The 62,130-nt window shown below is 59.7% G+C and overlaps 3 protein-coding genes and 1 long non-coding RNA gene across 9 annotated transcripts; 3 read left to right on the top strand and 1 right to left on the bottom strand.

The window, feature by feature from the left end:
- The first annotated feature begins 8,024 nt into the window (after positions 1–8,024).
- On the top strand, positions 8,025–26,482 carry SCAMP4 (secretory carrier membrane protein 4). 3 transcript variants are annotated; one of them, XM_028126158.2, is made up of 8 exons: positions 8,088–8,102; positions 14,103–14,172; positions 14,271–14,318; positions 16,925–17,053; positions 17,304–17,460; positions 18,654–18,755; positions 22,474–22,591; positions 24,863–26,482. In XM_028126158.2, exons 3-8 carry the CDS (start codon positions 14,312–14,314, stop codon positions 25,040–25,042), a joined length of 693 nt encoding a protein of 230 aa, XP_027981959.1. In that variant the 5' UTR covers positions 8,088–8,102; positions 14,103–14,172; positions 14,271–14,311; the 3' UTR covers positions 25,043–26,482. The 3 variants fall into 3 exon arrangements, with proteins under 3 accessions (XP_027981957.1, XP_027981959.1, XP_027981960.1); XM_028126156.2 differs by lacking the exon at positions 14,103–14,172 and having other exon boundaries at positions 8,025–8,102; XM_028126159.2 differs by lacking the exons at positions 8,088–8,102; positions 14,103–14,172 and adding an exon at positions 8,363–8,529.
- Positions 8,033–14,035, top strand: ADAT3 (adenosine deaminase tRNA specific 3). 2 transcript variants are annotated; one of them, XM_028126146.2, is made up of 2 exons: positions 8,033–8,102; positions 11,552–14,035. In XM_028126146.2, the coding sequence occupies exon 2, from the start codon at positions 11,569–11,571 to the stop codon at positions 12,634–12,636; it is 1,068 nt and encodes a 355-aa protein (XP_027981947.1). In that variant the 5' UTR covers positions 8,033–8,102; positions 11,552–11,568; the 3' UTR covers positions 12,637–14,035. The 2 variants fall into 2 exon arrangements, with proteins under 2 accessions (XP_027981947.1, XP_087874760.1); XM_088018634.1 differs by lacking the exon at positions 8,033–8,102 and having other exon boundaries at positions 8,542–14,035.
- Positions 26,483–31,915: 5,433 nt separating the features above from the next.
- LOC114226117 (uncharacterized) lies at positions 31,916–35,023 on the bottom strand. The gene is made up of 3 exons (XR_015766845.1): positions 34,942–35,023; positions 33,769–34,266; positions 31,916–32,194 (listed from the first exon to the last, which is right to left on the bottom strand). It is a non-coding gene; the product is annotated as an uncharacterized LOC114226117 (long non-coding RNA).
- Positions 33,189–59,972, top strand: CSNK1G2 (casein kinase 1 gamma 2). Of its 3 annotated transcripts, none has more exons than XM_028126137.2 (12): positions 33,189–33,297; positions 50,603–51,036; positions 57,126–57,166; positions 57,307–57,376; positions 57,465–57,613; positions 57,707–57,941; positions 58,006–58,091; positions 58,163–58,247; positions 58,337–58,485; positions 58,648–58,731; positions 58,815–58,921; positions 59,016–59,972. In XM_028126137.2, the coding sequence occupies exons 2-12, from the start codon at positions 50,853–50,855 to the stop codon at positions 59,068–59,070; spliced, it is 1,245 nt and encodes a 414-aa protein (XP_027981938.1). In that variant the 5' UTR covers positions 33,189–33,297; positions 50,603–50,852; the 3' UTR covers positions 59,071–59,972. The 3 variants fall into 3 exon arrangements, with proteins under 3 accessions (XP_027981938.1, XP_027981939.1, XP_027981940.1); XM_028126139.2 differs by lacking the exon at positions 33,189–33,297 and adding an exon at positions 55,765–55,817 and having other exon boundaries at positions 50,871–51,036; XM_028126138.2 differs by lacking the exon at positions 58,648–58,731.
- The last annotated feature ends 2,158 nt before the right edge of the window (positions 59,973–62,130 follow it).

Genomic DNA, 62,130 nt, shown 5'->3' with positions numbered 1-62,130 from the left:
GTGCCTGGGTGGCTCAGTCGTTAAGCGTCTGCCTTCAGCTCAGGTCATGATCCTGGGGTCCTGGGATCGAGCCCCACATTGGGCTCCCGGCTCAGCGGGGGGTCTGCTTCTCCATCTGCCCCTCTCCCCTCTCATGCTATTTCTCTCTCTCTCTCTCTCAAATAAATAAATAAATAAATAAAATCTTCAAAAAAAAAAAAAAAAGGGGCGCCTGGGTGGCTCAGTCGTTAAGCGTCTGCCCTCGGCTCAGGTCATGATCCTGGGGTCCTGGGATGGAGCCCCACCTCGGGCTTCCCGCTCATTGGGAAGCCTGCTTCTCCCTCTCCCGCTCCCCCTGCTTGTGTTCCCTCTCTCGCTGTCTCTCTCTGTCAAATGAATAAATACAATCTTTAAAAAAAAAAAAATTAAAAAAATAACAAAAATTGACAATTGTGCCTAATTGATTCCTCAATTTTTATTTTTTTAAATGTTTTAAGATTTTATTTAGTTAGTTACCTGAGAGAGGGGAGAGAGCGCGAGAGAGCGCGAGAGAGCACAAGCAGGGGGGAGCTGCAGGCAGAGGAAGAAGCAGACTCCCCGCTGAGTAGGATCGTGGGGACTCCACCCCAGGACCCCGGGATCATGACCTGAGCCGGAGGCAGCTGCTCAATCTACTGAGCCGCACAGGCGCCCCGATTATTCGATTTTTAAATGTAAGGACAAAGGTCCCCTCCGTCTCCACCCCCTGAAGGTTAGATCTGGGAGTAATGACTGACCTCAGCAAGAGGCCCAACATGGTGGACCCACTGAGCTCACCTGCCCAGTCCTTTTCTGTAGAGCTGGAACCTGGGTCAAGAGCGCGAGGCGCTCACGTTGGACCCAAAGTTCACAAAAGGGCAAAAAAACAAAAACAAAAACAAAAAACCCGAACACCCCAAAAAACAACAAACACCTCAGTCAGGAGGTAAAATACTATTTTATTGAGATACAAAAATCAAAAGTAAAGCAAAAAAAAAAGAACAAAACATCACCACCCACGGTACTGGAAATAACATTTTGAATAAACGCGGGAAGCAGAGACTCAGTTTCCCCATCTGAGAAAGGAAAAGTGGGGGCGGGGGAGGACCTGCAACCTCACCGCCCCGGGTCGTATTCCCGCGGGAGCCGGGGCACTCTGCCTTCCGCCGCCCCGCCCCGGCCCCGCCCCGGGCCCGCCCCTCCCCGGAGGCCCCGCCCCGCCCCGGAGGCCCCGCCCCAGCCCGTCCATCACTTGCCGCTACGCTCCTCTCGGCCAATCGGACCTCGCCGCTGCTGCCCGACGGCCAATACAAATTGCTCTTCCCGAGCGGGGGCGGGATGTGGCGCCGGTGCCTCCTCGCAGCTCAAGGGCCACACAGGGCCGGGCGGGGGTACCTAGAGGACCGAGCGGGGAGCTAGGAGGGCACGGGGATTCCTCCAGCTCCTGACACAGGGGCACGGCCTTGTCCTGAAGAAGGGCCTCCATTTCCTTAGGTAGATATCGCCCAGTCGGAGAAGGGCCTCGGTTGTAAGGGGCGGGGTCTGCCGCCAAATAGATCCCCCGCCCCAGACCCAGGCATTGGGTCTCTCCTTGGCCGCACTTCTCCCTGTCTTTGCAACAACCTAAGGCGAATAGGTCCTGTCACCGGTCCCAATTTACAGGCGGGGAAACTGAGGCTCGGGGCCCCAAGACCCTTGTCCAGGGTCCCTCACCATCTGCTCGGCTCTTGGGCAGGCTTTGTCGGCCTTGGCACTATTGACGCTTGGAATGGATGTTTCTTGGTTGTAGGGCGTCCTGAGCACTGTGGGGGTACTGGGCAGCATCCCTGGCCCCCACCCACTCCATGCCAGGAGCACTCGCTGGAGTTGAAACAATCAAAAATGTCCCCAGACGTCATCAATGTCCCCTGGGGAGTAGAATCTCCCTGCCAGGGTCAGGGGGTTCTACTGACCCCCAGGAGACTGCGTTCTGTAACCATCAGACTCCTGAGCTCCCGGGATGCTGCACACACTTCACTACACACACTGAGTGGGGGTGACTCACAGACCCTGGGGTCGCCCTGGTTTGTCCCCTCTGACCCCTGGGGGTTTACTCTGGTTTCCAGCGTGAGCAGGGGTCAGACCATTATATTTTCCAAATAATTAATGCAGGGTCTGTCCCCCTTGGCCCTGCTGACATTCTGGGCAGGTCACTCTCTGTGGGGGCCTCCTGGGCTCTGTGGTGGGGGGGGCAGCAGCATCCCTGGCCCTCACCCCCTCGGTGGCAGGAGTAACCCCAGTCCTGATGACCATAGACATCTCCAGACGGAGATGTGGGGGGAGCAAAGGGCCTGGTTCTCAAAGTTGAGGGAGTGGGACGCTGGAATGACCAGGAGAGCCCCATTGAAGCACAGATGGCTGGGGCCCAGCCCAGAGTTTCTGATTCAGCAGGTGCGGGGTGGGGCCCAAGAACCTGCATTTCTTTCTTTCTTTTTTTTTTTTTTAAAGATTTTATTTATTTATTTGACAGAGAGAGACATAGTGAGAGAGTGAACACAAGCAGAGGAGAGTGGGAGAGGGAGAAGCAGGCTTCCCACTGAGCAGGGAGCCCGATGTGGGACCCTGGGATCATGACCTGAGCCGAAGGCAGATGCTTAACGACTTAGCCACCCAGGCGCCCCAAGAATCTGCATTTATAAAGGAGTGCTTGTTGTGGTGGCCCCGCTGGGAGACCACCCTGCCTTCCCTGAGTGATCTGAATGATACACCAGGTCCCTCATATGATGGTGGGTGGGGCGGCAGGTCCCTCAGATGGTTGGGGGGCAAGGCTGTGGGTCCCTCAGATGGTGGGGGGGGGCAAGGCTGTGGGTGTGGATGTTTTAGGAAGCTGTTCTAATCACTGCACCTGCTGATCAGACCTGAAGCCAGGGACTGGGACATGCTGCCTTTGGTAGGTGAGTGACAACAGTGCCCGCTTGATCCTTAGCGGCTGCGGAGGCTTCACAGGGCTCCTCAGGGGAAGCGTGGGCAATCCTGTCTGTCTTGTTAGAATATTAATAGTAATAATCCTAACATTGGCTGGCCGCCTGTATTGAGCACTCACTCTGGGACAGGTGATGCGGACACCACCATGAACAGAACTGCCAGCTCTGGTGAAGCCGACAGTCTAGATAAATAAGATATCGCCAGGTAGTAACAAGTGCTGGGAAGACTATCAGACCAAAGGGTAGCCTGGGACAGAATAAGGACTACCCGAAATGGGGCTTCTCCTGGCACCCCAGGCCCACATGGCCGGGCTTTTGGCGAGGTCCATTGGAACTCTGTGCCCCCTGGGGTGCATTTCCAGCCCCATGAATCGTGAAGAGGTCATTCAAGGTCATGGAACTCAGGCCCTGTCTGGACAGGGCACCTCGACCCAAACTGCAAGCAAACCCTGCCTTGGGGTGTGAGTGGGGAAGGCACGCGCGTAAACCTAATCATAAGCGTCAAATGATCCAAAGGACGGTGGATGCAAAGTTTTCTCATCTTTAAAAGGAGGCTACTTGCTGCCCTGCTGTGTAGGATTGCCCTGAGGAGAAAGGAGATGATGTCAAGTGCTTTGAAACAAGCACTCTGTAAATATTAATGGTAACTAATTGTTGTTGTTAGTCTCAGCTCTGGGGCCTGGGAAAGCAGAGAACCAGGTGGGTTCTATAATTCTGTGCCAAGTAAGGGTTAAAGAGATGTGAGCAAGGAGGTTGGGTTTTAGAACTTTAGGATGGTTCAGTTTATTTTTCAGAAGCGAGTGTTTTCTGGCCGCGGGGGAAGTGACAGATGGTTGGCGTGTGATCACGTGTGGGTGGGTGCGTGAGCGTCAGAGGGGCAAGGAGCGCTCCTGCAGTCTAGCTGTCGAGGCAGAGGGACCTGCTGGGGGCAGTAAAGTGTCCTATAATCTTCAGGAAGCAGGACATGGCAACTTTCCCTCCTTTCGGATCTCCGGTGGCTTTAATCGGCCTTCCCTGGGCGTTGAAGGAAATGCTCCTCCCCCCTCCCCCCTGCGTTTCCAGGAAGAGCCTGGTCTGAGGATCCCCACAGAGTGGGAAGCACCTGGCGCACACCAACGTCCAGAGCATCCTGACATCAACAGGATGATGAGCCAGATAAACAAAAGCCGCACAACTTGGCGTGAGGAACATTGATTTTCACCCCGGCCCCGTGGAGATAGGGGCAGGCTTGTAGGGACGCCCTTCCCCTCTCCAGACTCATCTGTTGGCTGCTTTGTGTCCATGGAAGAGCTTATGGCCATCCCGCCTGTCAGCAGCTGACCCAGGCTTCCGACACTCCAGGGCACTTTCTGCTGCCACTCAGCTTACAATTAGGGAACCAATACCCAGGTTTTCCCAACCTGTTGGTTCTGGACACGACTTGCCTGTCACCGTGAGTTTTGAGGATCATGTGACTTGTGAAAGGTGCTACATGATGAGCAATGTCAAACAGAAGGGACCCTATTGACTGAAGCTCGTGGTTTATAAAGGACTGAAATCATAACTCAAATTAGCTTAAGTCATAAAAACCACACCAAACAAGACAAAACGCAGGAAAGCCCAAGGGCTCCTGATTTACAAAACGCAGGAAAGCCCAAGGGCTCCTGATTTAGTCAGGGCTAGATCCAGGTGCTCAAACAATGTTACCAAGGCATGGACCTCTCTTTCCCCTTGGGATCTGTTCTCTTCTGTTGGGGCTTAATTCTCAGACAAGCTCCACTATTGGGTAGTAAAAATTACTTCTGGAAGCTCCAGGCTTTAAACCTACAGCACGATGAGAAGGACTCCGCTTGTATTTCAAACAAAATCCCAAGGCTGACTCGCATTGGTCCCGTTGAGTCACAACTCCGTTTCTGAACCAATCGCTGAGCCCAGGGGGAGGGAAATCCTCTGATTGATGGGGCTGAGGCGGCAGAGCAGTCCCAGGAACTGTATGGACAAAAAAGGTGGGTTGCCCTGTGCAGAAGAGCAGTTAGGTGCCTAGCAGGCAAAGCACAACACTTCCAATCCCCGGCATGTGGGGGGCTTCCAGCTCTGGGCCACTGTGGCTGCCTGGCTCTGCTCACTGGACCGCCCTGCCTTTCCCCTCCTGGACTCAGCGCTGCCCTTTGGATGCAGACTCTGTGCTTGACTTCTGTTAGGAAGATTTGGGGTGGGGGAGGTCTCCTTTGGGTTTCCTGCCCAGAGTGGAGTTCTTTGTGTGGATGCAGGGATGCATTTTATAGGCCCCGTGTCTGCATGGACAGCCTGACAGCAGGGTCCCCTGGGGGAGGTCCCCTGTGCCTCACACAGCAGACAGGTGGGCTGGGGGCCAGCCAACCTCTGAAGGTGGCAGAGAGAGGATTTCAGAGAACTGGTCCATTCCTGGCCTGCAAGGAGATGGAGGTGGCACGCAGATAGGACATAGGGAAGCAAAGATCTTCTTTTCTTTTTTTTTTTTTAAGATTTTATTTATTTATTTGAGAGAGAGAGAGAGCACAAGCAGGGGGAGCGACAGAGGGAGAGGGAGAAGAGACAGCCCCCCCAACCCCGCTGAGCAGGGAGCCCAATTCAGAGCTCGATCCCAGGACCCTGAGATCATGACCTGAGCCGAAGGCAGACACTTCACTGAGCCACCGGGTGCCCCAAAGATCTTTTCTTCCTGTATGTCTTTAAAAATGTTTTTGAGGCAAATTTCACATAACATAAAGTTAACTGTTTTAGAGAGTACCCTTGAGTGGCATAGAGAGCACATGCACACTATGGCATAGCCATCAACTCCATCTAGTCATGGAACATATTTATCACACCAGAAAGAAATCCTATACCCATTTGCACTCTCCCTCCCTCTCCTGCTGGTTCCCACCATCTACTTTTGTTCTCTCTGAGTCTGACCATCTGCAACTCATATGAGTAGGGTCATAGTGTTTGTCCTTCTGTGTCTGGCTTCTTTCACGGAACCCAGTGTCTTTAAGGTCCAGCCTCGTTGTAGCAGGGGTCAGGATCCCTTCCTTTTTAAGGATGAATCGTATTCCAGTGTCTGGATGGACCACGTTTTGTTTATTCATTCACCCATTGATACTTGAATTCCCACCCTTTATCTATTGGTTTTTTTTTTTTTAAGATTTTATTTATTTATTCATGAGAGACGGGGAGAGAGAGAGAGAGAGAGAAGCAGAGGGAGAAGCAGGCTCCCAAGGAGCAGGGAGCCCGATGTGGGACTTGATCCCAGGACCCTGGGATCATGACCTGAGCCGAAGGCAGACGCCCAACCATCTGAGCCACCCAGGCGCCCCCCTTTATCTATTGTGCATAATGCTGCCGTAAGCATGGCTGGGCCAGTATCCATTTGGGTCCCTGCTTTCAATTCCCTAGTGTATATATCTAGACTTAGAATCGCCGGGTCATAGGGTAGTTCTTTTGGAAGATCTGCCAAACTGTTTTCCATAGTGACTGCACCACTTCACATCCCCACCTGTATGTCTTTTTGTATATTGAGAGATTAAAAATAGGCAGAAAAAGGGGCAGCTGGCTTGTTCAGTCGGGGGAGTGCGCGGCCCTTGATCTTGGGGTCGAGTTTGAGCCACACGTTGGTGTAAAGCTAACTTAAAAAAAATAGGCAGAAAAATACATTGAAGAGATTCATTTTTTTTTTTTTTAACATGAAGAAAATTTAGTCTTTGCTTTTAACAACATGCCAATCAAACGCTTTGGAATTTTAAAAAAATAATCAGCAAAACAGGCGCTCTAGGCTAGCTTGAGTGGCACACCCAGGGCTGGAGAGGTGTGTAAAGAAGAAAACAAAAGCACACTTTAATCTGACTTTATTTGGAAGAGAAAAAGGAAGGTGACCAGGGGCAAGCAAAACTGTTTCCTGGAGTGTTGTTTTCCCAGGAATAAATGGGGACTTGAGGTAATGCTTCGCAAAGGAAGGGAATCCACTTAGGGCCCTGCAGGGTTGAGGAGCCTGGGGGCAGCAGGAACCCCGGGGAGGAGGGTTCTCCCCTCCAGCCGCCTCTTCCCAGGATAGACATTTGACAGATCTTCAGGGGAAAATCCTTGGTTCCTGCAGGAAGGAAACAGGGAGACAATGGAAACATGAAATTTCCCCCTTCAGGGCCCTTTTATTTACTTATTTTTTAAGATTTTATTTTTATTTATTTGACAGAGAGAGACACAGCAAGAGAGGCAACACAAGCAGGGGGAGTGGGAGAGGGAGAAGCAGGCTCCCCGCCGAGCAGGGAGCCCGATGCGGGGCTCGATCCCAGGACCCTGGGACCGTGACCTGAGCCGAAGGCAGACGCTTAACGACTGAGCCACCCAGGCGCCCTTTAGAGGGCCCTTTTAGATCTGAAGTTTTCTCCTTACGCAGCAAAGGGGTCAAACCGGGATCTTCCAACCTGTGTGCTGTGGACCCTGGGGGTTGGTTGCGTGGGGGGCGTCCTGTGCACCAAAGGGTGTTGAATGACATCCCTGGCCTCCAGGTTTTGATGCCATTTGATGCCAAGTGCACCCTCCCCCCGTCACAACCACCATAAATGTCCCCAGACGTTGCCCAATGTAGAGAACCACTGTGTTAATAAATCTGACCAGAATGAATCCCTGGAGTTGCTCATAAAATTAGCATGTTTTGCCGAAGAGTCAAGAGGTCCCCTTCGCCTACTGTACAGATGGGAAAACTGAGGCCAAGAATCGCCCAGGGCTAGACCACTTTGAGAACCTGGCCCACACGCCAAGTCTCGGCGGACAGCCCCTCTGGAGCCACGTGGCAGCAGCAGACTGGGCTCGGGAAGCGCTGCAGCGGGTGTCGTGTACGCTTCTGCCTCAGTCTCTCTAGTCGGATTTCCCCAACAGCCCCCAGGGTCCTCTTTTGCGGGCCTCGAACCCTCAACTCCGCGCTCCCGGCGCCCCAGCCGGTCTCCCGAGCGCCGCTCGGGAGATGGGCGGTACTCCGGGGCCCGGCGCGCAGCCTTGTGGGGATTGTAGTTCCGGTCCCGCCCCTGTTCCGCGCCGACCCCGCCCCTGGAACTACGCTCCCGTCGTGCCCCGCGGCGCGGGCGGAGGCGGGGCAAGCGGTCGGTTGCTAAGACTTGTGAGGCGCAGGGCTCGCTTGCGGTCCTTCAGGTAAGCGCGGGGCCCCGGGGGTCCGGCTCTCGCGGCCCCGGCTCCCACGGACGGCGAGCCGGGGTGGCGACGGGCGGGGGGTCGTATCTCGGCGGGCGGGGGACGCCGGCCGCGCCGGGCGCGAGGAGGCAGTCGGGGGCATCGGCGCGTGTGCGCGTGTGCGCGTGCGCGCGGGGCGGCCGGGCCGCGGGCCGCCGCTGCCCGCGCCCGTAGACCTTGTGCGCGTGCGCGCGCCCCTGCGGCCGGGGGTGGAGGCCCCGTGCGTCCAGCTGCTCCGCTCTCCCCCTCCCCCCACCGCGCGCGTGCTTGGGGTCATCGCGGCCAGCCCCCTGCCTCTGGGCCGCGCGTTTACTGGCGTCCCGCCCCTGGAGGTGCAGGCGTCTTCCACGTTGCTAGACGTGAGCCTCTCCTGACGCTTACCGACAGTGTGAGTGGTCAGGGTCTTCTCTTGTCGTGGCCCCGGGCAGAAGGGCTTCCCTCCCGCGCCCCGCATGCCCGACGTTCTGGAACTGTCGTGCACGGAAGGGCGTGTGGCAGGACGCCCCGCCGCAGGAGAACTCCGTATAAGCAAGGGGGGAGCTCGTTAGGGGTTCAGATGGCAGCCCCCTGCGTCCCCACTGGGCCAGGGAGCTGCCCTCGGAACCAGCACCTGGCGCGCTGCCGGCGGGCCTGGGACTCCACACTGGCTGTCCCGCTCAGGACTGCCTGCCTTCCGGGGCCCGCTGCGAGTCACTGCCTCCTAGGAGCCCTCCGGGACTGCCCAGCCCCCACAGGGCGTCGCCGGACCCCGGCCCGTGTGGGGCCCCGTGTGGATTTCGTCCCTTTCTGGCTCAGACAGCCCTGCGTGATGGTGTTGGATTCCCATTTCTCGGAGGGGGACGCTGAGGGTGGGGTCACACCCAGGTTCTGGCCTGCCTTCCTAGCCCGGTGGTGAGATGGGGCCTGAGTGAGTTTACCGGGTGTTGCCTGCGGGGCGACTGCAGTCCCCGAATCAGTGCCATTTCCTGACTCCCTCCCAGCACCAGAGTTCTAGAGCACCCCACTTGCGGTGGGGGGCTGCAGGGGGCCATGGGGGGGTCCTAAGCTGCCGAGCGGACTTGTGTTAGGGTCCTGTGTCTCTGGCCCACCAGACCCTGTGGGGGCTCCCGTGCAGTTGAGGGCCCCCCCGCTCCCAGCCCAGGACTTCAGTGCCAGAGGCAGAGGCACCGCAACGGTGGATGTGCACCCCACCGGCTGTTCTGAGCAGGCTTTGTCTGCCCCGGGGGTGCCAGGGATGGGACTGAGCTGGCAAGAACAGCAGAGGGTGTGTGGGGGGGTGTGAAGGTGGCCAGGTGCTGGGAGCCGGGGCTTGATCTGGAGCATGGGACGAGAGAGGAGCCCGGGTGCCCCAGCGGCTTCCGGCCCACGCCACATCCCTGGCGTGTCGAAGCAGAACACTGGTGCGTGGACGCTGTTTGCCACTAGGCTGGCGCTCCCTTCCGGACGCTGGGCTTGGGAGCTCAGGCGAGACACCGTCTGCGGAAGCTGTCTTCCTTATCTGTGGAATGGGCTGAGAAGGCAGTCCGAGAGCTGTTGAATGTCTTCCTGGTCAGATCCCGAGTCACCTTCCCTGCCTTGTGGCTCCAGGCACGTCCTTCCAGCTCACAGAGCCTCATCTTGTCTTGTAGAAAGGGGACAGTTCCCCAGGCTCCCTCCTGGGTCACTGGGAGGACACATGGTGGCTACGGTACCAGCAGCTGTTATCTGAGGTATTGGGCCTTGTTTGGAGTCTGCTGACATGGCAGTTGCCTTGTGTCCTTACCCCTCCCCGCGTCCTTACTCCTCCCCGCTTTTTTTAGCAGCTTTACTGAGGGGCCGTTCATCCATTTAAAACGGACATATCTGTAGTTTTGAGGACATTTGTGGGGTTGTGGAACTGTCATCACAGTCTTATTCCAGAATATTCTACTTGCCCCCCAAAAAAAGCCCCGTCCCCATTAGTAGTCACTCCCGGTCCCCCTCCTCCGGGGCCCCCACGAGCCCCCTTCCTGTCCGTGGATGAGCCTGTTCTGGACGTATCACCCACGTGGACTCACACCTCGCGTGGCCTTCCGTGTCTGGTTTCTTCCTTGAGCGTCGTGGGCTCGGGGTCTGTCCCTGGGGCCGTGTGTGAGGGCGCCTGGCTCCTGTTCACGGCTGAGTGATGTGTCTGTGCTTGGGGGACCGTGTGTGTATCTGTTCATCCATCGAAGGACACTTGGGCCACGTCCCCCTTCTGGCTGCTGTGGATGCTCTGCCGTGAGCAGGCGTGTGTAGGCTTCTTTGTGGACGTGTGTTCTCAGGGCTCCTGGGTGCGTGGCTGGGCGTGGAGTGGAGCAGCCGCTGGCTGGACGGTGACTGCTGGGGTTCTTACCCACCCTACCTAGGAGCCGGCACCCTGGCCAGCAGTGTCCCAGCGGCAGCCTCCTTTACTTGTCACCTGTTTTGTTTTCATCGGACAGAGTTGTACTTCCGGAGGGGCGAGCGAGACATGTGTTTCGCTGTGGAGACTGGGAGCTTCTGTGGCCCGTGCGGCCTGTGGGGTCCTGGGCATGGTGTGTGCTGGGAGCAGATTCAGAGTCGGCACCGTGGACCCTCCGGTGGGCCCTGCCTGGCACAGTGCTGTGAGGGCACCAGGGGCCCCCTATGCCTTCCACTCCTCATGGCTGCCATCAGCACCCCTGGTTCTGTGTGCTTAGCAGACTGTTTCGTGAGCTCAGGACATAGCGCGGTGGGTGAGGATGTCCCTTGCCCTCCAGTGGGCCTGGCTGATGAATGCCTGTGATTCTGTGCAGCTGAGGAGCGTGCTGGGAGGTGCGTCTTAAAAGGTAGAAGCCCACAGTTGTCAGACGCTTGCAGCCTTTCCCGGTCCACGAGGAGGGGGGGGGGGTGGTCCACTCCAGGACGCCATTGGGCCGTGTGGTCTGGGCACACAGTGGCAACAAGGATCCTCCAGAACCACGTCGAGATGACCAGTAATTGAGGTCTGACGTTATCCGAGCTGGTCCTGACCAACAGGAACACGATGCACGGTACAGACGTAACGTGAAATGTTCTAGAAGCCACCGTCCCAAAAAGCGCACAAAGACACAGGTGAAATTAGTGTTATTACCTGAGCACACGGCCAACGTGAAGACAGTTGATGAGACCATTCGTGTTTTTTCTCACTGAGTCTCTGAGACCTGGTGTGCGTGTTCACAGTGACACGTGTCACAGGGAACAAAACTGTCAGTGACAGTTTAAGTTTTGCAAACCAAGAGTTGGCAGGATCTGAGCGCGAGCATGGCTGGTGATGCGTTCTCTGTGGGCCGAACTCTCGGACGAGCCTTCAGATGCCGCACGCTCCTGGGACCTGGGACGGACTCCTCTGGCTCACCCGGGCCTTCTGCAGCTGACGGATGATGCTCTGCTCCGATCTCTGTCTCCCACAGTCAGAGCCGTGCCGAGGATGGACCCTGCCCCGGGCCTCATGGAGCAGCGTGGGGACGAGAAGACCCGGAGCCCTGAGCAAGAGCCCGAGCCGTGGCAAGCCCTCCCGGTCCTGTCCGAGCAGCAGTCCAAGGACGTGGAGCTGGTGCTGGCCTACGCCGCACCCATCCTCGACAAGCGCCAGACCTCGCGCCTCCTCCAGGAGGTGTCAGCCGTCCACCCGCTGCCCGCCCAGCCTCACCTCAAGAGGGTGCGGCCCAGCCGTGATGCCAGCCGACCTCACGCGCTGGAACTGCTGCTGTGCCTGGCAGGGCCAGCCGCGGGTGCCAGCTCGCTCGCTGAGCTCCTCCCGCAGCCAGCCGTGGACCCCCGTGGCCTGGGGCAGCCCTTCCTGGTGCCCGTGCCAGCCCGGCCGCCCCTGACCAGAGGCCAGTTCGAGGAGGCGCGTGCCCACTGGCCCACGTCCTTCCACGAGGATAGGCAGGTGACTCGTGCCTTGGCCGGGCGGCTGTTCTCCGCGCAGGAGCAGACGGCGATGCAGGGCCACATGGAGCGGGCTGTGTGGGCCGCACAGCAGGCGGCTGCGAGGGGCCTGAGGGCGGTGGGGGCTGTGGTGGTGGACCCGTCCTCCGGCCGCGTGCTGGCCACAGGCCACGACTGCAGCAACACGGCCAGCCCCCTGCTGCACGCCACCATGGTGTGCATTGACCTGGTGGCCCAGGGCCAGGGCCGTGGCGCCTATGACCTCGGCCCCTACCCTGCCTGCTCCTTCGCCCCAGCCGTCGCCCCCCTGGGCGTCCGTGTGGGCTCTGTGCGCAAGCTGGTCGAGGACGGGGATGTGCATGCGGACAGCCTCCCCTACGTGTGCACTGGCTACGACCTCTACATCACCCGCGAGCCCTGTGCCATGTGCGCCATGGCCCTGGTGCATTCCCGCGTGCAGCGTGTCTTCTATGGGGTGCCCTCGCCCGATGGCGCCCTGGGTACCCGCTTCCGCATCCACGCCCGGCCTGACCTCAACCACCGCTTCCTGGTGTTCCGTGGGGTCCTGGAGGCCCAGTGCCGCCAGCTGGACCCTGGTTCGTAGGCGGCTGCCGTGCCCGCTGCCTTCTGGAGCTTGCTCTGCCGCCAACGGCTCAGCCTCCCCTCAGACCCCACCAGCAGGCCTCCGCCTCTCTCACTGTCACCTAGGCAGGCCGTGATCCTGTGGGTCAGTGTCAAGGACGATGCGCGTCTCCCACCCCGAAGCCAGACCCCATGCCGTTCCCACTGGTGTGTGGGGACGCATTTCTGCCCTGACTGAGCTTTTCCTTGGGCTTGAGCTTCGTGGGGTCCAGCCTGGGCACTCGGACTTCTCCAGCCACCTTTTGCCCCAAGCCCGAGGATCCGCCGGGAGAGACTCCCCTTTGTCCTGGGTGTCAGGAAACGGGCTCTATTTGTGAAAATAAACAGCCCCAAACCAGGTTGGCGTCTGTTGACAGTGGCAGGGGACCATGGTGGCCAAGGGTACCTGGGTTGGGTGACCACTTCTGCCAAGGTTTGGGGTTTGTGCATGGGAAGGGGAGTTTCTGAGCCAAGTGGGGGAAGAGTGTGCCCCCCTCCCCCCGGGGCGCCTCCCTGCCTGTGTCCTGGGTCTGGAAGGGTGTGGCTGGCCAGCAGGTGTTTACACGAGGGCGCACCTGCCAGCCTGGAGTCAGCTCCCTCAAAGGCTTTTTCGGTTGTCGTCTCATTTGCCATTCTTCATAGAGGGCCGGGGGGTCTGCCGCAGGGCCGTCAGCACTAGAACCAACGTGGGTTTGTCTGGCAAATGTGCATTTTTGGATCACGGAGCCACTGTGGGGCCCAGTTCATCCCTGCTCTGAGCCTCCCCTTGAGCCCTAGGGGTCTTCTCCCAGCCCACAGGCCAGTGCCGTGGATGGGCAGGGGGTGGCTGTGAGCCCACCAGGCATGTGGGCACAGAGGACTGGGCCGGGCCAGAGAGGGTCTCCTGGGGAGGGGGGCGTGGACCTTGGGAGCTCAGTGTCGCTGGAACCTCGTCACCTAGACTGTGGGTGAGGAAGTCATCCATGGGTTCCCATCCCAGTGAGGCGGGCATGGCCACATGAGCCCGGCTTATATCCTGGAGATGGCGTGCCCACCACAGGGCCCTGAGGGAGCCAGCAAAGTCCCCGCAGTGTATGCATCGGGGGCAGCCTGCTCTCTGGGGCTCCTCCGTGACACCAGCTCACCTGGTTCCGTGTAGGAAGGGTACTGGGTGTCAGGTGCGTCCTCAGCTGCCCCACTTGGGTTGTGGTGAGGTCCTCAGCTCTGTCAGGCTCACAGGGACAAAAGTGCAGACCAGAGAAGCTGTGTGACTTGTGTAGTATTCCACAGCAGTGAGCGCGAACCCTGTTCTCAGTGGCCCTGAGGAGGTGCCTGGAGCTGTTCATGGATAAAGAGGAAGTTTAGGGGGGTCGGGGGGACGAGGAGGTGGGGTGGGCCCACGGGGTCCCAGTAACGTTTTGGTTCTGGCCGGGTGTGTTTGCGGCAGCAGCCCGACCCCTCTCTTTCCAGCACAGACGCTGCCCGGGGGCTCTGAAGGTGGCAGATGGGCCTGGCCTTCGGGACCCAGGGTGGCCTGGAGGTGAGGCCTCTAGCTGGGGTTGCTGCTGAGCATGCAGCTGGGGTCGGGGTACCCTGGCGGCCTCGGGGACCTCCTGACTATGGCTGTCTCCCCTCCAGGTGGCTGTAGGCTTCTGCCCCGCCCAGTTGTCACAGCGGAAATGTCCGGTGAGTCTCCCCCAGAGGCCCTGCAGCGGGGGATCCTCTGGGAAGTGTCCCCTAGTGGCCGGACCCACCCTAATACCCCCCCGGGGGGGGCACACACCACTCTCCTCCTCCCATGGAGGGTGCTGGGGTCACTTGCTCGCTCTGAGCCAGATGAGAGATAGATGCCTGTTTCCACGGCACTTGTCGGCCTGACCAGCTTTCTGCCTCGGGGCCCATTTGGTCGTGGACGTCAACGTACTGTGTGAGGTGTGGGCGTCTGGGGTCATACCTACACGTGTCAGATGAGACTCTCTTTCTTTCATGGTGTGCCCACCTCGTCCTGCTCAGAAGGAGGGATGGAGTGTGCAGGTAAAGTGAGGGCGGCCCTAGGGCCCCAAGGCCACGGTGAGGCGCCAGGAGTGCACACTGTCCACGCACGGTCGCCCCATGCCTCTCCACCCCTGCAGTCCCAGCACCTGCCCCTGTACTCAGGTGGAGGGTGGGGTAGGGCTCTGGGTGCCTGAGTTCTAAGTGTGCACAGAACGTTGCCCCGGGACTTCTTATCTGCCAAGAAAACAGGGTTTCAGAGGGTGTGTGACTTGGTGGTGGGCTTCCCACCTCCTTGTCACAGCGTATGCTAGCAGCCTGACCGCTGGAAGCGTCACCCCGTTCTTGCTGTGGGCTGCAGGAGGGGTGGGGTTCAGACGTCAGGGGAGGAGAGAGGTGCCGGGGGCTGAGGGAGCAGTGGGGGGCTGGGGGCCGCGGGCCAGGTGGGCTCCTTGTTGGGGTCTTGGACAGGAGCCTTGAAGGGTAGTGACCGGTGACCATGGCATGGAGGCTGTGAGTCTGTGCCGGGGAGGCCCTTCTCCCATGTCTGATCACGGGGGCTCAGAGCCGGCAAGCTCAGAGTGGGATCGACTCCCCTCTCTGCTCGGGCTTGGGACATGCTGTGGCTTCCTATGTCACGTGGTAAATGCCTGTGGCCTCTCCGTGGCCAGTAAGGTGTGGTCTGCCTCCGCCTGTCCACCTCTCCAGCCCTGATCTCCCCGCTGCCTCTTGATCAGCTGGTACTCACACCGAGGCCCTCCCCCAGAACACACTGGCCTGTCTTCTTTGCTTTCTGGAGTATTTGTTTAAATACCAATTTTTGCTGTGAGGGGCTAATCTGACGACTCTTTTTAAGCAAGTTCCACATGCGGCATGCAGCCCGATGCAGGGCTTGAACTCACGACCATGAGATCAAGAGCTGAGCTGAGATCAAGGGTCAGACGCTTAACAGACTGAGCTGCCCAGGCGCCCCTGCCCTCCTCTTAGAGCTAGGCCACCCCCAGCACACACATCCCTGGTGCCCCCTTCCAGCACGGACGCAGCATTTTCCAGCACTCCGCACTTGCTCATTCATTGTGATGATTGTTGGTCTCCCCCTGGCCAGGAGGGCAGCCCCCCTCTGTCTTTTGTTCACAGTCTGGCCCTCCAAGGTGCTCAGGAGACGTGTCCTGCCATAGCGGTGATGTCGTTGAAAGGCTGAGGAGTGTCACTGACCCTACCATGCTGCAGGCTAAGTCCTATGCCCAAGAGACATGTTGAATCCTCACCCCTGTACCTGTGAAATAGGGCTTTATTGGGAAGCAGAGTCCTGTGTGTATGTTAGTAAAGAGGAGCTCATGCTGAAGGAGGGTAGCCACAACCCAACGATGGGTGTTCTCATAAAGACGCACTGGGGCGACGCGGCCGCACACCGAGGGATGCCTGGAGCCCCCAGGAGCTGGGAGAGCCAGGAGGGACCGTCCCCTGGAGCCCCCGGAGGGAGCGTGGCCCTGCCCCACCTCGACCTCTGACTTCTGGGCTCTGGGACCGGGGAGAATAAAGTTCTGTGATTGGAACCCCCTGGCTGGTGGTCATTTGTCAGAGCTGCCCCAGGAAGCTTATGCATTCAGAGTCCCAGAATCTTCTCTGGAGTCGGGTGTTAATGGTATTTTGGCTCTGCCAAGCTTATGTTTGCGTGTCTTCTGGCTGCTCTCAGGAATCACCATAGTGGAGTGATTTAAACCACTTTTTTCTGGGGCGCCTGGGTGGCTCAGTCGGTGAAGCATCTGCCTTCTGCTCAGGTCATGATCCCAGGGTCCTGGGATCGAGCCTCGCGTCTGCTCAGTGGGGGGTCTGCTTCTCTCTGTTCTTCTCGTTCCTCCATGTCCCTCTTCCTGCTCATGCTCTCTCTCTCTCAAATAAATAAAATCCTTAAAAAAAAAAAACACATTTATCATTTCATGTCGTGAAGTCAGAAGTCCTAAAACTCAGGCGTGGGCAGGGCTGGCTCCCCCCTCCGCCGGTGCCCCCGGGAGACCCGGCTCCGGCCTCTTCCTGGCCCGCGGCCCCCCTTCCATCCTCACCGCCAGCAGCGCGGGGTCTGCCCATCTCTGGGACTCCCACCCTCTGCCTCCCTCTTGTGAGGACCTCGTGAGGACGCCGGGAACCCAGGGTCACCCCCTCCTCGGGGCCGTGACAAGGCCCCCTCTGCCGCGTGAGGGGACACGTCCGCAGGTTGAGGACAGGGACGGCGATGTGTTTGGGGCTGTCACTGAGGCTCCCCGCCTGGTTTCGTTCCCTGGTGTTTTCTGTCCTTGCAGAAAAGGAGAACAACTTCCCGCCGCTGCCCAAGTTTATCCCCCTGAAGCCCTGTTTCTACCAGAACATCTCCGACGAGATCCCCATCGAGCACCAGCTTCTGGTGAAGAGAATCTATCGGCTGTGGCTGTGTGAGCCCTGGGGCAGGGGCGGGGCCTCCCTGTGCGCCACTCAGACCCCGGCCCGGGACAGCCCACACCACAAAGTTTGCCCGAATTTTGGGCTGGACCTCACCTTTCTAATAACGGTGATGTCCCAAGCCCTCCTCTGGCTTCGTGGCTCCCATGCTGACCAGAGCCTCCGCCCGGCTCCCCCGGCGGGTGGGAGGGGTCCTGGCCCGCCACCCTCCCTCCCCGCTCACCCTCCTCGCCCCCTCCCCAGTCTACTGTGCCGCCCTGGGGGTCAACCTCGTCGCCTGCCTGGCCTGGTGGATCGGTGGTGGCTCGGGGGCCAACGTTGGCCTGGCCTTGGTCTGGCTGCTGCTCTTCTCCCCCTGTGGCTACATGTGCTGGTTCCGGCCTGTGTATAAGGCCTTCCGGTAAGTTGGGGCGTGGGGTGGGCTGCATCTCTGAGGGGGCCTCAGGGAGTGTCTGGTGCTCAGCACCGGCAGGAGCCAGACGCCTGACCACGCGCTCGGGGCCTGCGCCCTCGCCAGCCTGGCGTCTGGCGCACGTGCCCAGAGCCGTTCTGTTCGGTTTGGGGACAGCTTCTATCCAGGGGCTGCAGACTATGGCCAACGAGAGCCTGTTCTGTCTTTTAGTAACTAATTCATCTGTCCACTCACCTACTCATAGCAGCGTTTCTGGTGTCTTCAAAGAGCTGTGGAACCATCACTTCTGTGTAGTTCCAGAACATGCCATCACCCCCAAGGCAACCCCGTCCCTGTCAGCTGTCATCCCCCAGCCCCCGCCAGCCCCCTTTCCGTCTGTGGATGAGCCTGTTCTGGACGTGTCACCCACGTGGACTCACACCCCGTGTGGCCTTCTGTGTCTGGTTCCCTCCCTGAGCGTCGTGGGCTCGGGGCCCGTCCCCGGGGCAGTGCGTGTGGGCGCCTCGCTCCTGTTCTCGGCCGCAGGACGCTCCTGTCTGTGGACACTTGCCCCCAGTGCGCCCCCTGTTACTCAGGAGCTGCCATTTTGCCCCTAGAGGGTTCCCGAATCTCGGGCTCTCAGGGTCCGTCAGACAGCGTCCCTGAGGCCCTCCTTGGAGACAAGGACTAGAAACCCACGTGTGTGCTGGAGCTAGACAGGCTGTTCCTCCAGGTTCTGGGCTGGCTCCGGCAGCCTCGCTCAGCAATGCTCGGGGCCTGCTGACAGCCTGTGAGCGGCCCTGCCTCCTCCCACCACCCTCAGGGTCCTGCCCCTGTCCTGCTTCGGTGACCTGGAGGTGGCCTGCGCCGTGGCCCCTCGGCTGCTGCCCCCCGTCCTCTGGGGAGCATGCAGAGCCCCTTAAATCTGCGACACGCCTTCCCCCGGGTTAACCTCCAGCACTCACGTGAGCGTCGTCGCTTGCACTGAGATCTCTCAGACCCCTTTGCGGCCAGGAATCTGTTGGCGCAGTGTTTCCCAGAGAAGGCGTGTCGTGGCCCTGTAGAGTCCAAGCCCGGGCTGAGCATGCGTGGGATGGCGCGTTCGGGTTGCCGCTTCTGGGGAGGGCGGCAGCCCCGTCCCCACTGGTCCTGCCGCGTGCCGGCTGCCATGACGGCTGTTCTCTCTCTCTCTCTCTCTCTAGAGCCGACAGCTCCTTCAACTTCATGGCGTTCTTCTTCATCTTTGGAGCCCAGTTTGTCTTGACCGTCCTCCAGGCGATTGGCTTCGCGGGATGGGGCGCATGGTGAGCCAGGCCCCCGGGAGCCCGGGCCGCAGCGCAGGGGTGTGACACACGTTCACTGTGGGACAGTAGAGCCCAAGCCTCCCAGGGTGTAAGAGAAGGCACGTGTGCCCTCGTGCGTGAGCTCTCGGGGTGGCACTGGTGGGGCTGGGGCTGGGGTCTGCTGCCCGTGCCACCTGGGGCCTGCCCCTGAGGGTCCTGCCCGGGATGCACTTATGGGCCACCTGGAAGGCTGGGAAGTGGGCCTGGGGGGTGTCTGGGAGGAGCGGCTCAGACAGCACAAGGGTCTCCCTGGGATGGCCTCCTGTGACCCCGCCATTGAGGGAGAGCTGGTTTTTTGTTTGCTTTTAAGGTTTTATACCCAGTCCTGTGGTTGCTGTCACAGATTAGGACAAACTTAGTGACTTAAACAGTTACTTCACACTTCTGGGGTCAGGAGTCTGACGTGGGCCTCTTGGAACCAAAACCCTGGTGTGGGCAGGGCTGGTCCCCCCAGGGCCTCCAGGGAGACCCGGCTCTGGCCTTTTCCTGGCCCGCGGCCCCCCTCCATCCTCACCGCCAGCAGCGTGGGGTCTGCCCATCTCTGGGACTCCCACCCTCTGCCTCCCCCTCGTGAGGACGCCGGGCCCCCCAGGAACCCAGGGTCACCCCTCCTCGGGGCCGTGACCAGGTTCCCTCTGGGGACACGTCCCAGGTCCCAGGATGAGGATGTGGGGCTGCTGGCTGGCCGTGGGTCGTATCTTTGGTGTCGAGTGTCCTGTGGATGACATCTGAGGCTGCGCGTGCGTATGCTCGGCCTTGTCCATGCTCTGGAGTCCTGTCTGCTCAGGTGTGCCCTGTGTGACCTCTCGGTTGGCATCCCTTAGGGTGTTTGTGGCCTCCTGAGCCTGCCCCTCGGCTCCTTTCTGTTGTCTGTCCCCTTCTGTGTCTTCCGTCCCCTTTTCAAAGCCTACAAGTCACCTTCTGCTCTCCCCTGGGATTGTTTCTAGCACAGCCTTCCCTTGTTGCTTCCTTCTTGCCCCGTAGCAGATGAGCTCTGCGTGGACCCTCAGTATCGGGTTTCTTCTTGGCTGATGCTCTCCCAAATCTGGGTCTGGAGGGCCAGTGAGGGGCTGTCTTGGGGTCCCAGGTGCGGGGATGTGCCGGGAGGACCCCCAGGGCTCAGCAGACGGGCAACCCCACAGCTGTGGTTTATACAGAGAGGATAGGAAGCCAGATGAGCTCAGGGCAGGGGCGTGGGGGGCAGGGGTGGGGACACCAGGCGCGAGCTTCCAGAGTCCTCTCCCGGGGTGTCCCACAGGATGCGCTCAGCTCCCCCCAAACGAGATGGGACCGCGTGTGTGAGGTGTGGTCTCCAGGGGGCCGGCAGAGACCCAGCGCCCGGTTCTCTGCAGGGGTCGGTCTCGTGGGCCCCTCTGCCCGGCTTGGGCCCGGACCCCAGACTCCGGGAGGGGAGCAGGTGCTCAGCCCGAGCCTCGTGTCTGCACAGACGGTCCAGGGACCCGAGCCCCTCAGCAGTGAGGGTGGTGGGAGCCCGGAGTCCGGTTCCAGATGCCGCCGAGGGCCAGCCTTGGGAGCCAGCCTCCGGGGAGGGAAGTCTCAGGCCCGCCGCGCGAGCTCTTTTCAGCCCAGTGCCACGCTACCCTGGTTTCCACACTGGACAGGGATGGTGTGCACCTTCTTCGGGGGCTGGCTTGCAGAAAGGGGACTTCAGGAGTTTTCCTTCCTGCGGGAATGCGGGCCAAACAGGGCAGGGGACAGGTGACCAACCAGCTGGTGAGCTTGGGCAAAGAGCTGCTTTGAAGGGTTTTTCCTCTCCTGAAAAATCAGGAGAACACAGCACCTGCGGTCGGGGCTGTAGCCCCATCTGCTCTCGTAAAAGGCTTGTCATCGCTCTCATTCTTTTGCTAGGTACTGGCTTGCACAGGTGGGGCGGGGCCAGTGGGCGAGAGTCTGGGGAGGCCCCACTGGTTCGGAGCCCCTTGGCCTCCCCAGGGCTCAGTGCAGGGAATGGGGGTCCCCCGAGGAGCTGGCCTGCCAAACCACATTCCCTTTGGAAGCCCAGCCCAGGGTCTTCCCACCCTCCTGGCCCTTGGCGGCGGCAGGCTTGTGGCCCACCAGCAGGGGGCGGGTGGACTGCAGCTGCGGCCGGCCGGGCTCTGCTCTCGGCCTCCCGCATGGGGCACACCCGGCAGCCACCAGTACCATTTCCCCAGGGCGTCAGGCTCATCCTCGGAGGGGATGCTGCGCGGCACTCGTGTGCATGTGAGACCACAGTCTGCTTCACGCCTAAGAAACCAACCTTGATTCCTTCACGCCCCCCCTTGCTTAAATTCTGGCTTTTAAGTGGGCTTTTTAGGGGCGCCTGGCTGGCTTAGTCGGTGGAGCGTGTGACTCTTAACTCTCAAGGTTGAGAGTTCCAGCCCCATGTGGGGCGTGGAGCCTACTTGAAAGTGTAAAAAATTAGAGCAACTCTTTTTTTTTTTTAAGATTTTATTTATTTGAGAGAGAGAGAATGAGAGATAGCGCGAGAGGGAAGAGGGTCAGAGGGAGAAGCAGACTCCCCGCCAAGCAGGGAGCCCGATGTGGGACTTGATCCCGGGACTCCAGGATCATGACCTGAGCCGAAGGCAGTCGCTCAACCGACTGAGCCACCCAGGTGCCCAATAGATCGTAATTTAAAGAGTTGCTCTAGGGGCGAGCCACACAGGGCTTGGCCTCGTGTGAACTGGGCGGCCGCAGGTGCGTCACGGCTCCGGCGTGGGGCGTGGCAGGGCTCCCATGGGGGTGGCTGGACGCAACCTTCTGCTTCTCGGGGTTGATGCTCCTGCAGGGCTCTAGGTGGCAGTGCGCGTGTGGCCGTGGGGGCTGGAAACAGCCCAGGTGGATGGGGGCCTGGCCTGCTGATCCGTGGATGTGGCCGCACGGCGGGCTCCTGGAACAGGGACGCCCGTGGAACAGCTGGGAAGCCTGAATAAAGCACGTGGGTTAGTTAATAGTGAACTAGTGCTAACTTCCAAGTTACCATACATTCTGCTAAGTCCCTGAAGGTTGAGCTATGTATTTTTATTACCTGTTCAGAAAAATAAAATCCCACAATACACTTATTTCCCACCTCTCGCCCCAAGAGGCAAGTGTGGGTGTTCGTCTGCGTGTGTACGGGACAAAACAGGTCCCGTGGAGTCTTGCTGTACTGACTGCTCTTTAACTCTTTTCCCCTCTCGCTTCCTCAACACCTGCTTGGCATGCCGTTGAGTGGCTGTGGCACACCGGACACCTGTGTTCTTTCCAGCCGGTGAACATTTAGGATACTCCCGGGTTTTCACAAAGACAAGGAATTCTGTGGCGTGAATTCTTAGGAGGAGAGCTGGGTGCAAGAGATGAGCATGTAGGGCTTTTTGTAGGTACCTGCCGCTGTCCCTGCAGAGGGACATGCTCCCACCAGGGCAGGGTTCCTCTCCTCAGCCCCTTGCACACACGACGCTTGCCTGCGTGGCAGGGGAACGCAGAGACCCCATTCTAACGTGCGTTCCTCATTGCTGGGTTTGAGCATCGTTTCGTGTATTCACCAGGCCCTGCAAGTCCTCGTACCAATTGCCCATTTCCCTGCTAATCGTTTATTTTTTTCTTGCTGATTTGTTGGTGCTCTTTACATATAGAGGATGCTGGGCCCTTGTTTGGTCGACGTGCTAGCACCCATGCTCTCTCTTGCCCCTTGCAGTGGTTGGCTGGCGGCAATTGGGTTTTTCCAGACGAGTGTCGGAGCCGCTGTGGTCATGCTGCTTCCAGCCATCATGTTCTCCATGTCAGCTGCCATGATGGCCGTTGCGATCATAAAGGTAAGGCCTCTGGGTCCTGGGACTGCCAGCATCTTCCCATGCATCCCGTTGCCTGCGTCCCCAAGTTCTTTGGGCTCATCTCATCCCTGTTTGGGGAGCGAGAGACCGAATGTCCGGGAACGAGCTGACCTCTGCTCAGGCACGCCTGGGGAAACAGCATAGTGTGTGGCCCCGGGTGTGCTCCACGCTGCCCGATTTGGCCGCCACTAGACACTTGCCGCCCTGTACAGTTAAATTCACATTAAGTAAAATTAAGTAAAACTGAAAACCCAGGGGCATCCGCTACACCCACCTCATTTCAAGTATTTGCTGGCTGCGTGGGGCTGGTGGGCCGTCTCCACCATCACGGAAAGTTCTCGTGGGCAGTACGGCCCCGGGTGCTTAGAGACTGCAGCAGAACACTCATGCTGCATCCACGTGAAAGCTGGTGGGCAGCCGCGGGCTCTCCCGGGGGTGGACACCAGGCCTGCAGCCCTCAGGTGTTGGTCAGAGCCTGTGGATGTGCGTGGAGTCCCCACAGGAAAGCGGAGAGACAGGGCATCACTCCAGCACTGCGCCCCAGCACTGTGCCCCAGCATGGGCTGTGTGGTGGGCTGTGATTGGATCTCTTTAGCCTTTTGCCACGAGATTCTAGCTGTGAAAGCCCGTTTCCTGGCTTACGTAGGCTTTCTCCCCCTGCACCCGGCTGTGTGGGAAGACAGGAGCATTGTTCCATGCCCCCCATATGTGCACCCCAAAGGCTTTCAGCTGTGTGGACAGTTGGGGGCGGGGAGGGGACTGCAGAAACCACAAAGGAGACACACAGTGAGTGAATCTAAACAGGGTTCCGGGATCAAGCCCACACAGGAGCTGTTTCCAATTGGGGACTTCTGTTCAGCAGCAAACATCCTAAGTTAGAAAGCAAATACTAACTGAAAATGCCTATAAGGCTAGAAAGGAAAGATTTATGAACTCAAATAGAGTGTTCTTCCTAAACAATGGGAGGACCCCGTGTTCATCCCTGGGACCAGGCCCAGGTGCAGGGATGTGCCGGGAGGACCCCCAGGGCTCAGCAGATGGTCGACCCCACGGCTGTGGTTTATACAGAGAGGATAGGAAGCCAGATGAGCTCAGGGCAGGGGCATGGGGGGCAGGGGTGGGGACACCAGGCGCGAGCTTCCAGAGTCCTCTCCCGGGGTGTCCCACAGGACACGCTCAGCTCCCGCCAAACGAGACAGGACCGCGCGTGTGAGGTGTGGTCTCCAGGGGGCCGGCAGAGACCCAGCGCCCGGTTCTCTGCGGGGGTCGGTCTCACGGGCCCCTCTGCCCGGCTTGGGCCCGGACCCCAGACTCCGGGAGGGGAGCAGGTGCTCAGCCCGAGCCTCGTGTCTGCACAGACGGTCCAGGGACCCGAGCCCCCCAGCAGCGAGGGTGGTGGGAGCCCGGAGTCCGGTTCCAGATGCCGCCGAGGGCCAGCCTTGCGAGCCAGCCTCCGGGGAGGGAAGTCTCAGGCCCGCCGCGTGAGCTTTCTCTTGCACACCGCCTACTCCCACTGAGAGAGGTCGGAGAGACAGATAATTTTTTTTAAATCTTTTTTTTTTTAAAGATTTTATTTATTTATTTGAGAGAGAGAATGAGAGAGAGAGAGCATGAGAGGGGAGAGGGTCAGAGAGAGAAGCAGACTCCCCGCCGAGCAGGGAGCCCGATGCGGGACCCGATCCCGGGACTCCAGGATCATGACCTGAGCCGAAGGCAGTTGCTTAACCAACTGAGCCACCCAGGCGCCCGAGACAGATAATTCAATAGTCATGCGGGAGAAGATCCCTGTGAGAAACGGGGAAAGTGTTCAGCTTCACTGGTCATCAAGAGCGTCCAGTTAAAATGCCATTTTTCACTTGCTGAGTTTTCCAGAACTTCTAGAGTTTCTAGCACTGCCCCACGTTCCCTGAGGTGCAGTGGGGAGTCAGTCCTTCCTGGGGGCGTCTTCCTAGGAGACTATGGGCCACATACGGGACGCAAGTGTCAGGTGGGTGGCCCGAGAGCCTGGCCCCGGAGCTGGGGAGGGGAGCAGTGCTGGTGGCCACACACGTCAGCAGCGGGGGGACCGTGGTCGTAGATCAGGGCAGGGCCCTCTGAGTCTGCCCGTGTCGGTTTTGGTGCATTTTCTAACGTGTCCGCCAAGATGTTTTTATGACTTCTGTCATTCACCCGAGACGGCCTGCTTTGAACACAAGCAGGTCTCTTGTCGCCACACACACGCTCAGTTTGGATTCTCTGTCCTCTGCCCTGCAGGTGCACAGGATCTATCGGGGGGCTGGCGGAAGCTTCCAGAAGGCGCAGACCGAGTGGAACACGGGAGCTTGGCGGAACCCACCGTCTCGAGAGGCTCAGTACAACAACTTCTCGGGAAGTACCCTGCCCGAGTACCCCACTGTGCCCAGCTACCCGGCAGCCGGCAGCCAGTGGCCATAGAGGGGCCGACCAGCCCCGCTGCCCGCCCCCCTCCCCTCCCCTGGCCAGGGCGGCGGAGCCTGTGAGCACTCGGGGACCCGCACTCGTGTTTGTCTCGTCTCCGGCAGCGAGGTCCTCGCGAGCGCCACCCAGAAACCGTTCAGCCTGTGCCGTCCGGCAGGACGCCCCCCGTGCTGCACAGCACACCCCCTCCTCTGGAGGCCTCTGCAGGGAGAAGGGGCAGCAGGCCGGCCGCCTGACTTCCAGAGCTGATGGCACAGAGGGGGACTCCACCAGGGCGTTACCCTCAGCCCTTCTTCTCTCCTTCCCGTCCCCGTGGGTGATGGAGGGGCTTGGCCGGGTCCTTTGTGTTCTTGTACTTTGTGTCCCTGTCCACCTGCAGCCAGAGGGCTCTTGTGGACAGCCCTGCGGGGTCGGCCAGAGGCTGATGAGCCACCTGGGCACCATGATCTGAGCCCCTGTCCATCTGTCCGTCTGCCCCATGGGCTCTGTGCAGGGCCGTTGGCCTTCCTGCCCCCAGTGGTTGTCTTCATGGGAACGTCGAGTGGGCCCCTGTCGAGATCTGAAGGCTGGGGCAGAACCCCTTTGGGGGACGGGGGCTGTGGGGATCTGAAGGCAGGGGCAGAACCCTTTGGGGGGCCGGGGCCAGATCTCCCCTCTGTGCAAACGCAGGGAAAGCCTCAGCAGCAGGCAGAGTGGGGTGGGCCGGCTGCTCGGAGCCCGCGACCACACAGCCCTCCCTCGAGCTGCAGGAAGCAGGAGACGGGGTTTCTCAGGAGAGTGGCCTTCTAGAGGTTAAGATGTGACAAACCTGTGCCTTAGCAAGCAATCTAAACGATAGGTCACCTCCCTCCGGCTCTCGTAGCTCCTTCTGAGATGAAGGACTGGAATGTTCCGCGGGGATCTCAGCAGCACGCCTGTGAGCTGACCGGCCGGAGGAGCCCTCGTTGCCTCCTAGCCCTTGCTGGCCAGGCTCCCCAGGCGCCCCGAATGCTGCCCCTCGGCTCCCGGCTGGCCGGCTCGGGGTAGGACAGGGACCCTCTGTGTCACACACTGCCGCGCCAGATGCCAGCCTCTCCAAAAGCCTGGACCAGCTAGCCTTGTTCTTTGCACTCCACACCCATGCTTGCTTTGGCTGCTCGTGCTGGGCGCCATGTGGTGTCCCAAGGTGGCCGTGGTTCCTGAGGACATGCCCGGGCCTGGGTCCCCTCGGGTCTCAAGCTGTAGGTCTCCCGGGTGTCCCTGAACGCCCCCTAGCCAGCCTCTGCGACCGAGAGGCATGCGCTGCACTGACCGTGGGGCCGAGTCCCCTGCTGCGTGCGGGACTGAGCAGGTGTGGCCCCAGGTAGGAGAACCGCATGCGCATCCACCTTTGTTACTTCGTAGTGGGTTTTGTTACGGGAGAGTATCCTGGAAATAAATACTATAGTCCTTCCTGCATCACGGGGCCTCTGCGGGGCTGTTAGGGGCGTGCGCGTCTGTGGCCCTAGCCACATGCTGCCCCTGCCTGTGACCCTGCCCCACACGGCGTCGCCCTCATGTCCTCTGAGCCACCACAGTGCGTTTACTTCATGCTTTTCCTTTCAGTCAACTTGCTTTTTTTATGCTCCACTGTTTTAACTTGAAAAAGGGAAGTGTACAGAAAATGAGAAACCAGTATCACTTGCCCCAAAGGAAAAAATAGTAGACGTGGCTGGAAGAGAAACAGAAGGACCTCACAGAAGCCCAGCTGCAGGGGCCTCCCCAGGGCTCACGGTGTGGACACCCCACGTGGACACGGGAGGGAGGACGGGGCGCTTTGCCACCACAGGAAGGAGACTAGATCCACAGAGAGAGACCAAACTGAGCCCCAAGCAAATGGCACGGGTTGCATTGTGCCCTCCCCCAACCCCCCCCCCCGGACTCACGTGTTGACATCCTAGCGCCCCGCAGGTCAGAACGGGAATTACTCGGAAATGGGGCGGTCGCAAGGGTACTTAGTTAAGGTGAGTAGGGTGGGCCCTAAAGTCATGGCAGGTGTCCTTACAAAAAGGGGATGTGTGGACCCAGACAGGCAGGGAGAAGCCCTGTGGAGACGGGGCCGAGACAGGGGGTGATGCTTCTACAGGCCAAGGCATGCCGAGATGACTGGTGGACCCCTGCCCCCCCCCCCCCGAAGCTGGGGAGCCTGGGACAGGTTCTCCCTCAGCAGGAACCAGCCCTGCAACGCTTCTTGGGCTGTGCCCTCCCGAGCTGTGAGGGTTAGGGTTGAGGCTGCCCCAGGAAGGCCCCCGCAGATGCTAGAGCAGTGCAGGAGGAGGTGGGGTGGGGTGTGCTGTGGGGACGCACCTGTTGATGAGTGGGACGTGGATTGCAGGGGTAGACAGGGAGTGGGTGTCCCTGGGCTGGGTGGGGGGACCGGACTGGTGACAGGGCAGGAAGGGGGGAAATGGAGCCCGGGTGCAGGGATGTGTGTGCCCTGAGCTCCCAGGTGACCTGTAAGGACGCAGGATGGGGCTGGAGTTGAGAGGCCAAAGCCCAAGTTGAGAAAGGGACCCTTTGTGTGGGCAGCCGCATCAAAGAACCACAGACTCAGGGTTGAAGCCACAGGGGTCTCTCCTCCCACCCTCTGGGGGGCAGAGCTGGGATTCACAGCAGGATGCTGGCAGCATCACCTAGGACCACGGACTGGGGGGCTCAGTGCTCCCGCATCCTGGGGGCCAGATGTCAGAGCTGTCGGTGTTCACGGGGCGGTGTCCCCTCTGCAGCCTCCTGGGAAGCGCCCTCCCTGCCTCTCCCAGGTGAATACTAATACTCTATTAGAATTTAAGACAAAATTTAAAAACATTTGTTAATGTCATCTAAAAATCTGTTCGTTACGCTTCAACATTAAAAAAGTAACTTTTTTTTTTTTTTTTTTAGAAAAAGGTGAGTGGCATTCTTCATTTTTGCAGAGAGGGTGGCTGGGTTCTCTCTGTTGTGACCTGTTTGGGCCCCATGTAAAGATTGGGGGCAAAAGGTCTACTGGAGACAAGTGCGCAGGGGTCAGTAGGGAGGCGTCAAGGCGCCAGTCACAGCCGCGAGCCGCCGAGGCTCAGCCCCTCTGGGACCCTTCGGAAGGCGCAGACCGTGTCTCAGGCTGTCCCTCCGTGTTTGGGCGATGGAGGGCCTGGGCTCTGCGCTCAGGTGGAGCGCAGTGGGTGCCGGTCTGTGTGCGTGTATGGATGTGTGCATACCTCTGTGTGTTTTGTAACGAGGGGAATTGTGTACCCTTCTGTTCATATGTTGAAGACCTAGCCCCCAGGACCCCAGGAGGTGACCTTCTTTGGAAACAGGGTCATGGGAGTAATTTTTCAGGGTAAGGTGAGACCATAAGGCATAGAGTGGTTCCAATCCAATATGACAATAAAAAGGGCACCCGTGGGCCCAGACAGGCAGGGAGGAGCCCCGTGAAGCTGGGGGAGCCTGGGACAGGTTCTCCCTCAGCAGGAACCGAACTTGTGACCCCTTGTCCTCGGACAGGGTCGGGGGGCTGGAATCTCCGCATATCTTTCCGGGGACCACAGTTCAACCCGTAACAGTGGCCGATCTGGGTCCACATCTGTGGGAGTTTCCTGGGACTGCCACATCCAAGTACCACAAACTGGGTGGCGTGAAACAATTCATCCTCCTAAATTTTTTTTTAAAGATTTTATTTATTTATTTGAGAGAGAGAATGAGAGACAGAGAGCACGAGAGGGAAGAGGGTCAGAGGGAGAAGCAGACTGCCCGCTGAGCAGGGAGCCCGATGTGGGACTCGATCCCCAGACTCCAGGATCATGACCCGAGCCAAAGGCAGTTGCTTAACCGACTGAGCCACCCAGGCGCCCCTCATCCTCCTAAATTCTGGAACCCAGAAGCATGAAATCAAGGTGTTGTGGGGCTGCACTCCCTCTGGAGGCTCCAGGGGAGTGTCCTTCCAGCTTCTCCCAGCTCCTGGGGCTCTAGAGGTCCCTGGGTCTGTGGCTGACCCCCTCCAGTGTCCACTTTCTCTTTGTTTTCCTCCTTAAAAAAAAAGATTTGGGGCGCCTGGCTGGCTCAGTTGTTAAGCGTCTGCCTTCGGCTCAGGTCATAATCCTGGGGTCCTGGGATCGGGCCCCGCATCGGGCTCCCTGCTCAGCGGGAAGCCTGCTTCTCCCTCTGCCACTCCCCCGGCCTGTGTTCCCTCTCTCGCTGTGTCTCTCTCTCTGTCAAAATAAATAAAACCTTAAAAAAAAAAATTTCGAGGGAATGAGCACGTGCGGGGGAGGGGCAGAGGGAGGGGCTGAGGGTGAGAATCTCCAGCCAACACCGGGCTGAGTGCAGAGCCTGACAAGGGGCTCGATCCCAGGACCCCGAGATCACGACCTGAGCCCCAGCTGAGTCAGGTGCTTCACCGACTGAGCCACTCAGTTGCCCCGCATATCTTCTTATAACGAGACCAGCCATTGAGTTAGGGCCCACCTTAATCCAGCGTGACCTCGTCTGAATTCAACATCACCTCCGCAGAGACCCTATTTCCAAATAAGCTCCCATTTTGAGTTTCCAGGTGGATGTGCGTTTGGAGGAGACACTACTCAACTCTGTACCTCTCCCAGGCCTTGGCCCCCTAGGAGTGGGGTCAGGGAACTCCTCATCTGGGATCTTTCGTGACAGGTGACACATTGCCCGTCCCCTGCTCAGGTTTGCTGGGACTTTCCCGGTTTTAGCACGGAGGGTCCCAGGAGGCCTGGGCGCACCGGGCGCTTGTGCACCTACAATGTGTCTCAGCACCGCGGGAGGCAGACGCCTGCGAAGCCACACAAAGCAGACGACCACCACCGTCTGGGACCTCTCCTGCTCAGCAACCCCAGAGATGGAGCTGGATGGGCTTGCTCTGGGCCAATCAGAGGCGGCTGGGGGGTCACATGGTACAGACCTGGTGGCTGGGGTCCGTTCTCAAGAGGCCGGGAGACCCCCGGAATGGGGAGTTCCAACCTGGAGCTCCTGCGCTCTCTCCCACAGACTGCTGGGCTTCTGCTCACGGGCTACCCCTCGCTGCCGCTTGCGTGTCTTCTGGCCTCGGTTTCCCCTCCTGAGCTCACACCATCCCGCGAGAACGTTGACCTGCCCCAGCTCTGAACACGCATTCTCTTCCACCACGGCGGCTGGCCTGGGATGGGGGTGCTGGGCCACCCTCAGAAGAGGGGGAGCCGGCGCTACCCAGCGGTGGGGGCCTGCAGCATTGCAGGTGCGAAGCCAGGGGACCATGGGCAAGTCACCTTTCCTTTGTAAACCTGTTTCCACTTCTTGAAAATGGGAATGTGTCCGTCTGCCTCCCTGCCCCACAGTGGGGGCCGGGGGGAGAGGCCTGGCTGCAGGGAGCACGAATCCAGCTCAATTCCACAAAAGTGAACTGGGGCACCTGCTTGTGTCAGTGGGCTGGCCTGTTCCTGTCCCCCCCGGGGTCTCTCCAGGGAGATGGGCCTGCCTCCTCCAGGGGTAAGGGAACACAAGGGGCCGCTGCCTGCCCACCTCCTCCCTGAAATCCACAGCTGTTTGGGATTTATGGGGAGGCTGGGATTTTGTTCAGCTTTCCCAAGTGGGGGAATGGGCAATGGGGTAACCGGCTGAACCTCTTTACAAGGTTCTTACTGCACTGAGAGACCCAATGGGGCCCTTTCCCGCACCAGCTTCCCCAAAAATGGTGTCCCCATGATCAAAGCTAGAAGGGGGCAGGCACCTGCGGGCCACATTCAAAGTGGGTTAAAAAAGGGGAAGCACAAAAGGCTGTTTGCTTTTTCAAAGACTCCAAGTGATTTGAGAGAGAGATGTTCAGCTGACAATTTTTTTTAAAGATTTTATTTATTCATTTGAGACACAGAGATAGAGAGAGAGAGCATGAGCAGGGGGAGAGGCAGAGGCAGAGGGAGAGGGAGAAACAGGCTCCCTACTGAGCCAGGAGCCCGATGTGGGGCTCGATCCCAGGAAGCTGGGATCATGACCTGTGCCAAAGGCAGCCGCTTAACCATTTCAGCTGACAATTCTTTATTTGTGAGTTCATGAATTCCCATGATATACCTGAGGGGGTATGGAGAGTCCCTCCCTACAGATGAGGATTCAGGGGACCAGAGAGGGCCAGCAACCCACGCAGAGTCACATAGCCTTTTACTGGCACCACCCCAGCCTTGGCCTCACTTTCCATGTTCTTTCGGCTGCCTGGGATGCTGCTTTTAACAGGGGCAAGGCTGCAGCTCCGATTTAAAGCTCAAATACCTCTAGAGGAGAAGCAACTGTGCCTCCTGACCCCCTGGGAGTCGAGCACTGGAGAGCAGATTTCCCGAAGGAGTGAGAGAGGGGTCAGGAGTTCTGACGAAATAAAACCCCGGTTCTCCAGAATCTGGGAGGACCGCGAAGTTCGCTGGTGCCTTCTTTCATTCATTCGCCGCACACACTGACCACACACAGACTGAGTGCCCACTGGGTGCACAGACGCAGCCGTGAGCTAAAGCAGATGTGCTCCCTGGCCTGGTGTCGCTGGTGGACAGGGTGGCTTCCCCCGCTTCCCCTTCCTTCCTCACTTCCTTTCCCCTTCCTTCCTCACTTCCTCTCTTTCCTAGTAATCCACTGAGCAACTGTCAAGAGCTTGTATTTTGGAGGAGGCTGATTTTAGGCAAACACAGTTCTTCGTGGGAAGGCTCAGGCAGGAGAGGGTCAGGATCCAGTGAGAAAGAACAGCACGGGGATGTGGCCTGGGCTTCCTGGAGGTGGTGACGTTGCACGTGGGACTGGAGAAGGACAGGACACAGGGTTGCAAGAGCGCTGGCTCCGGGGTCCCAAACAGACCAGGTTCAGCCACTGGCTGCTGGCAAAATCCAAAGGTAGAGAAACGAGCAGTAGCAAAACACATTTATTTCACGGAGGCCGACACTGGGAAGACAGCGGACTCATGTCTCCAGACTGTCTTCCAAACGGGGAAAATACTGCCAGGTTTCTAAAAGGAGACTGGGAGGCAGGCCCGTGGGTCGTGCGGGTGGGCAGTCACGTCCAGCCCATCAGGGTCCTGCTGGCTCAGGGCAGTCCTTACTGCTCCTGAGGGGGCAGCTCTGGACCCCACCAGGGGACGCTTCGCCTGCAGGGTCTTTTGTTCGAGGTCAGAGAGAAGCCGGCAAGAACCTAACAAGAAAGTACAGACTGAGGTGGTTAGTGGTGGCGGCTGGCGTCCTCGGCCCCCAAGGCCAGCCTCTCCAAGGACCTGGCTTGGCCGCCCACCGCACCCTGCCGCTGGCCCTTCCAGCTTAGCCTCCGTCCCACCCCCTTTCCCGAGCCTCCCGTCTGGCCACCACCAGCAGGACCACAGCCCGAGCATCCGCTCCCATCTACGTCCTTGTGCCCGGCTGAGCTCGGGGTCGCTCTGGTCCATGCTGCCTCACTGGACCTCCTGAAACCGCCTGAGCGCCCGCAGGCCTGGGGACTCCCGGGGAGGCCCGATCGGCGTTCCACCCTGCAGGGGCGCCTGCGTGGGTGGGCCTGCCCCGCGCGCCGCCCGCGGGCTCCCGCCGGCGGTGAGAGCCCTACCCCGACGCCACCACCCCGAGGCCCCGCCCCGCCGCCCCGGCCCCTCCCCCTCCCCCCTCCCCGCGCCACCGCCCGGCAGTGACGTCAGGTGGCGAGACCGTGACGTCACAGCAGCGCGGCGGGGCGGCCGGCCACGCGTCGCCATGGCAACGGCGGGCGGGCCCGGGCGAATGGCGGGAGCCCCGCCCCCCGGGAGGGCGGACGCGGCCCGGCTCCTGCCTCTCACGCGCGCGCGCGCCCCACCCCACCCCACCCGGCGGGTCGCGCGCCTCCGGGAACCCCCCGCAGGCCGCGGCCTGGCCCTCCCGGAGCGGCCGCAAAGCGCGGCGGCCGTCGTGCGGCGGCGTCCGCGGCCGCCAAGCCCCGCCCCGCGCTGGGGCGCCGTGCGTCCCGGGCCCGACGGCGGCTGCGCAGTGCGCGCGGGTCCTCCCCCGACGCCGGGGCGTAAGCGCGGGCCGCGGCGACGCTGCGAGACCGGGGCGAGCCGGGCGCCCGCGCGGCGGGGACGGCCCGCGCCAACATGCGGAGGCCGGCGGCGGCGGCGGCGGCGGTGCGGGAGCGGGAGCGGGGGCCCGAGCGGGCGCTGGAGCCGGAGCCGCAGCGCGAGCGGGGCCCGCAACAGGGCCCCGCGCCGCGCTGCTGAGGGAGCCCGGGACGCTGCCCGGCCGGCCGCGGGCCACGGCCACGGCGGAGGCCCCGAGGTAAGGACGCGCGCGCCCTCGCCGCTGCCACGGCCACGCGCCCGGGCCGCCGCGCCCTGCGGACCCCCACCCCCTCGCCCGCCCTCCGGCCCCGCACCTGTGGACCCCTGTCCGCCCGCCTCTGACCCCCCAGGCCCCTGACTCCCACCCTCCAGACGCCGCCGCCTCACTCCCCGTTCTCTCCACGCTGTCCCCCTTCCCCAAACTCGGGCCTGGCCGCCTCGCACTCCCGCCGGCGCGTCCACCGCAGACCTCACGGTCCCCACTGATGCCTCGCTCCAGGCCCAGCTGCCTCCCGGCCCCTCGCCGCAGACTCTGCGCACCTCCACTGGCCCTGACTCGAGACCCCGCTGTCCACTTAGCGGCACTCCACTTTCGCCTTCCCTGCTCCCCGGTGCTCAGGCCCATTGCCCACTCCCCTGGCCCTCCCCGCCGTCCCCCCTGCTACCCTGGACCCCTGCCCCAGCCCACCCGTTCCTGGCTTTGTGGCCTGGAAGGCCCTGAGGGGAGAGCAGGGACGGCGGCGAAGGGGCATGCGGCCGGAGGGGTCTCGTCCGGGGTGACCTGTTGCAGGGCACTGCTTAGGAACCGCCGCCTCGCTGTGGCTGGGCCCTCCCCTTTCCGCCCGCGCCACTGGTTTTGTTTTCCGGAAACACTTTGGATCAGGGAGGGGGTGAGATGTCTGTGCGCCTGGGGGCGGTGGACACACGGATCTCCTCCCTACCCCCTCCTGCCCCAACTTTCTCAGGGAAGCTTTCACGGTGGGGGCTGGGGGCTGTCGTGCTGGGTAGGCTTGGGAGCTCTTGGCCTCTGGACGGGATTGTTTGTGGACAGTGGCCTCGCAGGGCTCCAGCACGTTGTCCCCAGTCCCTCTGGCCAGTGTCTCAGACTCTGGGGGTGTCCACACGTCGTCCCTCCGCTGGGGCTCGGTCCAATGCGTCTCCAGCTCCGTGGGCCCTCGGCCCTCGCCTGGAAGACGTGGCCAGGCTCAGCTGGCGTTTCCCAGCCCCACAGGCTCCCGTAGCTGCTGGGAGTGAGGGATGAGTGGGAGCGCACCGGCTCCAGTGTAGGGGGTACTGTCCGCAGGGACTCTATCTGGCCACCGAAGGAGGTGGCTCCTGGACAAGAACAGATTGGGAGCCAGGCCCACAGGTTCGGAAGGGGGAAGTCTGCAGTTTTGCTGATAGTTTTTGTTTTTCGCTTGTGTCTTCACCAAATTGTGCCCCAAGAAAGGGACCGCTGGGCCCTGCAGGCAGATGGATAAGCTGGTGGGTGGGGACTGGCTGCACACACCCCAGGTGTTCTGTTCACGCTCTGGGGTGGTGTCTGTGGCCCTGCATCTGAGAAACAGAAAGGGGGGAGTGCCTGAGTGCTGGGAGGGGCAGGGGTCCTGGGCCCGCCGGGCGCTGCCGGTGGAGGTGTGGCCTGTGTGGTGGGCGTGGGGAGGGAGGTCTGGAAGGAGCCACTGGACACACCTGCCCGGCTCCGGGCTGGACAGAACCCCAGGGGCTCGGCAGGGGTCATGGGGCACAGGTCTTTTCTGTCTGAAGTTGACGCTTGGACCTTCTTGTTTAAAGGGGCTTCGCATCTGATTTTGGTTACTTCTCATTTCTCTCAAGTGGATTGGGGTGAGTGTCTCATTACCTGGCTCTGGGCGTGTCCTCGCTGTGTCGACCAGCCCGTGTGAAGACAGACTCTTTGAGCTGCTGGTTCTGGTTGCAGCTGATTTTCTTCCTTCTCCTCTTAATTACATAGTAATTATCCCTGGGTTGCAAGAGGAAGTAGGTGAGGTTTTTTTTGTTTTGCTTTTTTTTTTTTTTTAAAGTTGAAAGCCTTCCTATCTGCGCATCCCAGCTCTGGGGAAGCCAGTATGCCAGCCAGTAGGCATTAGACACCTACGGGGTCACTTGTGTCCATGGGGGTTTACTGGGACGGGCCTGGGGGCCCCCCTGGCCTGGTTCCCTCAAGGCTGTACTTAAGGACGGTGGCATTTCCCGTGGGATGCCCTGTAACCCCTTGTCCCGTAGTTGACTTTGTTGCGTTCCCCCTTCCTCGCAGCCCCCAGACCACCTCATGAACAGTGGGGTCCCTCATCCTGGTTGTGGTGGGGTTGGATCTGTCTTGGCAGGTTCTTTCCAGGTGGGCCCTGAAAACCCAGGGGTGAGCGGTTGGGGCCCTGTCTCCTCCTAGGAGGAGCTCGAAGTCCATCAAGGCCGCCATAGGTCAGGTGGTGGGCAGAGGGCTGGGGAAGGAGCAGGAGAGGTGGGGCTATGGGGCACCAGTTGCTGGGGGCCACCAGCCTTCTGGCCTCTGGTGGCACTGGGCAGGTCAGCATGGCTGTGTTGGCTTTGATGGGGAGACAGGCATACGTGCATGCTGGTTGGGGTTGTGGTCCACGTCAGTGCCTTGCTGGCTCAAGCGAGGCCACAGGGTGCTCTGGCGACTCGTCGGGAGTGTTCCCACAGGTCACGTCTTTCCATGTGGTGCAGTCAGTGGGCCTTCAGGGAAAGGGACAACCAAGCCAAGGCCCGGTGGGTCTGGAAGGCCCCCACCTTGCTTGGCTTCCAGTCTGCCCCCTTCCCTTTTGGGGGGCATTGCTGGGCGGCCTCCCAAGTCCCTGTTGTGTGGATGAGGAAACAGAGTCCGGAGTAACCTGCTGAGTATGGAGGCCTGGGCCCTGATGAGGCCAGCATGCACACCTGTGCCCCTTGGTGTGCATGGTGCCAGGCAGGACTGGTCCAAGCAGGAGTAGGTGTGGTGGGAGTTCCTGGGGCTCCTGCTGCTTGGGGGCTTTCATCTCTCCTCCCCATCCCCTGGGTGTTGGCCTGCCTTGATGTCTCCCTGTTGCCCCATCGTCCACAGACGCTTCTGGCCTACGCCATGCTCGCACAGGGCCCTTGTGGTGTGGGGGTCCATGCACAGGATTGGAGGTACTCTGGCAGGTGGTAAGTCCTTGCCCTGAAACCCCCGCCCAGTCTTTCTGCTCACAAGAACAGGCCGTGGTTCTGGCCCCTCTCCAGGCCCTGTCTGGGGTCCCCTCCCTTAAAGGCCTCGCGCATGTTCTGCTCATCCTCAGAGGGCAGCTGGTGGCCCATTTCTGGGAGCCTTCCCCCTTGCTTTGGGTCCTTTGTCTTCTGGGAGCTCAGCAACATCTACGGTTAAAACGTCAGGTTACAAAACATTTTTATTCCTGTAAGTTGCTTTTGCCGTGTGTCAGAAGTCAAATTGATTAATACACCAGACCTGGGATGCAAAGTTGGCTCTTAGGTTATATCTACTGAGGTTCCAATCAGCAGCTCCCCCCACCCCCACCCCGAAGCTCGAGTCCAGCAGAGTGTTCTTGGCGGGTGGGCAAGGTGCCTTCATTTTCCACGCCGGTCAGAGCCTCCTGCCAGAACCCGGGTAGCTCCTGGGTGGGTCCTGGACCATCCTGGGTCACAGCAGGATCCGAGGCGGCCCTGGGGCGAGCATTCACTGTTTAAGAGGTAGAAGTGGACATAATACGTCGTCACTTGGTTTCACGTCGGTCTGTGATATCTTAAGAGTCTTAAGAAAATTGTGTTTAAAGGAAAACTATTATCTGGAAATCTGCACCCTCTGAGTGACACCTCATCTGGTTTTAGGTCTGCAGACTGAGCCCCCGTCTGAGAGCAGGTGACTGTCCTTGCTGGGGACGGGGGTTGAGGGCAGCGGTTGTCCGTGCACAGCCCCCCCAGACAAGCGTACGCAGCGCTCCCCCATGGGTGTGCCTGTCATCACGGCCTCTGCTCGCTGTGCTCCCAGGGCCCAGCCGGTGAGCGCTGACTGAACAGGGTGGCCGCCCCAAGGAGCAATCCTTGGCCGACCAGGCAGGGAGCGGGCCCTGCAGAGCCCTTCTGCAGGCCTGTGGCCATGGGAGCTCCAGACAGCACCCCTCGGTGGGGTGGTGCCTCTGGAGGCTTCCCAGTAGAGGGCCTGGGGACATTTTAGCTTCCCCAGGTTCAGCTGGGTGCCTCAGGGATTAGAAATCCCAGACAGAGGGGCGCCTGGGTGGCTCATCATTAAGCGTCTGCCTTCGGCTCAGGTCATGATCCCGGGGTCCTGGGATCGAGCCCCGCATCGGGCTCCCTGCTCGGCGGGAAGCCTGCTTCTCCCTCTCCTTCTCCCCCTGCTTGTGTTCCCTCTCTCGTGTCTCTCTGTCAAATAAATAAAATAAAAATCCCAGACAGAGATGCCAGAAAGGCTGGGGGCTTCCGGGAGAGACAGGTGTGGTTCACTGGGACACAGACACCTGAGGGCTCTCTCACTGCTTCTAGAAATGGTCTTGGGTGTAATTCCGGGTCTGTGATGGGATACCGATGTCTTTACCGCTCCATGCAGGAGGCTGTGCTGGGTCCCACACATCACCCCCAGTCAACCCCCCTAGCAGCTCCGCATGCAAGAGTGGGGCCGGGAGAGCTGACCGTCCCGGGCGGCAGCTCCAGGGCCCTCCGGCACACCTGTGTGCACCTCTCTGCCCCACCAGCACCTTCCCTCCTGCCTCTGCTCTGACGTCAGAACAGCACGGTGCTCACTGCTGGTCCCCACTCGGGGGCTGCCTCCTTTTTCTGTAAGCTGCACTGATGGGCCTGTTGGAAATTTATGCTGAGGACACTTTGTATCCCCGCTCCCTTTCTTCCAGCACTGATGACATTGGGGTTGAATCACTCTCTGGGGGGCGTCCTGGGTGCTGTGGGGGCTGAACAGCTTCCCTGGCCCCACCCACTTGGTGCCAAGAGCTCTCCGGTCGTGATGGCCGCAGATGTCCCCAGGTGTCATCCACTGTTCCTGGGGGGCAGGATCGCCCCCGGTGAGAGCCCCGCCCTGGAGATTTGCTTCCACCCTGCAGCTGCCACAGGGAGCTGGAGCTGAGAGGGGCCTCCAGAGCGTGTGGCTGCAGCCATGGTTCACAGGCCCCAGGGCCTGTGCCGTACGGCCCTCCCTTGCATCCTGGAGCTGGACGTCTGAGGAAGCAAGCGGGGAGAGGGCTCTGGGGGCTGGTCCTCCCAGCAGCCATCCGGGAGGCGGCCTGGAGCTGCGGACTATGCTGCGTGGTGGCCAAGGCCCCTGCACGCGCAGGGCAGGGGCAGGAGATAGCCGGGCCTGCCGCTGCTCGCTCGCTCGCTCTGTGTGTCGTGCTCCTTCCTGGTTCTTCCCTGCAGGCTGCCAGGGGGAAGGGTTACACCCGCTGCCCCCCCCCCCCCCCCCCGCCCTGGGGTGGGGTGTGGTCTGACTGCTGCAAGTGGAGCTCCTCTACAGCCAGGTGGGAGGAAGGGGGCAGCTTGGGAGGTCATCTGCCCTGGTTTTGGGGGAGCAGAGGGCCATGGCAGGTACTCCATTGTCCTTGCAGACGTGGGGGCCCAGCTCAGTGGGTCCCAGTGCACCTGGCGGCCCTCGCCCAGGCTGTGCCAGGTGCCGCTCACCCCCTGGGCCTCGGCTTCTGGGGGTGACAGGGTTTCTGAGGCACAGGAGCTCCAGCCCCCGGTGGAAATGGGACTTGGACCACGTGGGTGGCTGACAGCACACCAGTGGCCTTGGCAAAAAAGCAACAGGTGAAACTCATTTTATTGTTTCACTCTGTGTATCTGGGATCATTTAAACACGTTACCGGTGTAAGAAGTGGTGGTTGAGATGTTCATTATTTCTTTCATAGTTCGGTGTGCGTTTGATACTCGTGGCTCATCACTATTTGGAAGCTAAATTTTCATTGGAAATGCTTGATTTTAAGAATCAAATTGGGGCGCCTGGGTGGGGCGCCTGGGTGGCTCAGTTGGTTGAGCGACTGCCTTTGGCTCAGGTCATGATCCTGGAGGCCCCGGGATCGAGTCCCACATCCGGCTCCCTGCTCAGCGGGGGGTCTGCTTCTCTGTCTGACCCTCTTCCTTCTCATGTGCTCTCTCTCTCTCATTCTCTCTCTCAAATAAATAAATCTTTAAAAAAAAAAGTAACACAGAATTGGGCGCTTGGGTGGCTCAGTCGTTAAGCGTCTGCCTTCAGCTCAGGTCATGATCCCAGGGTCCTGGGATCAAGCCCTGCATCGGGCTCCCTGCTCGGCGGGAAGCCTGCTTCTCCCTCTCCAGCTCCTCCTGTTTGTGTTCCCTCTCTCGCTGTGACTCTTTCTGTCAAACAAATAAAATCTTAAAAAAAAAAAAAGTACAGAATTGAGTAGAAAACATTAGTGGCCCTGTGAGCAGTGAGTCTTCCTGGGAGGTTTGTCAGTTCTGCTGTGCCTGAGGACCTTAGTGTCAGACAGCCAGCCTGTTGCTTCGTATGAGTATGTCCCATATACTTCAGGGGGACGTCCTCATACTCAATGATTTGTTGCTTGTCTGAGGTTCATTGTTAACTGAGTACGTTGCACTTCTGTCTGCTGTATCTGGCTGTTGGTGCCAGGGCTGTTTGGGATTGGGGTGGGTGGCTGGTGGGCCTGCAGAGTTTGGAGTAGAACCTTCAGGATTAAGTGATGGCTCCCAGGTCCCACTCCAGCGCCTTGCATCAGCACCTCGGGGTGCACTGGGAATCTGGATCTTCAGCAGTGCTGCATATGAATTCTGATGTAGCCTTCTGGGCACCGGGGGCTGTTCCATCCCGGGGCTGAACTTGGGGACCAAAGTTGCGGGCTGCACTGCCACGTGTGTGGCCAGAGCCAAGGGCTGGGTAGCTCTGGGATTTCTCCAGGTCTTTAACTGGTCCCTACTGCCACCTGGGCCTATGGCGGTGGGGGGGGGGGGGCAGCCTCCCGAGGGCCTTGGGCGTCGGCTCCTGTGAGCCTCCTGGTGCGTGAGCCCTGTGTGCGCCCTGACTGGGTTTGGTGAGCGCCTGGGGTGCTGTATGAGCTCAGGGTCCCCAGGCCCTGCGGGCTGGGCCTGTCCTGGGTGGCTGCAGTGGGGGCCACCCTCGCCCAGGGCCACCGAGGGGTTGAGGCTTGCAGGTTGGGGCCGCTGAGCTCTCACACAGTAGCAGATCAGCCCTCATACCTCTCCCACCCGGCCTGTCAGTTTCTGCATCTTTCACTTCCTGTGGGCATGCACCGCTTGACTCCTCTGAAGTACTTACAGGCAGCATCTCACAGAAGCTAGGTAAACCCAGGTCCGGGGGCAGGATGTGTGGCTTTGACAGTGGGCCGGCTTGCAGGTCTGACTTTGATCTGCACCCGTCTCCGAACCCCACTCTGCCTTTTTATGTATTTATTTTTGATTATTTTTTTTTAAGATTTATTTTAGAGCAGGTGTATGCACACAAGTGGGAGGGACAGACAGAGGGAGAGAGAACCCCAAGCCGACTCCGTGCTGAGCGCAGAGCCCTCTGTGGGGCTTGATCTCATGACCCTGACCTGAAACCAAGGGTCGGATGCTTCACCGACTGAGCCACCCAGGTGCCCCTCACTGTGCCTTTTTATGTTTTAAAGACTTTATTTTTATTTGTTTATTTGAGAGAGTGAGTGTACGAGCATGGGAACGAGCGGCGTGCTCATGGAGGGACAAAGGGAGAAGCAGACTCCCCGCCGAGCAGGGAGCCCCATGTGGGACTCGATCCCAGGACCCTGGGATCATGACCTGAGCCGAAGGCAGACGCTTAACGACTGAGCCACCCAGGCACCCCTATTATTACTATTTTTTAAAGACTTCATTTATTCATTTGACAGAGAGAGGTACAGCGAGAGAGGGAACACGAGCAGGGGGAGTGGGAGAGGGAGAAGCAGGCTTCCCGCGGAGCAGGGAGCCCAATGCGGGGCTGGATCCTGGGACTCCAGGATCATGACCTGAGCTGAAGGCAGCTGCTTAACCAACTGAGCCACCCAGGCGCCTGCCCCTGGGTTTTTTTAAATACCCTTGATTTTGGAGCAGGTCTGTGTGCCGAGTTACTGCGCAGCACGGAGTTCCCACGGGCCCCACGCCCAGGCCCTCTGTTCACCCGTCACATCAGCGTGGTGCTTTCGTCAGAGCTGACGAGCAGACACTGATACCTCGTTATTCACCAGAGATCCTCGCTCTGTGCCAGGACCCCATCCTGACACCGCGGGATTTCGGTTGTCACTCTGCTTCGGCAGAGTGCTGCGGGACCTCCAGGCTGGTCCTGCGGGACCTCCAGGCTGGTCCCCGGGTCCCCTGTTGTGTGGATGCCCTGGGCGGTCGGAGGAGGGCTGGCTGGGGTCCCGCAGGACGTCCCCAGGTTACATTCGTCCCATCAGGGGCCCCCACTGCCCACACGGCTCCTCCCTGCAGATGCTGGCCCTGTGTCCTGGCCGGGCGTGCTGGCTGGGCCGCACACTGTTCTGGAGCCCAGAAGCCTGGGATCAAGGTGTGGTGGGGCCACACTCCCTCTGCAGGCTTCAGGAAGGGTCCTTCCTGCCCCTTCAAATTCTGGTGTTGCTGGCCATCCTGGCTGCCCCTTGGCTGTGGCTGCATCTGTGGCCTGCCCTTCCTGGACATCTTTGTCCTCTCCTCATGAGGACACCTGTCTGAGGAGAAGGCCTACCGTAATTTGCAAGTAGGGTCACATTCTGGGGCTTAGGATGTGCCTTTTAGGGGACTCAGCCGCCCGCACCAGGCACTGCTGCAGTGCATCATCATCGTGGTCACGCTGGGCCAGCCAGCCTGCCAGGATGAGGGGTCCCCGGGGACGTCACGTGGGGCTGGGACCCCCCCCCGCCCCCTCGACAGGTAGTTAGCTCTGTGGAAGGGTATGGGTGAGGGCTTTTCTGGGTGGCTGTGGGGGGTCGGAGGAGAGACCAACGCTGGCCTGTGCTGCCCCAGGCATCCACTGAGCCCCCGGCACCCACCTCATTCGCCCGAGCACATTTCCACACATTTGTCGTGACTGGTGACTTCCGGGCTGGGGGGTTGTTCCACACTGCCTGAGCAGCAGGGCCCCGCCCGACACTCGTCCCTCGGGTGGTCCAGTGTCTCGTGCGAGCCGTCCGGCAGAGGGCCCGCACTCGGACCCTCACTGTCAGGGAAGGCCCCACAGGCGTCCCCGCCGTCACCCGTCTCCTGGGGCAGGACGTGAGGGCGCTGCTCATCTGCCCAGACCCCTCCTGTTTCCCTTCAGCTCTTTATCACAGCGATTTTCAAATGCACCCGGACGAAGCACGAAGCTGCACGGTCACCAGCAGCTTACCCAGGGATCTCCGTGGCCTGCCTGGCTTTTTCGAGGCAACTTTTTTTTTTTTTAAGATTTTATTTATTTGAGAGAGAGAGAATGAGAGATAGAGAGCATGAGAGGGGGGAGGGTCAGAGGGAGAAGCAGACTCCCTGCTGAGCAGGGAGCCCGATGTGGGACTCGATCCCGGGACTCCAGGATCATGACCTGAGCCGAAGGCAGTCGCTTAACCAACTGAGCCACCCAGGCACCTCTCGAGGCAACATTTTAAAGCAGATCTCAGGTGTCTTCTGGTGCCCAGGTCTTACAATTCTCCACTTGCTGCCGGTTGCGTGGCCGCAGTTTTGGGGCTTGTCATTGGGACCTTGCCTCTCTTTTGTAATTTGGTTTGTTGTGAGAAAATGCAGGTCCAGGGACGCCTGGGTGGCTCAGTCGTTAAGCGTTTGCTTTCAGCTCAGGTCTTGATCCCAGGGTCCTGGGATTGAGCCCCGCATCGGGCTCCCTGCTCGGCGGGAAGCCTGCTTCTCCCTCTCCCACTCCCCCTGTTTGTGTTCCCTCTCTCGCTATGTCTCTCTCTGTCAAATAAATAAAATCTTTAAAAAAAAAAAAAAGAAAATGCAGGTCTGTCCAAAGGTTGCAAGGCAAGTGCTCTGAATTCCCGTGCTCTCAGGGCCTGCTGACCTGGGCCGTGTTTGCACAGCTCTGTCAGCGTCTGCCGGGCCTGAACCGCTTGAGAGCAGACTCTGGTGGCCTGATTGGTGGCCCGTCACCTGTGCCTGCATCCCTCTCAGCCACGGTGCCTCCGGTCGGCCTTCCCTCACTTGCCGTGTCCTCGCAGCGCAGCCCGGCTGGGACTTCGGGTGGGAACCCCACACTGTCTCCCTGTGCCTTCTGGGCCGCTGAGCTTACGCTCACCCCCGACCGGGACCTTTCCTTCCTGCTCGCTGAGAAGTGGCCCCTGTTTGTGGCACCCACCAATGATGCTTCTCCCCGGATTCATCCCCACTGGTTACCTGGCAGCCCCAGTGGGGTGGGCGTGTGCTCTCTCCTCTCCCAGTTTATTTGGGGTTGGAGTCCTCCATCTGTAACTCCCTGATTTATGACCTGTTTTGCTTAACACGTCAACACTGGCCTCATCATGGGGGCCAGTTGGGCAGGCTCCCGTGCCTGCCATTTTGGGCCCACTTCCTTCTCTGTCATAACACGACCTTACAGGTGATTTTTTTTTAATTTTAATTTTTAATTTTTAATTTTTTTTTTTTTAAGATTTTATTTATTTGAGAGAGAGAGAGAATGAGAGACAGAGAGCACAAGAGGGAAGAGGGTCAGAGGGAGAAGCAGACTCCCTGCTGAGCAGGGAGCCCGATGTGGGACTCGATCCTGGGACTCCAGGATCATGACCTGAGCCGAAGGCAGTCGCTTAACCAACTGAGCCACCCAGGCGCCCGGTGATTTTTTTTTTTTAAAGATTTTATTTATTTATTCATGAGAGACAGAGAGAGAGAGAAGCAGAGGCAGAGGGAGAAGCAGGCTCCCAAGGAGCAGGGAGCCCGATGCGGGACTCGATCCCAGGACCCTGGGATCGTGACCTGAGCCGAAGGCAGACGCTTAACCATCTGAGCCACCCAGGCGCCCTTGCAGGTGACTTTGGACTTCTTGGCTGTGACTGCAAGGTTGGCCATGTCTCTGGGGTCCAGGTCATTCTTGGGGAGTGCTGTGTAAATGCCAGGATATGGCATAAGGGGTACTTGTGACCCTGGGCCCAGGTGAATCCCGGGGAGGAGGCCTTGCCTACAGGTCATTAAGCCCCCATGAGACAGAGGTGTGTCTGGCTCGGGAGGGACGTGCGTGTCTAGAGATCCCCTGGGGGGCACAGCCTGGATCCCATGCCAGGTGGGTACTTGTGAGTCAGCACCCAGGACTGGGTCCACCATGTGCCCTGGTGCTCGGCAGCTTCAGAGGGCCCTCCCTCCCTGAAGGGAGGCTGCCTCTCTGCATCAGCTCCCAGACTTGCCCTGGCTCTGGGCTGGGGCTGCGCTGGTGATGTCAGCCAGGGACTGTGACATCACTGAGTGGAGATGGTCAGAGAAGGGGGTTCTTGGGGCCTCCACCAGGGGAGCTGGCCCCTGGCCCTGACAAGATGGAGGACCCCCAAAAAACCACGGCAGGTAACTCACCTGAGGTGGGTGCTCGCAGAGGAGCATAGCCCTGACCCGGAGCGGTCTCTACAAGACCTGTTTGGTGTGGACCGGGGGCTGCCTGGCACTGGTCCGTGGTCCTCGTGGTGGGGGCAGGGGCAGGCCGGGGCTCCCCCCCCGGGTCAGGGGCCACGAGGGCCTGCCCTGTGTCAGGAACTAGGGGCCATGTTGGTTGGGTGGAGACTGGGTTTATTTTAGGCCTGAGTGAGGGACGGGAGGCCCCTTCCCCCAGGATAATTATTTTTAGCTTTGGCGCCTGGGCCTAAGCCAGGGCTAACAGCAGACACTTCCGCTGCCCTCAGATCTTGGGTTACCCAGCTTCACCCAGGTGTGCCAGGCTGCACACCTGCCCGCTCCTGGATCCTGGAGGAGCGTTATTAGGCTCTGGCCCTGGCCCTGGCCTTGCTTCCCACAGGCCGGCATGTGACTCGCTCTTGCTGGTCCCCGGCTCCCACCTGGCTTTCAGAATGTCCCCAAACAGGACCCAGAATGCACCTGTGTGGCCCGTGCTGGGTGGGGTGGCCTCCCGGGCATCCTGAGTTCGGCCGCCTTCCAGAACATTCGCAGGTCTGTGCTGCCTGCTGGGTTGGGGGGTGGCGGCTCTTTTTGTGGGGGTGACTAGCTGGTGGGCTTTCCCGGGAAGGGGTCAGCGTGAAGGGCTTCCCGTCTGCTGCCACGGTGCCCGCTGTGCCCTACAGGCGGTGACCCATGTGGGGACCTGCCCTGTCGTAAGGGGACCGCCGGGGGCCGGCGTCGAGCAGCCGGGGGCCAGCGTGGGGCTTGGGTGAGCTGCAGGAATGGGTCACTGGTGTTGTGTCGAGGGACCTGTGGGCCCAGAGGCCTGAGGGGGGCAGTGCGTGCACGAGCATCCTTCCAGTGATGTGCCCGGGTGCCTTGTCTCTGCGACCCCTGGAACCATTGGAGGCCCCTTCTGGATGGGGAGGCCACCAGAGCTGCTGGGGAGGCTCTCGCAGAGGGAGCCTGTTTGGAGTGAGACAGCCGATGGGAGTCCTCCCCTGTAAGCGCTGGCAGAGGCTTTGGAGAGGGAGTGAAGGGTATGTGGAGACTGTCCGCAAGCCCCGGGCATGCCGCCACCATGGTTAGGATTCTCGAAGGTAGCAGCAAGAAGGTGTCCAGGGAGGAGGGTGCTGTCAGACCCCGGACCCCGCCATCACAGGGAGCTACCTGGAGTGAGAATATGGGTTTCTCAGAGGGGACCCTAAGAACCACCCCCAGACACAGGGGTCTCCCTGGCTTTCTGGTCCTCGAGGGCAGCTCTGCAGGCCCAGGAGGGGTTTGCACCCTGGGTCGTGAGGCCGGGTGGAGATGCCCATCCGGGGTGGGGGCTGAGGACAAGGGGGCTGCTAGGGACGGCCCTGTGCTGATGGCCGAGGAGGGGCCTCCCAGGAGGGATGGGGGCTGAGGTCCTGAGACGGGAGGACCCCAGAGGGGCTCCTCCCGTGGGCCTCGGGCAGAGCGGTACCGGTAGTTGAGCAGGGAGCAGAGCTCCCCACCTTGTGTTCTGGCGTTCTGCACCCCGGCCTCCCCAGCTCCGCTCCCAGCTTTGTCTTCCTGGTGACCGGATCCGGCGTGACCTCTGGTGCTTCTGCAGAGCAGAGCCGCTCTTGTCCCTCAGGAAATGCCCCGGGTTTGAGGAGCTCTGTGCCAGACCCCAGGACAAAGACCAGACCTCTGTCTTTATGGGCCGTCCCGGCCTGGTCTGCATGGAGATGTCCCAGTGCTCTCTGCTGGGGTGCGTCCGCTGAGCTGAAGGCTCTGAGGATGTCCTGTCGCTGGCTTCTGCTGCACTGCCTTTGCGGGGAGCCCCCGGGACCCCTTCGCCCCTTGAGTTCACCCTTCATCAGGATAGTAGAGGTCATGAGATGCGAGAATGTTCTGTGTCCCACACAAAGTGTCTGCTTGTGATCTTTGAAATTCCTGTGGATTTTACATCTGAAGCACTCTGGGCCTTTGTGTTTCGAGTGTCTGTGTGTGTGTCCATGCATGTGTGCACGCATGAGTGCATGGGTGTGCCGATGCTCATGTTCTTGATTACTTTCTGACTGGAAAGAAGATCTAAGTGTCTGTTAACGGGACAGTAGGTAGGTTCCGGTGCCCCTTGGTGTGGAATCCCGACTTTCAAAGGAGCAGTGAGCATGTGCCGGGTGTACGAAGGGCATGTGGGTTGCTATGTGTGCTGAGTCTCTACCCGGTCGCTAAGAGGCTGTGTGTGTGGCTTTAGTGTTCTGCCCTTAAGGTTTTACCAAGTAAAGAACCAGGTGTTTTTTGCAAAAATCCTGCCCTGGCTGGTGACCACCTCAGGGAGTGCCCGCGTCCTGCTCATTTCTCCATCCGGCCCTTTGGACGGGCCCAGACCAGGTTGTGCGTCTGGGTGCCTGCCCTGCGTGTGGGCTCTGTTCCTCACGCCCCTGCAGGCAGTGGGGGCTCTTCCAAAGGCAGCTGCCCGCCGTCCCCTCCTCCGTTCCTTTCTCATGACTCTCCTGCTTCAGCCACGGTCACTCTCGAGGAAATGAGTCTGGCTTCCTTTGTCTCGGTCGGGGGAGGAGACTTGTGTCTAGAAAGAAAGCAGGCATTCGGGGAAATGCAGACCAGAAGCACCGCTACGGGGACGGCAGCACGGGCTGGAGCCCAAGGAGCGCTTGGACCCTCGTGCGCGGTGTGCAGGCTTTCAGAAAACGGTGCGGCTGCTCGGAGAGCAGCCCAGCAGCTCCTCAGACGGCTGCGGTAGAATTTCCACTTGAGCACGGCCAGCTGTGCACCCAGAGGAACCGACGCTCGCTTCTCAGTGCCCAGAGATGGACACTCACGGTCCCCCACGCACGGGCACGTTCCTCTGCCCACACGCACTGCCCCGGGGATGGACCCCGAGCCCACGACGCTCAGGGAGGGAACCAGACACAGAAGGCCGCATGGAGTGTAAGTCCACGTGGGTGACACGTCCGGAACAGGCTCATCCGCGGACGGGAAGGGGGCTCGTGGGGCTGGGGGGTGATGGCTGATAGGGCGGGGTGCCTTTTGGGGCGATGGGATGTTCTGGAATTAGACCATGGTAATGGTTGGATAACTGTATTAAAGGCCACTGAATTGTACGTTTTTATTTTTTTATTTTCTTTTAAAGATTTTATTTTTTTCATGTGAGACACAGAGCATGAGCAGGGAGAGAGGCAGAGGGAGAGGGAGAAGCAGGCTCCCCGCTGAGCCAGGAGCCCAATGCGGGGCTCGATCCCGGACCCTGGGATCATGACCTGAGCCGAAGGCAGATGCTTAACCATCTGAGCCACCCAGGTGCCCCTGAATTGTACACTTTTAAGGGGTGAAACGTATGGTATGGGAATTGTATTTCCATGATAGGAGTAACAATAAAGCAGGGACCTAGAAGCAAAAGATGCCCCCCCACCCTCGTGAGGAGAGAAGTGCTCTCTGGCTTTTCTTGTATGGTTCCGACGCCCCCACCGTGTGTCCAGGGAGCAGGGTCTGGCCCAAGCTCAGGAGGAAGGCTGGAGCCTGTGGACGGCTTTTTTGTTTGTTTGTTTTTGTTTTTTTTTTTTAAGATTTTATTTATTTGAGAGAGAGAGAATGAGAGATAGCACGAGAGGGAAGAGGGTCAGAGGGAGAAGCAGACTCCCTGCTGAGCAGGGGGCCCGATGTGGGACTCGATCCCGGGACTCCAGGATCATGACCTGAGCCGAAGGCAGTCGCTTAACCAACTGAGCCACCCAGGCGCCCGGCGGCTTTGTTTTTAATAGTAAACTTGAGATTATGGTCTGTGTAGATTCACCTTCAGGTGGAGCCCCAGGTGTGCTCAGAGGGGCTCTTGGGGTATTTCCAGGTGTGCGCAATGGGAAGGGGGCTGGCTCCGTTGATGTCAGATGGACGTGTTCCCTCCTGGGGCAGCCCAGCCACTGTCCCCAAGACCCCATCCCCCTTGCATACTCTAGGCCCTGCCCAGGGATGTGTGGGGCACAACTGATGGAGCAGGGAAATTGGGAATACCTGTAAACCCCCTTCTTTGTGTTTGGCCCCCGTTCCTGACTGACAGGCCCAGCACACCTCACTCACTCACTCTACCCCCAGTGCCCACCAGAGCGATGGTCCCCAAAGCAGGCGGGGCCTTGCTCCTTCCTGACCCCAAGCCTGAGGTTCTTCTGTGGCGGGGCAGGGTACTGAGCCAGGCCCCACCCAGGCTTCCGGAGCAGCACCGCTTTGTGTGTGATGTGGGCGTGCACACAGGTGTGAGAGCACGGGAGGGGGTGTGTGAGCGCCACAACCCTGGGCCATCGCCTCTCCCTGAGCACATGGACTGGGGATCCCCTCTGCGGGGCCCCTGCCTGCTCTGAGCCAGCTGTTCCCAGGACTCTTGGTCCTGGCCTGGTCAGTGGAGGGGCGTTCTGGGGGCCCCCATGGGGAGGCAACGCCATCCCTGTCTCCCTGGCACATCCAGCTGCAGGGCTGGTGGGGGAGCAGTCTGACCTCAGGGTGCTCCCACGTGCGGGCAGCCCCGCTCATGCACCTCAGACTCCATGTCTTGTCTTGGCATTAAAGAGCCCGCCTGCCCTGATCCACAGTGAGCGGGGACACGCGTGAGCTGGGTCATGGCCACTCTGGGCCTGACAGCTGTGTGCACAGGCAGAGCCCTTTCTCCAGGCCTCTGGCACGCACTCAGACTTAATCTAATTAATTAATTTTAAGAAGGGGAGGAGAGGGGAGGGGCAGAGGGAGAGAGAATCTCAAGCAGGCTCCATACCCAGCCCCATGTCGGTCCAGCACCGAGACCGACGTGGGGCTCCATCCTGCAGCCCTGAGATCATGACCTGAGCTGAAATCCAGAGTCGTCCATCAACCGACTGAGCCGCCCAGGCGCCCCACACTCAGATTTTAGAGGAGGACATGTTTGGTCGGGGGCGCTTACAGGAGCATGTTGGTGGTTTCTTTTTGAAGAGATCCTTTGGCTTTGATGTGAGCAGTTGGTGGGGGTTGGAGGAGGAGGTGTGGCTGAGAGGCCTGGTCTGGCTGGCTGGCGCCCAGAACCTGAGGGGATGGGGGTGGGCCTGGGGATGCAGGGTGGGCTGGAGGCGTCTGGTCAGGGCCAAGGACCGGCCCGGGTTTGTTTCTGTGGGTACCTGCCCCTCGCCACACCCAGCTTGGGTGGCTGGCCCTTCCTCCCTGCGTCCTGGGGGCTGCGCAGTGCCTGCCCTTCCTTCTACAAGCCCTCCATGGCCCCTGCTTCGTCCCTAAGGGGCCAAGGCTGGTCCCACCCCAGGCGCATGCACAGCCTGTGCCCAGATCGCTGGCTTTCTCAGCCTGGGAGCCCACCTGACTTCCCTCGGCAGCTGCTGACCAAGTGAAGCCTTGCCAGGGTCAAGGCCTCCTCCAGCCCCACCTGGCCATAGGTCACAAGTTCCTGGAATTAGGCCCGGGGACGTTGGCATCACCTGCACAGCACAGGGTGGGGTGCAGTGGGGGCCGGTAGGGCAGGCCAGAGGCCTTGGAGGTCAGTGGCGAGGGCCTGTCTCCCAGCCTCGGGCTCTTTCTGCTCTGCTGTGTGTCATCTTCCCTGTCCTGAGAAGCAGCCCCTCGGCCTGGGGAAGGGGCTGTGGGTGAGGTGGCTCTTAGCCCTCTCTGCACCCAGACTGGGGGCTCCACAGCTGGCTTCGGGGTTCTAGGGCCTCAGTCACGTGACTAGCCCCGACTTCTGCCAGTGGGGCTGTCCCTGAATCATGGGGGTGCGGGTCACTCGACAGCACGTCTCACACCAGCTTGACATGAGGCACTCACAGCCTGGAGTCACTGCACCCCTCTGTCCGGGCCCCAGAAGTCATGCCTTGAGCTCGTACCTTCATAGATCTTTCAGCATGTGCTTGGCGGCCAGAGCCTCTCATGGTGCTGCCCTCGGGGCCACCTGCCAGGCTAGGGCTGCGTCATGGACACGCGTGGCCTCCTGACCCATGTCTTTATTTCTTTGCCAGCCGGGAACCACGAGATTTGAGGCGGCGGGACCTGTCAACAGAATGTGTCATCCCCCTGCATGCGACCCCGAGGCCACCGAGATGAGCAGCACCGCTGGGCCCTGGCAAGCGCCCACGTCTCACTAGCCGGGAGCGCCGGGCCACCATGGTGTACTAGCCCCGAAGAGCCGGCCGCAGCCTCAGGTCTGCACAGACCCGGGATTTGCACGGCAGCTGAGTCACCGTGGAGAGGCCAGGGTACCACAAACTTATGGATTTTGACAAGAAAGGAGGGAAAGGGGAGTCGGAGGAGGGTCGGAGAATGTCCAAGGCCGGCGGCCGGACCAGCCATGGCGTCCGGAGCTCGGGGACCAGCTCAGGGGTCCTGATGGTGGGACCCAACTTCCGGGTCGGGAAGAAGATAGGCTGTGGCAACTTCGGGGAGCTCCGGCTAGGTGAGCATCCTTGTTTACATCCCGGGGCGCGGGGTGGCGGGGGGGCGCCTGACGGGGCTGCGGCCACCACTCCCAGATGACTTCCAGATGGTTGGGCCTGGGAGTCCAGGTAAGTGTGAGATTCTGCTCCCCAAGGGGGAGGCTTTGCCAGGGGGATGGATCCCTAGCCTCACCCTGTGTTTTTGAGGGACAGTTTTGTGGGGAATCTGTGTGCCCCCCCATACAGGGGGGGCCCACATGGAAGTTTCTAGCTGGTGGATCCAGGTGCATTTGCAACGTGAAATGCAAGCTTAGCTCCTGCTGAGCACTTAGCTGTTAGGAACCGCAGGCAAAGCCTGAGCCCCGTCCAGTGGCCTGTGTCACTGTCGCGTGCCCCAACCCTGAGAGCCTGGGTTGAGATTCTGTCCTGAGCCAGAGCCACACCACAGCCGCTCCAGACGCTGCAGGATTGGGCTTGGGCCGTGGAGTCTCACTGCCTGTCTGTGGCTTCAGGAAGCCCTGGGCTTGGGCCTTCTGAGCCAGCAGACTGTCAAGGGCTGGGGGTCCGGTCTCTGTGTGCTGGTTGATGGGGGGTGTGCAGGGCAGGTGCAGGGCTCGAACAGCGGATGTGTCTGTCTATCTGTCTGTCTGCAACACTGCCAGACTCACGGGAGAGAGCGCAGTGCAGCCGTGTCCAGCCGTCCTGGCACAGCAGGGCCCCGGCCGCCTAATAGCCAGTTCCACAGCTGACCCCGGATGGAGCCGCCTTCATCCCCTCCTGCCTCCCTATTAGGATGTGCGTGTGTGCACACACATGCTCGCACAAACCAGGACACACACACAGGCCCAGGCCTGACTTGCAGCCTGGGGGCTACGGGGCCTGTCCTTGGGGTGTGTCAGGATCAGCAGCCTGCACAGTACGGCTCTGCATAAACAAATGAGAGTGTACAGTGGGGCCATGGGGTACAGCAGCTTTGGGTTTAAAACGTTTTCAAAATTGAGGTATGTGGTGTTTTCTGCCTGGCTTTTGCTCAGCATGATTTTGAGTGTCCCCGGTGTTGTGTGTGTAGGTAGCTGGTTGTCCCATCTGTGTGTCTGCACCCCATTTTCTTCATCCGTTCTCCTGCTCAGGGACATTTTCGCCATTGTGAATAAAACCGTCCTCAGCATCCCTCTCCAGGTCTTGCCAGACTGATCTCCACAGTGATGGTAACTTTCTAAACTCCTACGGGCAGCGTCCGAGGGTCCTGCGTGTGACACGTCCCCATCAGCATTTGGGGTCATTGGATTTTTCTGTTTTGAGCATGCTCGGGGGTGTCAAGGGGTTTTCATTTGCATTTTCCTGATGATTCATGTTCTCCTGTACATCGTGTGTCTTTTTTCCTGGCGATTTGAGGTTTTCCTTTTATTTTTGGTTTCAGATTTTGATTCCTCATTGTTGAAGGGAGATTTCTTTGTGTTTATCCTGCTTGGGATTGATTAAGCTTCATAGATCTGTGTGATACTTTTTCATTAAATTGGAAAAACTTCAGTCATTGTTTCTTCAGATCTTTCCCTGCCTTCGTTTTCATGTCTTTGGCACCCTCAGACTCCGGCTACACGTACATTAAGTGTTCGATGCTTTTCTGCAGGTCCCTCAAGCTTCTTTTGAGTTCTCTTTTAGCCTTTTTGTCTTTCTTTGCTTCAGTCTGGTTAGGTTTTACTCTTTTGTAAGTTCGTCCTTCTTTTTCTCTATTTTGTCTGATCTATTGTTGGAGCCATTCCGGTGAATTTCTCACCTCACACATGGCATCTCTCACTTCACTGGATTCCCCTGTTTCTCCCTTGAGGTTTCCTATCTGCTCGTTTATTTTCCCCATCTTGTCCTTGAAATCCTCACACATCCTTGTGATTATTTAAAATGCTAAATCTTTGGCACCCTTGACTTTGTTGTTTCTTGTTACTGTCTCATTTGCCTCCTTTTGCACACGTCTAGTACTGTTTTATTTTGTGTTGGAAATGGTGGGTGCCACGTGTGGAATGTCTGCATTATGCTTTGTCCTGGAGGCTCATCTTGACGTCGTGAGGGTCTGGTGGGCAGCTGAGAGCTGACCTGACTCAAGGGCTGGGGTCACATCTGTCCCAAGGCGAGGGCATCCTGGGTTCTCGGCCAAGGGTCGGGGGAGTTCAGGAAGACCTCTGTGTCTGGATGGCTGCAGCTCCAGCCTTGTGTGGCCCCCAGGATCTTCCTTCTGCTCGTAGCCCCTCAGGAGCGTGCCCCCAACACACACAGGCGAGGCTGCTGACGTTGGTGAGGCCCTCGGAGCCCCAAGCACCTGAACCCCTCCAGCTGTCTGCACATCCCGACTTCAGACACGCGTGGGCACGGGTGCACATGCTCCCCTTCAAATCACACTGGCCTTCAAGGACTTTGGCTCTCCCAGAACTCCCATGGGCAGTCAAAATGCCAAAGTTTCTTCAAGACGCAATAAAGTTATCAGTTACCATAAAGGATCGATTAGAATCATCAGAGTTTAAAACATCTTTTTATGAGGGGCGCCTGGGCGGCTCAGTTGGTTGAGTGTCCGACTCTTGGTTTTGGCTCAGGTCGTGACCTCATGGGTCGTGGAATTGAGCCCCATGTGGGGCTCTGTGCTCCGAGGGGAGTCTGCTGGAGATTCTCTCTGGCCCCTCCCCCCCACTCACACTAATGCGTGCTCTCTTTCTCTCAAATAAACAAACCTTTAAAAAAAACAACCATGTATTTGTGAGAAAACCTTGTTAGGAGCATGGACAGGCAAGCCACAGACGGGCAGTGGTCAGAGAGCACCATGTGACAAAGCCCCGGCGTTTGCACCTGTGGAAGGATAGCTCAGTAATAAAAAGACACTCCAATTTAAAAATGGGCACGAGAGGAGTGCGTGGCCGGCTCCGTCGGAGGACTGTTTGACTCTTGATCTCGGGGTCGTGCGTTTGAGCCCCATGTCAGCTGTAGAGATGACTTTAAAAAAACATTAAAAACAGGCAAGAGATGTGAAGAGAGACTTCACAAAAGCAGACAGATGAATCGCCAGGGAGCTCAGAAGGCACGCCACCTCACCGGCCACAAGGGAAGGCAGCCACGTGAGTTACACTGCACATTCGCAGCACAAGCAGCAGACTTGGCAGAGTGGGCCTGCGTGCCGGGAGGAAGTCCCACATCTTAACACTCACCTCCGCGGAGCTTGTAAGAACACCAGGAGCTGGCCGGCGAAGCCAGCCAGACCGGGTCCCGGCAGCGGACCTGCCGCAGCACAGACAAACCTCCGGTGCACTGAGCTGTATGGAAGGAGCCGGGAAGGAGGGGGCGTGCCGGATGGTGCCCCTCGGTGGATGCGTCTCGGGTCGTGAAGGTGGGGCCAGGCCCAGTTTGTGTGCTGGCGACATGCTCATTGCATGGGGCCCTTCACGTGCGTGCACTTGACGGGTCAGTGTCTCCCCTCAGCCAAGGTCCTGCTGAACCTAGTCTGTGCTCTTCATCGGCTGGAATATGGAGGGTACTGATGTCTGCTGCTTTGAAATGCTCTGATTTTGTTAAAATTAAGGGAGATGAGGGGCGCCTGGGGGGCTCCGTCGGTGGGGCATCTGCCTTCAGCTCAGGTCGTGATCCCAGGGTCCTGGGATCGATTCCCGCATCGGGCTCCCTGCTCAGCGGGAAGCCTGCTTCTCCCTCTCCCACTCTCCCTGCTTGTGTTCCCTCTCTCGCTGTCTCTCTGTCAAATAAATAAAATCTTCAGAAAATAAATAAGGGAGATGAGTGGGTGATAGGTGCACAGACACAGCAGAATGAAGAGCAGATTGTTTCTGATGTCATCTAGGGGGTGAGGATGTGGGCCTTCCCTGCAGGGGTTTTCCATTTTTTTATGTTTGAAACTTTTCATCATAAAATGTTGAAGGAAAAACATAAGAGGCAAAACCTGTTTTTTATCAAAGCCCAGGAAGCAGGGCTTCAGGAGAGCTTTCCTTCCCTGCTGATGAGCATCTGTGAAGAACCTCTTAACTGAGTTGTCTGCCCAAGTGAACGGAGGTCTTCGGGAAGACGGGGCCCCTCTGCCCACCCCTCCCAGACCGCGGCAAGAAATGGGAGAGGAGAGAACACAGACTGGGGGAGAGGCGAGCTGGGCTCCTCCCGGACAGCACCGTCGTGGGCACGCAGCGGCCTCAGCAGTCTCCCAAGGTGCAGTCAGAAATGAATGTTTTGTTCAAGCAACCGAAGGAAAAGAAAAATTTAAACACACTACCTATGGTCAGCATGCCCAAACCTGCCAAGTGCCCGTGGAATGAATGAATAAATAAGCAGGATGTGCACACGCTCCCCACCGAGAACTAAAAACCTCTGTGAGAGAAATTGCACATCGTGGCCGGGCAGCTGGAGTTCAGCTGTCCCCTCCCTCAGGTTCTCCTATAGGCCTGCGGTGACCCCTCGGCATGCAGTGTGCTGGGGAAGCTGACCGCTGGCTCTCGACCGCCCCTGGGGACAAAGGCCCCAGGATGGCTGAGGCCGCACCGAAGACCCCCCCCCGCCCCCACCAGTGCCACAGCGACACACACACCTGAGAGCATATGCCCGGGATGGGGTGGTGACTGGGGGGAGGGGCTGACAGGCACGGGGAGCCCCGGCCTCAGCCTGTGGGGTGGTATACAGCGGGGTCTCCACCGCCACGTTGGAGGAACAGCCCAGGTGTGAATGTCACCATGACGGGGAGAGTAAGCTGAGGCCTCTTCCCACAGTGGATCCTGCTCAAGTCCAGTGGGGCAGACCGTGTGGCATCTTGGAGGAGCAGGTATACCATGTGGAGCCACATTCATGGCCCTTAGGGTCCGGTGAGGCCAGTCCGAGGCCATAGGCCAGGATCATGCTGGGAGGGGCCCTCTACTGGAGACGGGGGCACAGCTGTCCACGGTACTGTGCCAGAGGGTCGGGGGGGCAGGGGCAAGTGCTTGGGTTTGAGGGGCTAGGGCAGCCCTCTATTATGCAGCAGGTCACCCGACCTCAAAGCCAAGTGGGTGCCGGGTGTCCACACACAGGGCACAGAGACCCTTCACAGAAGCCTTGAGCCACGGGGCTGGGGCTGTCTCACCATAAGTCCCGTCTGTGGGGCTCTAGCAGGTGAAATCTGGGCTGCGGCAGGTTCCGGAACTCATGTGTTTTCAGTTCTCTGAGGTTGGGCGTGTGGGCTCTTTCTGTGTGGGTTCCTGGAGGTCCTGCTGGTCAGTGATGGGCTTGGGAAGACCCTGCCCCAGGCTTGCTCTTCCCTGTGAGGCACACAGATTCCTAGCCCCAGGCGTGGTGAGCTCTGGTGCCCTGGGAAGCCAGCCAGGGGCTCTCTGCCCACCAGGTGCCACTGAGCAGTGTCTCAGTGAGCCACAGTTTCCAGCAAGGGGCAGGGCCCTGACGCCTGTTCCCTTTTTGCACCACAAGGGAGCTCCCCATGCTGATGGCCGGTGTGGAGCGCCTTGGGTGAGTCATCGCAAGACAGGACCTGGACAGGCCTCTCCATGCGGCTTCTTGCCAGGGGGCCGTGCTCCACAGGGTCGGGGTCTGCTGAAGGAGAAGAGCCAGGGGCAGGGGGGCTGGTCCTCGGCAGAGCAGGTGTTGGGAGCGTAGAGTTGCCGGAGAAGGGACGGGGGTGTTCCGGGGAGCCAGGAGGGGCTGCCGCAGGTCAGATGGAACAGGGAGGGGAACACCACCCTCTGCTGCTTCGCTGTGGGAGCTGAAGAGGGGCCTCGGGGTCATCGTGGGTCTGTTTTCTCTCCTTGTTTTTTTAGATGGGAGAAACGGGCACGAGTTGGTGTGCTGGCGGGAAGGGCCCCCTAGAGAGGCGTTGGGAGCGGCCTCCTTGACTGGGCGGGCCTGGGTTGGTGGGGGGAGGGGAGGGCTGGCGGGAGGGGTGCTGGAGGATGAGGGTGTGGGGCGGGGGGGGCCACCCGCAGCGGGGCAGGGGGCTTTGTAGGCATTCTTCTCACTCCCAGGACATGGCCAGGCTCAAGGGGGTCTGCCAGGGAATAGGAGGTGGCCCTGGAGGCGTGGGTCAGGTGGGGTCTCCCCCGTGCCAGGGGCCCTGCCGCGCTGACGCACCTCTCTCCCACAGGGAAGAATCTCTATACAAATGAATACGTAGCTATTAAACTGGTGAGTTCAGGCCTTCCCTCACACCGCCCAGTGGGGCCTCAGGGGTCCTGAGCTCAGGCTGGCCCGGTGGGTCTCCTGGGTGGAGGGGGGGGTGCATGCACGGTGGGTCCCCTGACCACATGTCCACCTGCCCTTCCCAGGAGCCCATCAAGTCCCGGGCGCCTCAGCTGCACCTGGAGTACCGTTTCTACAAGCAGCTCAGTGCCGCAGGTACCTGGGCCCCACACAGTGGGGGCACAGTGGGGGCCACGGAGGGTGCCACGCAGGTCCCACACGAGTCTGTGTGTCGCCCCTGCAGAGGGCATCCCTCAGGTCTACTACTTTGGCCCGTGTGGGAAGTACAATGCCATGGTGCTGGAGCTGCTGGGGCCTAGCCTGGAGGACCTGTTTGACCTGTGTGACCGCACGTTCACGCTCAAGACGGTGCTCATGATCGCCATCCAGCTGGTATGGGCTGGGGGTGCTTGGGAGGGCCGTGGGGCAGGGGAGGGGCGGGCGGGCCGAGGGGAGGACAGCCCTGAGCCACCCTCCCCACCACAGATCACGCGCATGGAGTACGTGCACACCAAGAGCCTCATCTACCGCGACGTGAAGCCCGAGAACTTCCTGGTGGGGCGGCCGGGCACCAAGCGGCAGCACGCCATCCACATCATCGACTTTGGCCTGGCCAAGGAGTACATCGACCCCGAGACCAAGAAGCACATCCCGTACCGGGAGCACAAGAGCCTGACGGGCACGGCGCGCTACATGAGCATCAACACGCACCTGGGCAAGGGTGAGCCTCGCGCGGGCCGGGCGGGGGAGCTCACGGGCCGCGCTGACCTGCTCTCCCCCCGCAGAGCAGAGCCGCCGCGACGACCTGGAGGCGCTGGGCCACATGTTTATGTACTTCCTGCGTGGCAGCCTGCCCTGGCAGGGGCTCAAGGTGGGCGCAGGGCCAGGGGTGCGGGTGCGGGGGGCCTGTGGGTCGGTGTCGGCTGACCGCTCTCCCCACAGGCCGACACACTCAAGGAGCGCTACCAGAAGATCGGGGACACCAAGCGGGCCACGCCCATTGAGGTGCTCTGCGAGAGCTTCCCAGGTGAGGAGCACCCCAGCCCCATGGCCCCGGGCCCCACTGCCCCCCCCCCATGCCCCACTGACTCGTGCACCCCCGCTGCCTCTCCACAGAGGAGATGGCCACCTACCTGCGCTACGTGCGGCGCCTGGACTTCTTTGAGAAGCCGGACTACGACTACCTGCGCAAGCTCTTTACCGACCTCTTCGACCGCAGCGGCTTCGTGTTCGACTATGAGTACGACTGGGCGGGGAAGCCCCTGGTACGTGGGGGTCCCCGGACCGCTAGAGTCCTGGTTCCTGCAGTGGGTGAGGCCCCAGGATGTGGGGCCGGGAGCCTTGGTGCTCCATGCCCATGGGACCCCAGGTGCATGGTGGGTGGGCGTAGGCTGCCCGGCCTCAGCGCTGCGTCCTGCCCCCTGCAGCCGACGCCCATCGGCACGGTCCACTCCGACCTGCCCTCGCAGCCTCAGCCTCGGGACAAAGCCCAGCTACACAGCAAAAACCAGGTGAGGGGCTGGGCCAAGGACCCCAACCATGGGGGCGGTGGGGCAGGGCCCACCTGACCCCCCTGCTGCCTCCCCCAACCCAGGCACTGAACTCCACCAACGGGGAGCTGAATGCAGACGACCCCACTGCCGGGCACTCCAATGCTCCCATCACGGCGCCCGCGGAGGTGGAGGTGGCCGATGACACCAAGTAAGGCCCTGGGCAGCAGCTGGGCACGGGGACACCGTGGGCCCCCTCCCCACCACCGGCCACATGTCCATGTCCCCTCGCTCACCCTGTGCAGGTGCTGCTGTTTTTTCAAGAGAAGGAAGAGAAAAGCAGTGCAGCGTCACAAGTGATGCTGGGCCCGGGTGCCCTGGACCCTCCTGCCGCAGCCACCCCGGCGAGCCTGGCCCCGGCTGTGTGGCCCACAGCCAGGACAAACTGCAGGGCCGGCCGCGGCTGCCTGCCCCCCCACGCGGGGTCACTTCTTTCACACGAGACTTTGGCCGAAATTTCTACGCCCGTGTCTGGTCCTCCCCTCCAAGAGCATTAACTATTTCAAACAAGGAGAAGAGAAACAGTGGCCACCCTGCCCTGCGCCCCTCCCGCCCGCCTGCTGAAGTGAGTAGTCGGCCGCCCGCGCCGGCCAGCCCGTCCTGTTAGTCTCATAAAGTCCAGCTTGTCTCCCTCGATCCAAAGGCCGTTCTCTCGAGGGGGTGCTGTGGGCGTTGCTGCCGGGGGCGAGCCCGCCCTGGGCCTCCCTGCACCACAGGGGAAGGCGGGGTGGGGGAGGCCCCCCAAACCAAAATGCTGCACCAAAGCCTGGGCCGGCGGGCACAGCCCCACAGGGTTCCCTGCCACACCTGCTTGTGGAGTCGTGTCCGGGGCCTTGGAGCCCCGGGGGCGGCCTCCTGCTTGGCGCTCAGGCCGCGGTCTGTGCCCGGGTGTGCGTGGGCTTCTCGTGTCTGTGCTCCATGCCGCCAGCGGACCAGCAGGAGACAAGCGCCTTAAAGCCCTGTCCCAGCCCCGCAGGCACGTCCGGGGTCGGGCAGTCCTGGTGGGAGTGTGGTCCTCCTGGGCCTCCCTGGGGGGCCTGTGCTGCCTCGGGGTGGAGCAGCCAGGGACGGCCTGGCAGCGGTGTGTGTGTCTAGGTCTTGCTTTACACAGTGTACAGAAATGGCACTTCGGTTTCTCTGACGCTTCCTGGAAGCCATAGAGTTTAGGGGCTTTTTTAAAAAAATAAAGGAAAATGAAAGCACTCCTGAGTGTGGTGTCCGGTGTTTCCAAGAGGCTTGGCTGAAGCAGCAACGGCAGCACAGATGCTTACGTCCCTGGGAGGGGCAGGCTCGGGGTGACCCCTTGCTCAGGAGACCTGGACAGTCCGAACAGGAGAACCGAGAGACCGAGAGCTCCGGTCAGTGTTGGAGCGGGGCTTGGTTGTGTTTGGGGGCTGGAGACACTGCCGTTCACCTAGTCAAGATGAGAGCGAAGAACAGGTAAGGTCCCCTGGGGCCTGGCTTCACGCAAACACATTAGAAACCCTAACGAAGTGGCTTGTTCTCCCAGGAGAAATGGGGGGGAGGGCAGCTGCAGCTGGATGCTTGGGTCTCCAGTGCCCCGACCAAGTGGGGAGCCCCAGGGCGGCCTCACCAGTCGCCTTGCATGCAGCACGGAGGAGAAGCGATCTCTCTGGCGGATGCCGTGGACTGCGTGTGTTCCCCCAACGTTCATATGCTGACAACGTAACCCCAGTGGGGTGGGACGGTGTTAGGGACAGGGTCTTTGGAGGTGATGAGGGTTAGGTGAGGTCATGTTGTGGGGGGAACCCCCCCGGTGGGACTAGTGCCCCTGTAAGGGGTCTTTGAGTGTTGTGGCCAGAAGCAAAGGGAGTGGATTCTTAACCAAACCAGACCTTGGCCCTGCACACCACAGACCAGGGAGTTCGACCAGGGAACTCCCAGCCTCCCTGGGTAGGTAACTTCGAAGCTGAAGAAGACGGCGAGACTGGCTCCCAACAGCATTCGAAGACTTTTGTGAAAATCATCTTGGATCAGAAATTCAAAAACTAAAGACAGAAATGGGCAAAAACCAGAAGCGGAAAAAGCTTGAATTCAGGAAGGAAATACAGAAGTGGGAAGATGACTTTAGAGATGGGGAATCCTCTGCAGGGCGCCCAGGACTCCAGGAGAGATTCACGAAAGGGCACAGAAGCAGAACAGGATAAAAGAGGAAGCACGAGGGGCCACGCGTCAGGAGGAAGGCAGAGGCCATGGAGGAACACCACGCGAGCCGGGCCTTCGAAGAAGCAAATTGGAGCTAGTGTTTCCTCCAGATGGAGGCAAACCCCCAAACCTCCACACTGAACGGGCGCCTAAGGAACAGAACAGCCACCTACGAGGCATCTCCTAGTAAAACGACCCTGTTTCAGAGATGACAATGGTCCTTGGGGCCTTCCGGCAGGAAGAAGGTAATTTGCCAGGGCAAGAGGGTTTAGCAATGAGACTTTTCCAAACCAACACACAATGCAAAGGGCTGACAGAGCAGCCTTTTGAAAAGCTCAGTAAAACGGGCGTGAGCCGAGGGTCCACGTGCCGCCAGGCTGTGCTTCGTAGCAGGGCCTCAGCATTGCAGCCCTCGCCCGGGGGATGGGTGGGCTGTGACTGCGGGTGAGCACGTACACCCACGACCAAAAGAAGCACAGAAAACCCAGCTGTAAGCTCAAGCCCGAGGAAGGAGACCGACATGAGCCCTGGGGTGTTGGGTTAGAGCCAGAGGGGTCAGCTCAAACTGTGGCTCCTAATATAGAAGCAGAGAGATAAATGCAAAAATAGGGACGTGCAGATGCGTGTTGGCGTGTACACGTATTTCCTGTTTCCACTGACCCCCCTTCTGTGCTATTTTTGCCATTTCTTTTATTTTTGACGAATGTTACAAGCCCACAGTTCCCTGTTACATTTGTGTTATGTAACCGCGAATACACTTTTTACACACACACGTGTCCGTGTACTGACTCCAAGTGCTCTTTCTGGCTTCTTGCCCTCCAGGGATTCCGTCTCGTGTCCTGTCCTTTCAGCTTGAAGAACTGCCTTCAGTGGTTTCTGTAGTGTGCGTTTTGGGGCAGCAGAGTCTCACAACGTTTGGTTGCCTGAGAATGTTTAGTCTCCATTAACGGTGGGTGTTTTGTTGGGAATGGAATTTTAGGTTGGCAGGTGGATTTGTTTTTTTGTGGGGTGTGTTTTGGGTTTTTTGCTCTGGAGCATTTTAAAGATGTCATTCGGTTGATTGTGATGTGAGGTGATTGTCATCATTCACTTCAAAGTCACGTACCTTTTTGTCTGGCTGCTTGCTGCTTGTGAGTCTGTTTGTCTGTAAGTCATTTGGCTGTGATGTGTGGTTTTCTTTGTATTTATCCTGCA

Source organism: Eumetopias jubatus, unplaced genomic scaffold (genome assembly GCF_037043125.1).
Source record: "Eumetopias jubatus isolate StellerSeaLion01/CBP00866 unplaced genomic scaffold, mEumJub1_p1.0 scaffold_1, whole genome shotgun sequence".
Classification (NCBI taxonomy): Eukaryota; Metazoa; Chordata; class Mammalia; order Carnivora; family Otariidae; genus Eumetopias; species Eumetopias jubatus.
Note: the sequence above shows the minus strand (reverse complement) of the source record. Positions and strands in the feature narration are given on the sequence as shown.

Coding starts and splice junctions, on each gene's coding strand:
- ADAT3 (XM_088018634.1), top strand. CDS start 11,413: ATGCGTTCTCTGTGGGCCGAACTCTCGGACGAGCCTTCAGATGCCGCA.
- SCAMP4 (XM_028126156.2), top strand. Junction 17,461..18,653: donor CCTGTGTATAAGGCCTTCCG/GTAAGTTGGGGC, acceptor CTCTCTCTCTAG/AGCCGACAGCTCCTTCAACT. Junction 22,592..24,862: donor TGGCCGTTGCGATCATAAAG/GTAAGGCCTCTG, acceptor TCTGCCCTGCAG/GTGCACAGGATCTATCGGGG.
- CSNK1G2 (XM_028126137.2), top strand. CDS start 50,853: ATGGATTTTGACAAGAAAGGAGGGAAAGGGGAGTCGGAGGAGGGTCGG. Junction 57,614..57,706: donor TCATGATCGCCATCCAGCTG/GTATGGGCTGGG, acceptor TCCCCACCACAG/ATCACGCGCATGGAGTACGT. Junction 58,248..58,336: donor GCTCTGCGAGAGCTTCCCAG/GTGAGGAGCACC, acceptor GCCTCTCCACAG/AGGAGATGGCCACCTACCTG.